Below are 60,948 nucleotides of genomic sequence, written 5' to 3' on the forward strand. Positions count from 1 at the left end.
TCTTCGTCTTTATTGATCATTCTTCCAAATAATGTTGCCAATTCTTCTACCCACCTTGAGACAATAACAAGTCTATGCACATAAACTAAGGAGACAATTGTGTTTTGGGCTCAGCTGTGCCCAAAAATTAAGGTTTGATTCATATAATTTACATAATTGATGGAAATGATATATGATATCAAAAGACCAAAATACTCATTGACCTGTCACATAAGTTTTTTTTGTTTTTATTGCACCATTATTCATTCAACCATAATAATTCTATTTTAACCATTTGGATTTTTCATTGTTTTTTAAAACTTTTTTTTTTATAAATAATTGAAAATTAGCATTATTTTTTATTTTAAATTATAAATAAAGAAAAATTATCTTTCAAAAACTATTTTTAAAAATACTTTCTAAAAAAATGGTAATATGATTTATATTTTTTATATTTTCTTTTTGAAAAAACATTTAATTAAAAAATGAAAACTATTTTTAAAAATAAAAATTGAAAACCTTGTTTAGTACTATTTTTTATATGAAAATAATAAAAAGAATTAAATTTCATTCATTGATTATCCATTAAATTTTATATAAAAAAATTTTATTCTTGCTTATAATAAGAGTAAAAAGATTCAATATCTTTAAAAAAAAAAAAAAAAAGTTAGAAATGAGTAATATTTAATTGGGAATAGAAAAGGGAAAAAAACATAAAATAAAATAAAAAATTGAAATTTACACTCACTATGTGTCTATGTAGAGGTTAAAGGTATTTTAGGGATTTTAAGGATAATATCCATCAACTTAATTTTTACACTTTATTTGGGTCTTGAGTTAAACGTACATGATATATGGATTTTTAGTCAATTTTTGGGCCCAACTGGGCCCAAAACAAAATTCTCCCTAAACTAAGTTCTAAGTTTAGGATTTTTAGAATCCACCTTAGGGTGTTTTATTCCCCATGGATAACCTAACAAGCATGAGATCCTATTTACCATTAAATTTGTATTAAATGCCATTAACAATAATTTCGACTGAAAAATAAGTATAAAATATATAATAAAATACAAATTGCTTAGTATATTTAATTGTATGATATAATATTTTTTTTTTAAAATATTTTAATTATAAAATTAAAATTTACTATTAAATTATAAATTGTAGAACAAGTTTTAAATAATAATAAACATGTGATATTTCATTTTTTTTTAGTAACAAATATTAAGATGCAATATAATATTTATTTTAAATAAATATTAAATAATTAAAAATCAATTTTTTAATTAATTAAATAATTCATTTTATAAAATATATATATATATAATACTTTACACTATTTAGAGATAATATTTTAAAATATCATATTTCTCAAAAAATATATTCTAAAATATAAGTATCTATCATATCCTACCAAATGATATTATATATATATATATATATATCCTATTCTTATTATACTAAAAGTACCTCTGGGTTAGGGTTTCAATATAAAATCAATGGCTGGGATTCAATCTTACAAAGTGAGTGTGTATAAAATTATTAACCTCATATTATCAAGTAGACCTGGGTTTCAATATAAAATCAATGGGCCTTAAATATTGGGTTAAATAGAGTGGGCTAAACTCAGTGAAAATGGGCTTGTGGAATTCTCAAATAAAAGCCTGGTTGCAAAAAAGGGGCAAAAATATTTTCAAAAATGAAAAGGACCAGAGGGAAATTATGGACTCCAAATCCTATCAAACCTATAAAACCTAAAAAAAAAAATTTTAAAAAAAAAACTTAGAATAACAGCTCAAAAAAATTAACTTTTTCTAAATTTCAAATTTTTTTTTTTTTACCTGAACAGCCCATGTCCCTTTATCTTCCTTATACCTCTCAAATAATCTTGTTACTTGATAATATGAGGTTAATAATTTTTAAAAAATTAAGTAATATGAACAAATAATCTTAATACTTAAAAATTAAAAATTAGATAATAAATGTTAAATCAACAAGTTAAATATAATTTAAATTAAAATCATATTTAATTATCATTCTTATCTTTAGTTCTAAGAAACAAGAGACGAAAAGATATTTAAAAAAATGATTTTCTAATATTTGATTAAAATACATAAAAAAAAAATTAAATATAACTAAAATTATTTATAAATTTTTAAATATTTTAAAATTATTTAATCTTTATATAAAAGGGAATAATTAAAATAAGTTTGAAAAACCATATAAAAATAAATTATTAACTTAAAATCCATTTTTTTCACTTCATTTTTTTCTTTTTCACTTTCTTTAAAATTTTCTAAATATTAATTATTAAGATGACATTTTTTTAACTTTTTTTTTAAAAAGTAATTTGCTTTTAGATTTCAAATTATTTATTTTTTCACTTTTTATTAACTTATTACTTATTTCTTAAATTTTTTATTAAATAGAAAAAAATCAAAATATTTGACTTTTTCTGAATATCAAAAGCAACATATTGATTTTTCTATATTTTTTAATACTTAATATAAATAAAATATTAAAAAAATAAACAACTTAATACTTAACGTTATTAAACACTATTAAAAACATCACCTAAGTTTTAATAAATCCACTTAAGTGATTAAATATGACATACTAAAATTTTCTTTTCCAATTATTTAACTAAAACAAACCTTCAAGTTTGTTCTCTTTTGTTAAGAATAAAGGGAAAACCATTATGATTATAAACATGAAAATAAAGACCCAAAAAGAATTAGGCTCTATTTAATAGAATATTTTTACAAACAATTATGAATAAGAATTTTTGAGAAAAAATTTTAAAATTGTTCTCTGATATTTTGTAAAATAAAATTTTGTTTAAGAAATTGGTATTTTTAACTTATTTTTAATGTTCTTAAATATGTTTTTAAAATAATTTTTATATCTATTATTTTATTTTTAATCATTCTTCCTATTTATATAATTATTTTTTTAAAACAACCCCTAAAAATTAGTAAAATCAACTAAAAACAATTAAAAATATCGTTGAACAACACCATGTTTTATGCTAAACTTAATTTCCAACTAACCCTTCATGGCCGGCATCCATTTGCAAAAAGAGAAGATTTCAACCACCATAATCACACAGGAAGACCACCATACTAGTACAGTGCAATCCATGGAAAAAAGAAGGAAAAAGGAGTCATGCTTTAAAGGACCTTGATCTTGACATTAAAACGCAACTTTCTTCCCTGTGGAAATACGCGTGAACAAGACAGTCACCTGAAAGGACCAAAGGAACCAAATGTGTATAAAAGAAGATGTGAAGCAGCATATGCAATTTATCAACTAAAACTATACATGGCCTTCTCAACCTTACAGAAAATGCTCTCCCTTATTTCCCTACTCCTCTTGCTAATGTTAATTTGTTCAGATCATGTTTCTTCTTATTCTAATGAAGAAACACAAGCTCTCCTCAAATGGAAAGCTACCCTTCACAACCATAACCATTCTTCCCTCCTTTCGTGGACTCTTTATCCTAACAACTTCACCAATTCTTCTACCCACCATGGAACGGCAACCAGTCCATGCAAATGGTATGGGATATCCTGCAACCATGCAGGGAGTGTCATCAGAATAAACCTCACAGAGTCCGGTTTAAGAGGTACGCTCCAAGCCTTCTCATTTTCATCTTTTCCGAATCTTGCATACGTTGATGTCTGCATCAACAACCTCTCTGGTCCTATCCCACCCACCCCAAATCGGTCTCCTCTCCAAGCTCAAATACCTTGATCTGTCCACCAACCAGTTCTCAGGAGGGATTCCACCGGAAATTGGCCTATTAACTAACCTTGAGGTCCTGCACCTGGTTCAAAATCAGCTCAATGGTTCAATTCCTCATGAAATAGGTCAGTTGTCGTCTCTTCATGAGCTTGCTTTGTACACCAACCAACTGGAGGGTTCTATTCCTGCTTCTTTGGGTAATTTGAGGAACCTAGCCTCTTTGTATCTCTATGAAAATCAACTTTCCGGTTCCATTCCTCCAGAAATGGGAAATCTCACCAACCTTGTTGAGATATACTCGGATACCAACAATCTCACAGGTCTCATCCCTTCCACTTTTGGAAACTTGAAACGTTTAACCATGTTGTACCTATTCAACAATCAACTCTCCGGGCATATCCCACCAGAAATAGGAAATTTGAAATCCCTGCAAGGTCTAAGCCTCTACGGAAACAATCTTTCTGGTCCAATCCCTGCGTCCTTAGGTGATCTCAGTGGCCTAACCCTCCTGCATCTCTATGCCAATCAACTTTCCGGCCCCATTCCTCAAGAAATAGGTAACTTGAAGTCTCTTGTTGATCTAGAACTTTCAGAAAACCAACTCAATGGTTCCATTCCTACTTCACTGGGTAATCTGACCAACTTAGAAATTTTATTCCTCCGTGATAACCATCTTTCTGGTTACTTTCCTAAAGAAATTGGGAAACTTCATAAGTTGGTTGTGCTAGAAATCGATACAAATCGGCTGTCTGGCTCTTTACCAGAAGGCATTTGCCAAGATGGATCTCTGGTGCGCTTTACAGTGAGCGACAACCTTCTCAGTGGTCCCATCCCTAAAAGCATGAAAAATTGCAGAAACTTAACCAGAGCTCTGTTCGGGGGAAATCAACTCACTGGAAATATATCTGAGGTAGTTGGTGACTGTCCAAACCTGGAATACATCGATTTGAGCTACAACAGGTTTCATGGCGAACTCTCTCATAACTGGGGAAGGTACCCACAACTACAAAGGCTGGAGATGGCCGGTAACGATATTACAGGGAGCATACCAGAATATTTTGGAATCTCAACTAATCTAACCTTGCTTGATCTTTCTTCAAATCATTTGGTTGGGGAAATCCCAAAGAAAATGAGAAGTTTAACTTCTCTGATGGAGCTAAAATTAGATGATAACCAACTTTCTGGGAGTATACCTCCCGAACTTGGATCACTGTTCACTCTTGCCCATCTCGATCTATCAGCAAACAGATTGAATGGGTCAATAACAGAGAACTTGGGTGCCTGCTTGAACTTGCATTACTTGAACCTGAGCAATAACAAACTTAGCAACAGAATTCCAGCTCAGATGGGTAAGCTGAGTCACCTCTCCCAGTTAGATTTGAGTCACAACTTGCTTTCAGGAGAAATCCCACCACAAATCGAAGGTTTGGAGAGCTTAGAGAACCTTAATCTGTCCCATAACAACCTCTCTGGTTTCATCCCAAAGGCTTTTGAAGAAATGCGTGGTTTGTCTGATGTTGACATATCTTACAATCAATTGCAGGGTCCCATTCCCAACAGCAAAGCATTTCAAGATTGTTCGTTTGCTCAGAAAAGTTAGTAAAAGAAAAGGAGTTAAAATTCAAAATCCAGGGTTTCTGATCGATTTTATATATATATATATATACACACACACACACATACACGCTAGCAGAGTTGTGATGAGCTTCCTGCATTTCCCATACCAAATTCTTCACCCCCCAACAAGGGTCGGAATATGTTGAACCTTGGATTTTCCAAATCATTAAAAACGCACCACAATCAATCAACTACACATTTTTTGTTGAGAAAAAGTTGTTTGCTAGCTTTTGTCCTAGTCTTTTGGGAACTTGTTGTGTTCAACAAGTTAGTTTCTTATTTTCCTAGTCTGTAGGTGTTAGTTTTGGCACGATATGTAGTGCCTATTTTCTTGCTTTTATTTGTTATATATAAGCCTATATAAAGGCAGTTCCTTTTGGTTGAATAATATAGACGATCAATATTTAGTCAGTTCTCCTTTTACTTGTTTCAGCAGAAACATTATTATTTCTTTTCTTTATCTGTAACAGTGGTATCAGAGCATGGTAGAGAGAGAGTGAGAAAAGTAAAGTTGAGAGTGCCAAACAAAACAAAAAGAAGTGTGTGAGATAGAGTCGTACAGCAACAGCTTCATTTTTATTTCACCTAGTCTCTTTTTTTTTGCAACAGTAGTAGAAGAGAACAATGGCCTCTGAAACTTTTGTGCAGCCAGCCATTCCACGTTTTGATGGTCATTATGATCATTGGAACATGTTAATGGAGAACTTTCTAAGATCTAAGGAGTATTGGCATGTCGTCTCTGAAGGAATTACGGAACCAACAGATAATGCGACAATGACACAAGCACAAAGAACGGAGCTAGACGGGCAGCGGTTGAAAAATCTCAAGGCAAAGAATTATCTTTTCCAAGCAATTGATCACTCAATCTTGGAAACCATTCTTTGCAAAGACACTTCGAAACATATTTGGGATTCCATGAAGAAGAAGTACCAAGGTTCTGCAAGGGCAAAGCGGCAGCAGCTTCAAGCACTTCGCACGGAGTTCGAAACACTTCGAATGAGATCGGGAGAATCAGTTACAAATTATTTCTCTCGAACAATGGCGATCGATCGTGAACAAGATGCGGATCCATGGGGACAAGACAGAGGACGTGACCATAGTAGAGAAGATTCTTCGATACATGACACCAGCATTTAATTTTGTTGTTTGCTCAATAGAAGAATCTCATGATATTGATGAACTTTCAATTGATGAATTACAAAGTTCTTTGTTGGTTCATGAGCGAAAATTTAACCAGCGGGAGAAAGAGGAGCAAGCTTTGAAGGCCTCAACAGAAAATCACTTGGCAACAAGAGGAGATAAAGGACGAGGTAGAAGTCGAGGCAGAGGCAGAGGAAACTATGATCGTGGAAATCAACACCAACACCAACGTCAAGACAACCGATTTCAAGGAAGAGGACAAGGTGGCAACTACTCAACTACATATAAATCAAGGTCAACAGACAAGTCCAATGTGGAGTGCTACAGATGTCATAGGTATGGTCACTACAAGTCTGAATGTCGAACTAATATGAATAAACAAGGTGAAGAAAGAACTAACTTTGTAGAAAAGGAAGAAGAGGTGTCTCTTTTAATGGCATGTCATGCGAATCAAGGCACCCATCCGAACTTGTGGTATATAGATACTAGCTGTAGTAATCATATGTATGGGGACAAGTCAGCGTTCTCGGACTTGGATGAAACATTTTGCAACTCTGTAACTTTTGGTGACAACTCCAAAGTCTCTGTCATGGGCAAAGGAAGTGTACAAATTCACTCCAAAGAAAAATCTGATCAGATTATTTCTAATATCTTTTTTGTTCCAGATTTAAAAACCAACTTGCTTAGTGTTGGTCAACTTCAAGAGAAGGGATACGAGATTTTTATTAAAGATGGAGTTTGTCGCATCCAAGATGAGAAATTAGGCTTAATTGCTCAAGTCAACATGACTACAAATCGGATGTTCCCGCTGTATCTAGACAACACTACTCAGAATTGTTTCTTTGCGAAATTGATGGATGAGGGATGGTTGTGGCTTTTTCACTACGGACATCTGAATTTTGGTGGTCTAAAGACGCTACAACAGAAGAACATGGTGACTGGACTTCCACCAATTCAGACTCCTTCTCAAATTTGTGAAGAATGTGTTGTTGGTAAACAACATCGATATCAATTTCCTAAAGGAAAATCATGGAGAGCGAATAAGGTGTTGGAGCTAGTTCACTCTGATATATGTGGACCCATTAATCCAACATCCAATGGTGGTAAACATTACTTTATAACGTTCATTGATGATTATAGTCGGAAAACTTGGGTTTATTTTTTGCAGGAGAAATCTGAAGCTTTTTCAACTTTCAAAAGCTTTAAGATGCTGGTCAAAAAAGAAGCAGGCAAACCTATTAAGATTTTCCGCAGTGATCGTGGTGGAGAATACACCTCACAAGAATTTGTAAATTTTTGCGAGAACCATGGTATTCAAAAGCAACTTACAACAGCATATTCGCCACAGCAAAATGGTGTTTCAGAAAGGAAGAACCGTACAATTCTAAACATGGTGCAGACTATTCTGTCAAAGGGTCATATCCCAAGAAGTTTTTGGCCTGAAGCAGTCATCTGGAGCATTCACATTTTGAGCAGAAGTCCCACTCTAGTTGTTCAAAACGTGACACCTGAAGAAGCATGGAATGGACGCAAACCAAGTGTCAACCACTTCAGAATCTTTGGTTGCATAGCATATGCTCATATTCCAGATCAAAAAAGAAAAAAACTTGATGACAAAGGAGAAAAATGCATTTTTCTTGGTGTTAGTGAGATGTCAAAAGCATACAAATTGTACAATCCTATCACCAAGAAAATTGTCATAAGTCGTGACATAATTTTTGATGAAGGAAGTTTCTGGAAATGGGATGACAACACTACCAAACAGCAAATACAAGCTGATTTTGATGGTGAAAATGAAGAAGAAAGACAACAGCCCCTACAACAACGAATTCCAGCAGCTGAAATTCCACCAAATGAAGCTCCAACTACTGCTGAAACTTCACCAACAACACCAGAATTTGATGAACAGGTTGAAGCAGCAGTTGGTTCAAGTTCTCATCGTGTTCGAAAGCGGCCAGCATGGATGTCAGATTATGAGGTAACTGGAATTGATCAATTTGAAGACCCACTCACTCATTTTGCTCTATTTTCAGATTGTGACCCTACAACTTTCGAAAGTGCTGTCAAATAATCAAAATGGCGGAAGGCCATGGATGCTGAAATTGCAGCCATCGAAAGAAATGATACTTGGGAGTTATCTGAACTTCCAAAAGGACACAAAACAATCGGTGTAAAGTGGGTTTACAAGACAAAGTTGAAAGAGAATGGTGAAGTTGACAAGTACAAGGCGCGCTTGGTGGCTAAAGGATACAAGCAAGAGTTTGGAGTGGACTATAAAGAAGTTTTTGCTCCAATTGCAAGGCATGATACAATCAGATTGGTGATCGCGTTGGCAGCACAGAATTCATGGCCTATCTTCCAGTTAGATGTCATATCGGCATTTTTGCATGGAAACTTGGAGGAACAGGTATTTGTTGATCAACCTCCTGGTTATATTAAGGTTAAAAATGAGCATAAAGTGTATAGATTAAAGAAAGCTCTTTATGGATTAAAACAAGCCCCACGGGCTTGGTATAGTCGCATTGAGGCTTATTTTTTGAAAGAAGGTTTTCAAAAATGTCCATATGAGCATACACTTTTTGTCAAAGTTAGTAATGGAGGGAAAATGCTCATTGTTTGCTTATACGTAGATGATCTTATATTTACTGGCAATGATAGTGTCATGTTTGAGAGGTTTAAGAAGTCTATGATGGTTGAATTTGAAATGTCTGATCTTGGTATGATGCATTATTTTCTTGGCATCGAAGTGGTGCAGTTTGATACTGGAATTTTTATTTCTCAAAAGAAATATGTGCGAGAAATTTTGAATAGGTTTCAGATGAAGGATTGTAATCCTGTTAGTACACCAACTCAGTTTGGCTTGAAGCTTAACAAAGATCGCGGAGGAAAAAAGGTGGACAACATAATCTATAAGCAAATTGTGGGTAGTTTGATGTATTTAATTGCAACAAGACCAGACATAATGCACTCAGTGAGTCTAATTAGCAGATATATGGAGAATCCAACAGAGTTGCATTTTTTAGCTGCCAAGAGAATCTGTCGTTACTTGCAAGGAACTAAAGATTTTGGGTTGTTCTACAAGAAGGGTAAAAGGTCAGATTTGATTGGGTTTACTGACAGCGATTATGCAGGAGATCAAGATAATAGGAGGAGCACTTCGGGTTATGTTTTTATGCTGGGCACAGTGGCTATTTCATGGTCATCTAAGAAGGAACTGATTGTCACTTTGTCCACCACTGAAGCTGAATTTGTTGCAGCAACAGCTTGTGCTTGTCAAGCTATCTGGCTGAGGAAAATTCTTGAAGAGCTCCATCTCAAGCAAGTGGGAGCTACTACAATTTTTTGTGACAGCAGCTCAACCATCAAACTCTCCAAAAATCCCGTGCTACATGGAAGAAGCAAGAATATTGACGTGAAGTATTATTTTTTAAGAGAACTCAGCAATGATGGAGTTATTGATCTTGTCTACTGCAGAAGTGAAAACCAAGTTGCTGATATTTTTACTAAACCCCTTAAATTGGCTACCTTCTTGAAGCTGAGGAAGTTACTTGGAGTTTCCACTCCAGAAGATTCAATTTGAGGGAGAATTCTGCGTATTTTAAACTGTATGATTGAACACATCAGTTTAAGGGAGAGTTTGTTGAGAAAAAGTTGTTTGCTAGCTTTTGTCCTAGTCTTTGGGAACTTGTTGTGTTCAACAAGTTAGTTTATTATTTTCCTAGTCTATAGGTGTTAGTTTTGGCACGATATGTAGTGCCTATTTTCTTGCTTTTATTTGTTATATATAAGCCTATATAAAGGCAGTTCCTTTTGGTTGAATAATATAGACGATCAATATTTAGTCAGTTCTCCTTTTACTTGTTTCAGCAGAAACATTATTATTTCTTTTCTTTATCTGTAACATTTTTTGTATGAAGCCAAATTCAATGGAGGTCTATGGTCACCCGCGTCCCAAACCACAAAAATAACCAAAAATCTCAACTTTCTTTTCTATTCTTTCACCAAACCCTCCCCCTTAGTTAAAGATCAGGAAAAAAAAATTCCCTTGATAGAAACTCAAAAATAAACAGTAACGCCCTTTGATTTTCTCAGAGTATTCATTTTCTCTGGAACCAAACATCAAAAAAAAAAAAAAAAAGGCGCAGGGAGTGGATTCTTACACGTCTGAGACGGCGAAGGAGAGGTTGGTGAGGGGATGAGGAGCTTTGGGAGGAGCGGGCTGGGGCGGAGGGAGAAGCTGAAGACGTTGGACGAAATCGCCAAAATCTTCTCTGATGGTTTTCTTAAGCTTTCTGGTCATCAACAATACGCCAGCCAATCCCAATCCCAACAAAACCCACAGATTCGCAGATGACGAAGCCATGGGAGAGACGGAGATATGGAGATGGAGAAGGAGAAGCGGATAACACAGTAACCCTGCCCACTCCGAAACCTAGACTGCGTACCGTAGGTGGGTGTTGGTTTTATTTTGTATGAGAGAGGCCGAGCCAATTACTTCACTGGTGGCGTGTCACTCCCAATCCCCTCTCTCTTTATAGTTTATATGCTTCGAAAATTCTCAAATATTTGTAGTTTCCCTACCTACGTTTGGTTTAAGGAAAAATAAGACTAAATAATTAAAAAAACATATAAATTTTATTTATATTTAATTTTTAACAATTTTTTTACTTTCCAAAACCAAGCACATGCTTTTCCTCTTTTTATCGGCGGTTTTGAAATAACGATAGAAAAATAAATTATCTTTTTTATTTAAATCAATCATTTTAAAATAACAATCGAAAAATAGGTTTGTATTTGATGAATCAGGTCATATCAAATATTTATTTAATCTTATCGTGTTTATATTAAATTTAATCTTATTATTTTGTTTGTCCATCAAATTTATTTATACCTAAATTTTCACAGCTAATTTTAACATTTATACTTTTTTTTAGATTTTATCACAAGCTTTCAAAAACTTGATTAAATTTTTTATAAACATCATTAAATTATTAGATTTTTTTAAAAATGTTAGTAAAATTATAAAAAATAAATAAAAAAATATTTCAATTTTCTAAATAAACTTTTGATGTACAAAAAATTGTTTTCAAAAAAATATTTTTCCAAAATTCTTTTCAAAACATTTCTTAAATAAAACCTATATATTATCTTCTCATATTCATCTTTGTTGAAGCACAACGAAGTCAATCCTGGAGTGGGCCCCAGGAAAGTACGTGTAACTGTGTAAGTTAAATTTTTTTTTCTATTTTTTAAAGAGAAATCTCTCCCATTTTGAAAGAATGAATCTTGATAAGCATTTCTATGCTGGACGAAGCCCACATTATGGTGAGACCGGGCAGCTTCTTGATTAGGCCCAATGGGCTGGAAGCACTTCCTGGAAGAGGCCATTTTCTGCTACTTTCTCAGAGAAAAGCAAATGAAGGGCTAAGTTGAAAAGGTCGATTATGGTGTTGTCCATTACGAGAGATTGCATGCAACAACAATAAAATTGAGCAATTCCCATGCTTGTCAACCTCACCACGTATTTATTGATAAATAAAATAAAATATTATTTAAACCACCATTCTTGGTATCAATTATTATGACGGCCATTCGATTAAAAGATTTTATCATTTTTTTATCACGAATTTCACTTGATTCACACCCGTAAATTTAAAAAGTAAAACGAAAAAAAAATTATGACTAAGTAGAGAACCGTCAAATAATATAAATCAATCAAAATATTACATAACTTTGTTTCCTTTTAAAAAAGGTTTGATTATAACATAGAAATATATTTTTTCCGTATTTACCTAACAAAAAGATACCACTAATCAAGTAGTATCATTATACCTTAATTTCATTAGCTTCCCAATAACAAAGTATTTTATTCTTCAATAAGATGGAGCATCTAGTAGTTGCTTAATCTATGTTAATAGGTCTTCATACTTTATTTATTTTCAAGTAAAAACCATCGACTTAGGAGGACTATCAATGGAAAGGGGGTTGCTGATGCATGTCAAGAAATCGAACCAACGATAAACATAAATCTTAAGTTCTAAACAAGAAAGAAAGTTATTCTAGTTCATAATAAATAAGCAATCAAGCGGTTATAGTAACCAAATGAGACTTTCAGCTATTGTCTACTCAAGTTATGTGAAGACAATCATAGAAGCCAGTTCGATATCATTGAGAATTTCATTCGTCTCACAAAGGAATCTTGGACAATGGGCACAAGTCTTTATTAAATTTTTTATTAGTATCTCCATTATAATTAGCATTTCTATCAACTCTGCTATTTTTTCTCCAGAGTATGAGGTTGCCAAATACTTCAAAATCTTTTTGATGATGTTAAATTATAAGATCCAACTGCTTTCAAAATCTTTCTTGTTTGGTGGCAAGCCCTGGCTTTTTCTAAAGGGAAAGACCATGCAAGCATCTGCAGACAACTGCAAAATAAACCGTAGGTCTTTTTGAAAGCAAAAGCAGTAGGAGAACTAAAGGATTCTTCTTTGAAATTATTGTTTTCTATATAGATATGGTTTCATTATTGGTTCCATTAAGAAAAGCAAAAGCTCTTCCAAGCAAAGGCTCCACAAAATGGAGACCAAAACAGGTCTATAATTATTCTAAATTTCATGTAAGTCGTTAATTTTAAATTGTTACCTAATATTCACTTTAAATATTAAAATTGTTTATTAAAATTAATAATTTTTATTTAAAATATAATAACTTTTATATAAAAAAAAAATGAAATTATTTTAAACATTATTTTTTAAAATTTCTAAATTTGTGATAGTAAAAAAAATTTTAAATTATTTTTTAAAATTATTTTATATATTACCCTGTTAAATTATAAGAGATAAATAAAAAAAGAAAAGAAAACAACTATTTTAAGGGCAAAATATGTTTAGAATTAAAAAAATTAATTATTTTGGATTATTACTTTAAATTATTTTAAATTCTTAAATTGATTTATTAAATACCCTTAAATTCATCCAATGTCATTGACTAAATTTATCAAAATTATTTTACCTTTTAAGTTAAAATATTTAGTCATCAAAGTATCACAGGCTCATACCAAGACATGTGATGAGTGCACTTATGACTCATGTCACGGCCCCTATACCATGGTGTTACCGTTCATACCAAGGCACGTAATACAATTTTACTAAACATATATATTAAATATATTTAATAACTTGAATTAAGTCATTAAATTAATTTATTAGTGGCTAATCCCACAATAATACAACTCACAACCAATCTTTTTAAGTTCATTTTTCTAATGCAAAGACAGAGAAGATTGTGATAACCATGAAACAAAAAAAAATATAAAGAAAAAAAAGAGAATGACGAAAGGAGTAAAGTGGATAAATAGAGTTGTGAAGCGGCACATGCAGTACATCAACCAAAACCATGGCATTCTCAACCTTGAAGAAAATGCTCTCCCTTGTTTCCTTGCTCCTATGGATTATGTTGGTTTGTTCAGACAATGTTTCTTCTCATTCTAATGAAGAAACACAAGCTCTGCTCAAATGGAAAGCCACCCTTCTCAACCAAAACCTGCTTTTGTGGAGTCTTCATCCTAACAACATCACAAATTCTTCTGCCCAACCTGGAACAGCAACCAGAACTCCATGCAAATGGTTCGGGATATCTTGCAAGGCAGGAAGTGTAATCAGAATAAACCTCACAGATTTGGGTTTAATCGGTACTCTCCAAGACTTCTCATTCTCGTCTTTTCCTAATCTTGCATATTTTGATATCAACATGAACAAGCTCTCTGGTCCTATCCCACCTCAAATTGGTTTTCTCTCCAAGCTCAAATATCTTGATCTGTCCACCAACCAGTTTTCAGGGAGAATACCGTCGGAAATCGGCCTATTAACTAATCTCGAGGTCCTGCACCTGGTTGAGAATCAGCTGAATGGTTCAATTCCTCATGAAATAGGTCAGTTGAAGTCTCTTTGTGATCTTTCTTTGTACACCAACAAACTTGAGGGATCAATTCCTGCTTCTCTGGGTAATTTGAGCAACTTGACCAATTTGTATCTTGATGAAAATAAACTTTCTGGTTTGATTCCTCCGGAAATGGGAAATCTCACCAAACTTGTTGAGCTATGCTTGAATGCCAACAATCTGACAGGTCCCATCCCTTCTACCTTGGGCAATTTAAAAAGTCTAACTTTGTTGCGCCTCTACAACAATCAACCCTCTGGGCCTATCCCAACAGAAATAGGAAATTTGAAGCACCTCCGGAATCTAAGCCTTTCCAGTAACTATCTTTCAGGTCCAATCCCTGTTAGTGAACTAGTTGAGTTAGTTGTGAAGTCCAGTTAGTTTCAACCAATCATTTCTGTTTAAAACCAACCTCTCAAGTTAGTTATAGCTATCAACAGCAAGAAACTTTACTCTGTTTTTCTCTTACTCTATTATCTCTTCCTCTTCTTCTAATCGTTTCTGTTACTCCATTTCTTCAAACATGGTATCAGAGCAGGCTTTAGCTTAGTTATCCGCCATGGAAGAAACCTCAAGAACCACCAGTTTTCTCCCAGTTTCCTTTCCCCATCCAGTCTCATCCAAACTAGACAATCACAACTTTCTGGTTTGGCGAAAACAGATACTCACCACATTAAGAGGCCATAAGTTGCAACACTTCCTTTCTGAAACTTCAGTTCTACCCTCAGAGTTTCTCTTCTCAGACGATGAAACCCAAAATCATGTAAATCCCAAGTTCCAGGATTGGGAACAACAAGATCAACTTATTATGTCTTGGCTTCTTGCATCTATAACTGATGCTCTTCTCACTCGTATGGTGAATTGTGACACTTCAGCCCAGGTATGGAAAACCCTTGAACTATACTTTGCTACTCAAGTGAGAGCCAAAGTAACTCAATTCAAAACGCAATTGCACAACACCAAGAAGGGAGACTTGTCTATAACCGATTACCTCCTTAAAATCAGAAATGTAGTTGACCTTCTTGCTCTGGTTGGCCACAAGATTTCTGTCAAAGATCACATAAATGCAATTTTTGAAAGTCTCCCTCAAGATTATGAAACCTTCATCATCTCTGTCAATTCCAGACTTGATCCATACACAGTTGAGGAAATTGAAGCTCTTCTTCTTGCTCAAGAAAGCCGTATTGAGAAAAACATCAAGATTGCAGACCTTTCCACTCCTAGCTTGGCTCATCTCATCACAACTAACAGAAATGGTTCTCCACATTTCAACTATAGAGCTAGCACCAGAAACTCAAATTTTCGTCCACCTACACATTCTGGAAATGGAATGCAACACTTTCGTGGGAACTTCACTCAACAAGGAAGAGGACGCCATGGTTGAGGCTCCTGGAAAGGCAACAACAAACCTCAATGTCAACTTTGTGGAAGAATTGGTCATGTTGTCATGCAGTGCTACTACCGATTTGATCAATCTTTCACAGGACCCTCACAACTTCAAGGAAATCGTCCACAGGGAAACATGACTCATTTTCATCAACAACTATCTGAAAATTTTTTCCCAGGAACCTCATCAGTCAAACCAACAACAACAGAAATAATCCAAGACAACAACTGGTACCCTGATTCTGGAGCCACTCATCACCTTACACCAAACTTCAACAATCTCTTGACCAAATCACAGTTTCCTTCATCAGACGAAGTCTTCGTGGGAAATGGTAAGGGTCTCCCTATTCATCACATTGGTCACACCTCATTTTCATCATCATTCATTCCCTCCAAAACACTTGCCTTAAAACAACTTCTCCATGTACCAGAAATTACAAAGAATTTTCTTAGTGTTTCTAAGTTTGCTGTTGATAATCATGTATTTTTTGAATTTCATCATACCTCTTGTTTTGTCAAGGATCTTTCCACCCGAACAGTTCTCATGCACGACCAGCTTAAGGGGGGATTATATGTGTTCGATAACACACAGCTGAAACTCCCTCTTCACAATGTAGAAACTTTCAACTCTTCATGCTTTGCTTCTACAGCTCTCCCGTCCAATGAACCAACAGTACCTGTTTCACCTACATCTCCCTTTATATTGTGGCATAATAGACTTGGTAATCCTTCCTCACATATCGTTTCTCTTGTACTCAATAAATGTAATCTCCCTCACCTTAATAAAATTTCATCTCTTATCTGTTCAGCTTGTTGCATGGGAAAAATTCATAAGTCCCCATTCTTGCATTCAACATCCTCCTACACCAAACCCTTAGAACTTATACATACTGACCTATGGGGGCCAACATCAACACCCTCCTCACATGGACATCAATACTATATTCACTTCATTGATGCCTACTCCCGTTTCACTTGGATCTACATGCTTAAACATAAGTCTGAAGCATTTCAAGTCTTTCTTCACTTCAAGTCTCAAGTTGAACTTCAACTAGGCCACAAGATCAAAGCTGTGCAATCTGATTAGGGTGGAGAATATCGTTCATTCACTCAATACCTTACCTCCAATGGAATTATCCACCGTATTTCATGTCTTTATACTCATGAACAAAATGGACTTGCTGAACGTAAACACCGACACATTGTCGAACATGGCATTGCCCTCCTTGCTCAAGCCTCTCTTCCTTTTAAATACTGGGATGAAGCTTTTCGCACCAGTGTTTATCTCATTAATTGATTGCCTATTCCAGTTTTAAAAAACAAATCTCCCTTAGAAGTTCTCTTCCACCAAAAACCATCATATTCTCAGCTCAAAGTCTTTGGCTGCATGTGCTACCCCAACCTCCGGCCCTTTAACCACCACAAGCTGCAATTCAGGTCCATTCCCTACACATTCCTTGGATATAGTCTCAACCACAAGGGCTATAAATGTCTCAGCCCTAATGGTAACATATTGATTTCCCGTGATGTTATCTTTGATGAACATGCCTTTCCATTTGCCCAACTGTAGTCCCAAAAACAGACAACCTCTTCTTTCAGCTCTTCATCCACTTCCCTTCCCTGTCAAACCTCTCTCCCACTAATGGTCCTCCGTTCTTCAACCTCTTGTTCAACCTCTTCTCCAACCAATCCATCAATATTTCCTGCCACCTCTAACCACAACGTAGCATCACAACTTCCACCATCCTCTGCCCCTCATTTTCCCGCCCATCATATGATCACTCGATCCAAAAATGGCATCTTTAAACCAAAGGCCTATCTCATTTCTACAACTCCCACTTCAGTCCCTGAAGCTCTCCAACTTAGCCATTGGAAACAAGCCATGACTGATGAATATCTTGCTCTCCTCCGAAACAATACTTGGGATCTTGTTCCTCCTCCCACTGATCGTAAATTGATCAGTTGCAAATGGGTGTTCAAAGTCAAGGAGAATCCCGATGGAACTATAAACAAATACATGGCCCGTTTAGTTGCTAAGGGTTTTCGTCAGATTGCTGGATTTGACTTCAATGAAACTTTTAGTCTGATTGTCAAACCGACTACCATTCGCATTGTTCTCACTATTACTTTAAATCTACAATGGAAAGTTCGACAATTAGATGTCAATAACGCCTTTCTCAATGGTGACCTACATGAAGACATATTCATGCATCAACCTCAAGGCTTTATCGACCCTGTCAACCCAAACTATGTCTGCAAGTTCAATAAATCTCTTTATGGCCTCAAACAGGCCCCTAGAGCTTGGTTCGAAAAGCTACATCAAGCACTTGGCATTCTTGGTTTCTCATCCACCAAATCAGATCAATCTCTATTTATCAACATCACACCTACTCACTCCACTTACATTCTAGTATATGTGGATGATATTCTTATCACCGGCAGCAATGATCAGTTTGTTCAACATGTGATCACTCAGCTTAACAACCAATTTGCTCTCAAAGATCTTGGAGATATTGATTACTTTATGGGTATCCAAGTCAAGCATACATCCGTTGGAATGCACTTGTCACAGGCCAAGTATATCTCCAATCTACTTCAAAAAACCAAGATGCTTCATGTCAAGCCAGTTCCTACACCTATGGTATCTAATCAGTCCCTATCCAACTCTGGAAGTGCTCCATTCAACAACACTCAACTCTATAGAAGCACTGTTGGTGCCCTCCAATATGCCACCATCACAAGGCCAGATATCACCTATAGTGTCAATCGAGTTTGCCAATTCATGCAAGCTCCTCTGACTGCTCATTAGAAGGCTGTCAAGAGAATTCTACGCTACCTGGCTGGCACTCTTCACCATGGACTCCATCTTCAGCACAGCTCCAACTCACACCTCAACATAACAGGGTTCTATGATGCAGATTAGGCATCAGATGTTGATGACCGCCACTCCACATCAGGATATTGCCTCTTTCTTGGTCCAAACTTGGTTTCCTGGCACTCACGAAAGCAACATACAGTCTCTAAGTCTTCCACCGAGGCAGAATATCGAAGTGTAGCTACCTTAGTTGCTGAAATTTCTTGGTTGCAGTCTCTCCTCAAAGAATTAAACATATCTTCCTCCACAACTCCGGTCATCTGGTGTGACAACCTCAGCACAGTGTACCTCTCGGCTAATCCCATTCTTCATGCTCGGACTAAGCACATCGAAATTGATCTTTATTTTGTCCGAGAAAAAGTTCTTCAGAAGCAAATACAAATCCATCATGTACCTTCCTCTGATCAGCTGGCAGATGTCTTCACCAAGGCAACTCCTAACTCCAAATTCCTCACCATACATGCCAAAGTCAGTGTCAACCAAAGTCCACCCTGAGTTTGAGGGGGGCTGTTAGTGAACTAGTTAAGTTAGTTGTGAAGTCCAGTTAGTTTCAACCAATCATTTCTGTTTAAAACCAACCTCTCAAGTTAGTTATAGCTATCAACAACTAAGTATATAAATACTACAGAAGTGTAATGATATAAGCAGTGAAAATAACAGCAAGAAACTTTACTTTGTTTTTCTCTTACTTTGTTTTCTCTTCCTCTTCTTCTAATCGTTTCTGTTACTCCATTTCTTCAAACAATCCCCATGTCATTAGGTGATCTGAGTGGCCTAAAATCTCTGCAGCTCTTTGATAATCAACTTTCTGGCCCCATTCCTCAAGAAATGGGAAACTTGAGATCTCTTGTTGACCTAGAAATATCCCAAAATCAACTCAATGGTTCCATTCCTACTTCACCGGGTAATTTGATCAACTTAGAAATTTTATACCTCTGTGATAACAAACTTTCTTGTTCCATTCCTCCAGAAATTGGGAAACTTCATAAGTTGGTTGAGCTAGAAATAGACACAAACCAGCTATCTGGTTTTTTACCAGAAGGCATATGCCAAGGTGAATCTCTGGAAAACTTCACGGTGTTTGACAATTTTCTCAGTTGTCCCATCCCCGAAAGCTTGAAAAATTGCCCAAGCTTAGCCAGAGCTCGGCTCCAGGGAAACCAACTCACTGGAAATATATCCGAGGCATTTGGGTCTGTCCAAACCTGTATCACATCAACTTGAGCAACAGCAACTTCTATGGCGAACTTTCTCAAAATTGGGGAAGGTGTCACAAACTACAATGGCTAGACATTGCCGGGAATAAAATCACAGGGAGCATACCAGCAGATTTTGGAATCTCAACTCAACTAACCGTGCTTAATCTTTCTTCAAATCATTTGGTTGGGGAAATTCCAAAGAAGTTGGGAAGTGTATCGTCTCTGTGGAAGCTGATTTTGAATGATAACCGACTTTCAGGGAATATACCACCTGAACTTGGATCGCTTGCTGACCTTGGGTATCTAGACCTGTCAGGAAATAGATTGAATGGTCAATACCAGAGCACTTGGGTAACTGCTTGGACTTGAATTACTTGAACCTGAGCAACAACAAACTCAGCCACGGAATTCCGGTTCAGATGGGCAAGCTCAGTCACCTCTCCCTGCTTGATCTGAGTCACAACTTAATTACAGGTGAAATCCCACCACAAATCCAAGGTTTGCAGAGCTTAGAGAAGCTTAATCTATCCCATAACAACCTATCTGGTATCATTCCAAAGGCTTTTGAGGATATGCATGGCTTGTGGCAAGTCGACATATCTTACAATGATTTGCAGGGTTCCATTCCCAACAGCGAAGCATTTCAGGATGTTACCATTGAAGTGTTGCAGGGAAACAAAGGTTTGTGTGGTAGCGTTAAAGGGTTACAACCTAGCGAAAATCGTTCTGCAACAAAGGGTACTCATAAAGCTGTATTCATAATCATATTCTCTCTTTTGGGAGCACTTCTACTTCTTTCTGCTTTCATTGGGATTTCCTTGATTTCTCAAGGAAGAAGAAATGCAAAAATGGAGAAGGCCGGTGATGTACAGACTGAAAATCTCTTCTCAATCTCGACTTTTGATGGAAGAACAACGTATGAAGCAATCATAGAGGCGACCAAGGATTTTGATACCATGTATTGCATCGGAGAGGGAGGACATGGAAGCGTATACAAAGCAGAGCTGCCGTCAGGTAACATAGTAGCTGTGAAGAAGCTTCACCGATTCGACATTGACATGGCACATCAAAAGGATTTCGTGAATGAAATAAGAGCATTGACAGAGATAAAGCATCGAAATATCGTGAAGCTTCTGGCTTTCTGCTCGTATTCACGACACTCATTTCTGGTATACGAGTACCTGGAACGAGGGAGCTTGGGTACAATCTTGAGCAAAGAATTAGAAGCTAAGGAAGTGGGTTGGGGTACAAGGGTAAACATTATTAAAGGGGTGGCTCATGCTTTGTCTTACCTGCACCATGATTGTGTGCCTCCAATTGTTCATCGAGACATATCAAGCAATAATGTTCTGCTGGATTCTAAATATGAGGCCCATGTATCCGACTTTGGCACTGCTAAGTTTCTGAAGCTAGACTCATCAAACTGGAGCACCCTTGCAGGCACATATGGATATGTCGCACCAAGTATATAAGTTCCCTCTTCTCTTCAGTTATCAAAGAAATAATCTAATATGTACAGGTGTATGTATATATAATCTTTGTCTTTTGATTTTCCAGAGCTTGCTTACACCATGAAGGTAACCGAGAAATGCGATGTCTACAGCTTTGAGTGCTGGCACTTGAAGTGATGAGAGGAAGACATCCTGGAGATCTTATCTCCTCTCTATCAGCTTCACCAGGGAAGGATAACGTAGTGTTGAAAGATGTGTTAAGACCCTCGACTCCCACCTCCCACACTCCGAGACGAAGCAGAAGTGATGTCTGTCATACAGCTCGCAACTGCATGCTTAAATGGCAGTCCACCATCTAGGCCGACCATGCAGATGGTTTCTCAGATGTTGTCTCAAAGGATTTAATCCATCTAGGAAAGATTTAATTTGTGTGGAACTCTATCCAGTCTTACGAATTTGTGTGCAAATATGCATATATAGTGATTGTATTTAATGAAAAAATAAATCTTCAATTCTGTGATATCCTCTGTGGGTTCATTTGTCACTCACCATCAAGATTCCAATCAACAAATTTTTCAGGTATTGTATTCTAAAACAAGGGCCCGGTCCGGTCCGGGTCCAAGAAAGTTTGATTACAAAAGTCTAAGATATGAAATTCAAAATATGAGGAAGATACAAAGAAATAAATTTATTAATAAAAAAGAGTATAAAACAATAAAATTATTTTAAAATTTTAAAGTAATGATGAGTACTCTTTTGTTTAAAGACAATTTTTTATTTCAAAGACTATTTTTAAAAATAATTTTTTTTATCAAGAAAGAGAAAATAATATTCAAACTTTAAGAACTTGGTTGACAAATTTTGGAGTGAAATAATTATTTTTAAAAATTTGTTTTATATAAAATCTCATTTGGGAATGTTGGTTTTTGAATAATTTTGTAAAAGTCTAAGAACACCATTAATATTGTTTTCTTAAAATCAATATTAATTGTCATTGTTGGTTTCAATTTTTTTTTTTAAATAAGCTTAAAACCAACATTATCAATATTGATTTTGCTGCATATAGAAAAAAAATAGTTAACAGCCCACCTTTTGCATATTTTATAATTTATCCTATTATATTCAAAATTTAACATTTTATTCCCTAACTTGTTAAAAGTAACACTTCGATATCATTCAAGAACCCTTTATAAATTATAAATGAAATTGCTTGTTTGTTTTTTTTCACACTTTAATTCCAACATTGGTTCGAGATTGAATATAAACAATTTTCAATTAGCAGCATTGAAATAGAATTTTTCAAACGTTTTTTAAACATGACGATCACTAATTTTGATTTTGAAAAGATATTATATGATTATTCATATTTTTCCATATTATTGTAAAATGTGATAATCAAACTTAGACTATATGTATTTTTATTTTTATTTTTATATATTTAGCTTTATTTCTTTTCTTAAGAAGTAATTCATTCACCATTGACAGGAAAACATGACTCAAGTCTGAATGGTAAAGTGTTACTTTTTTACAAGTTGGGAGTAAAGCACCAAATGTAAGGCATGAGAGGGTAAAATATAAAATATGTAAAAAAATTCTTTAAAGAATTCTTCAAAAAATCAAAACACGTGAAACACCCTAAAGCAAAAGTGAACTAAATTATCCTTCTTTGGAATTGCATAAAAGGGTTTGTATATAAAACTAAAAATATTGCATCTATTGATACTTTTTGTGCCACATTGAATTTTTTTTTTTTTTGTGGGATGAGACACATGGGTGGCTTTTATTTTATTTTATTGATATAAAGGTGTTATCTTAAAGTTGCAGTTTTATCAAGATAATCGACCATGTAACCTTTACTATTAAGATCTTATTGAATGGTTATCATTATTGTACAAGTTTGTTTTATATTGAGAACTTAAAGATGCAAAAAAAGCAAGAGCTCCATAGTGTGGAAAGCAAAAAAGGCTTTACCAAGTGAAGACCAAAACTCCATTATAATCCTAACCAACCTTCATATTATGTCATGTACATATTTGTTTGTTCTTCAAAGACAAAACAATCGATATCACTCTACTTTTAGAGGCATAATTATATTCAGTGAGAGATTGCGAAACAAGAACGAGTCTTGAACTATCCGAATAATGAAGAAATGATTGAAAGGTTCATTAATGATAGATTTGCGTGAAAACCACCTAAAATGACTCATGTTTTTAGATGATGGAGTCTCCCTAACAATTGAAAAAAAAAAAAAACAACAATACTCAACAATCTTAAAGAAAAACAAAGATAAGAAGAATTAGAGATGAGAAAGAGCAGCAAATCATATCATTTGCTTTAATACCATATCAAGTTGAAAACAAGAAAATGGAAGAAGAAAATAACCCTTTCTTATTGAACAAAAAATTGAATAAAAAATACAGAATCAAAAGTTATATAAAGAGCTCAATAACAACTTTAGCAAAGTTACAACAAACAAATATGTACACAACTTAATTCTTCATATTCGATATGATAGGTTTAAGTTGTTAATTTAAAATTTTTTATTTAATATTCACTTTAAATATTAAAATTATTTGCTAAAATTAAATACTTATTTGAATATTTTTTTTTAACTTCTATATAAAATATAAAATATAAAATATAATGGCTTTTATATAAAACTTATGAATTTATCTTTAAAAAAAATTATTATATTTTTAAAATAAGTTTCAAAGAGTTTTTATATTTAATGTAAAAGTTTATATTATTTTTTCTTTTTAAAAACAAAAAATAAAAAATATATCAAAATGATACCAAACTTAAAATTTTCCAAAAATTATTAGGTTATTTGATTAAAATGGTTATTGGAAACCTAAATTTGAAAATCTAACCCTTTATCATTTTTTGGCCCCATTTTGACAAAAATGTCCTTATTATTTCTTGTAAAAACAACTTTTAAATATATATATATATAATATTTAAAATAGTGAATGATATTTATATCAAAAATGAGTTTCCAGTTTAGAGAACAAATTTCTATTTTTAGGAACAAAAACTATTTTTAAAATCAATTCTCATACAAATTCTAATAAATTTTTGTATATTTTATCACAACTCAACAGAATTTTGCATCATGATGTCAACAATTGTACAAAATGCACAAGTCTCTCCAATGTTTCAAGATAATCATAAACTCATACTTGGAGTTCAAGTCCACCGTATAATAGAAATATTTAAAACTTCTCTTAGTTTGATAATGAAATAAACCTTAATTGGTGAAAGAAAATATACTACATATTTTTTAATTGGTTTGGTAAGTCAATTTTCTCAAGGTTATAAAATCATAATTTAATAAGTAATTTTATTAACTTTAAATATTTTCAACCATTGTTTAAGATTTTTCTAAAAAGGAAAAAAGTTATGATTTTATACAATAATTTATTTGAAAATTATAAAAAGAGAAAAGAAAAAAGAAATAGTTGAATGCCATAAAAAGTGAATACTATGGCTTTATTTGAAAAGTGTTTTTGAGAATGGATCTAAAAAGATAACAATTTTTTACAACTATTTTATAACATTTTGTAAAACAAAAGTTTGTTAAAGAATTTAAAATATTTTGTAAGTACGTGGATGGATAGTGATTTTAAGAAGTATTTTTAATTTTTATAATTCTTAAAAAATATAAAAAATTTATATGTTAAAAAATATAAAAAATATTTCTTAAAATCACTCTTAAACATATATTTTTTATATTTTTAAAATAACTTTTATATATACTCAAAAAACAACTTACTTTCTGTTTTTTTTGCGTGCGTGTCAAACCTTTTTGTTTTTTCTAGAATAAAATATTTAAAAAAAACAGTTATCAACTTTAAGATCCTTGTCTCAAACTCAACAAAAATCTTCCACCATACATAAAAAAAATCATCATAAATCCCCTGTATTTCCTGCCAATAATAAACTTACAACAACCAACATGAACAACTCTTATACTCGGATGGTCCACCAAAATTACCATTAAACTGCAGAAAAGTTAAATTAAGTGGCAACGACCATTTCAAAATCTGTTGTGTTTCCTGGAAACCCTGGTCTTCTATTTTGAATTTTTTATTTCCAAGTGGGAGATCTATGAAGTGTGAAACACTCTAATCAAGTCATCCTAGAAGCTGCCATGGTGAGTGCGAAAGCGAAAGAGACACTAGCCCAAGTCTTCCAAAGCAGAAGCAGTGGGAGATGACACGTCTAGCATTGTATCGATTTTTTTCTGATAGTGCACTCCACGTAGTTAGATCTTATCATCTTTCAAGCTTTGGTATATCTATGAGTCATTTAATTAACTTAATTTAAATAGTCAAATATATTAAATATGCTTTATTAAAGAAAAAAATATTTGCTAAAAAATAAAAAATATAGCTTGAATGTGAGGTATGATAAAAGGAGAATATATGCAAATCCCAACAAATCATTTAATTCCAACCAGCCTTCAAGTTCACTTTTCTTTTGGAAAGGAGGAGAAGACTCCGATGACCATAAAGATATAGGAAGACCAACATATTAGTAGAAAGTGTACCCATGAAATAGGAAGGAATGAGACATGCAAAGACCTTAATCTTAACCTAAAAAGCCGTTTGAATGGGTATGAACAAGACAGTTTCTGACTACAAAGACTTGTGAATTACTTTCAGAAAGGGTGGGAACTAAGGAGCCAAAGGTGTATAAATAGAGTTGTGAAGCAGTACATGCAATACAACAACCAAAACCATGGCATCCTCAACCTTACAGAAAATGCTCTCCCTTGTTTCCCTGCTCCTCTTGGTTATGTTGATTTCTTCAGACCATGTTTCTTCTTATTCTAATGAAGAAACACAAGCTCTTCTCAAATGGAAAGCTAGCCTTCAAAACCACAACCATTCTTCCCTCCTTTCGTGGACTCTTTATCCTAACAACTCCACCAATTCTTCTACCCACCTTGGAACGGCAACTAGTCCATGCAAATGGTATGGGATATCCTGCAACCATGCGGGAAGTGTCATCAAAATAAACCTCACAGACTCGGGTTTAAATGGTACGCTCCAAGACTTCTCATTCTCATCTTTTCCCAATCTTGCATATGTTGATATCAGCATGAACAACCTCTCTGGTCCTATCCCACCCCAAATCGGTCTCCTCTCCGAGCTCAAATACCTTGATCTGTCCATCAACCAGTTCTCAGGAGGGATTCCGTCAGAAATTGGCCTATTAACTAATCTTGAGGTCCTGCACCTGGTTCAAAATCAGCTCAATGGTTCAATTCCTCATGAAATAGGTCAGTTGGCATCTCTTTATGAGCTTGCTTTGTACACCAACCAACTGGAGGGTTCCATTCCTGCTTCTTTGGGTAATTTGAGCAACTTGGCCTCTTTGTATCTCTATGAAAATCAACTTTCGGGTTCCATTCCACCAGAAATGGGAAATCTCACCAACCTTGTTGAGATATACTCGGATACCAACAACCTCACGGGTCCCATCCCTTCCACTTTTGGAAATTTGAAACGTTTAACCGTGTTGTACTTGTTCAACAATAGCCTCTCTGGGCCTATCCCACCAGAATTAGGAAATTTGAAATCCCTGCAAGAGCTAAGCCTCTACGAAAACAATCTTTCTGGTCCAATCCCTGTGTCATTATGTGATCTGAGTGGCCTAACCCTCCTGCATCTCTATGCCAATCAACTTTCCGGTCCCATTCCTCAAGAAATAGGAAACTTGAAGTCTCTTGTTGATCTAGAACTTTCTGGAAATCAACTCAATGGTTCCATTCCTACTTCACTTGGTAATCTAAACAAATTAGAAATTTTACACCTCCGCGATAACCAACTTTCTGGTTACATTCCTCAAGAAATTGGGAGACTTCATAAGCTGCGTGTGCTAGAAATCGACACAAACCAGCTGTTTGGCTCTTTACCGGAAGGCATTTGCCAAGGTGGATCTCTGGTGCGCTTTGCAGTGAGCGACAACCATCTCAGTGGTCCCATCCCTAAAAGCTTGAAAAATTGCAGAAACTTAACCAGAGCTCTGTTCCAGGGAAACCGACTCACTGGAAATATATCTGAGGTAGTTGGTGACTGTCCAAACCTGGAATACATCGATTTGAGCTACAATAGCTTTCATGGAGAACTCTCTCATAATTGGGGAAGGTACCCACAACTACAAAGGCTGGAGATGGCCGGGAACAATATTACAGGGAGCATACCAGAAGATTTTGGAATCTCAACTGATCTACAATTGCTTGATCTTTCTTCAAATCATTTGGTTGGGGAAATTCCAAAGAAAATGGGAAGTTTAACTTCTCTGTTGGGGCTCATACTGAAAGACAACCAACTTTCCGGGAGTATTCCTCCTGAACTTGGATCGCTGTCCACCTTGAGTATCTAGACCTTCAGCAATAGATTGAATGGGTCAATACCAGAGCACTTGGGCGACTGCTTGGAGTTGCATTACTTGAACCTGAGCAATAACAAACTCAGCCACGGGATTCCGGTTCAGATGGGTAAGCTGAGTCACCTCTCCCAGCTAGATCTGAGTCACAACTTGCTTACAGGTGGCATCCCGCCACAGATCCAAGGTTTGCAAAGCTTGGAGATGCTTGATCTCTCCCATAACAACCTTTGTGGTTTCATCCCAAAGGCTTTTGAGGACATGCCTGCCTTGTTGTATGTTGACATATCCTACAATCAGTTGCAGGGTCCCATTCCTCACAGCAATGCATTTCGAAATGCTACCATTGAGGTGCTAAAGGGGAACAAAGATTTGTGCGGCAATGTTAAAGGGTTGCAACCTTGCAAATATGGTTCTGGAGTAGACCAACAATCTGTCAAAAGGAGCCACAAAGTTGTGTTTATTATCATATTCCCTCTTTTGGGAGCACTTGTACTTCTTTTTGCTTTCATTGGGATTTTCTTGATTGCTGAAAGAAGAGAGAGAACTCCAGAAATCGAAGAAGGTGAGGTACAGAATGATCTCTTTTCAATATCAACTTTTGATGGAAGAGCAATGTATGAAGAGATTATAAAGGCCACCAAGGATTTTGATCCCATGTATTGCATAGGAAAGGGAGGCCATGGAATGTTTACAAAGCAGAGCTGCCATCAAGTAATATAGTAGCTGTGAAGAAGCTTCACCCATCCGACACAGAGATGGCCAATCAAAAGGATTTCTTAAATGAAATAAGGGCATTAACAGAAATCAAGCATCGAAACATAGTGAAACTTCTTGGTTTCTGTTCACATCCACGACACAAGTTTTTGGTCTACGAGTACCTTGAAAGAGGTAGCCTGGCTACAATCTTGAGCAGAGAAGAGGCTAAGAAATTGGGTTGGGCTACAAGGGTCAATATCATTAAAGGAGTGGCTCATGCTTTGGCTTACATGCACCATGATTGCTCACCCCCTATTGTTCATCGGGATATATCAAGCAACAATATTCTGCTGGATTCTCAGTATGAAGCTCATATTTCTGACTTCGGCACTGCCAAGCTTCTAAAGCTAGACTCATCAAATCAGAGCTACTTGCAGGCACATTCGGATATCTTGCACCAGGTACGGTTCACTCTTGAATTAACAAGGATCAAACATGTCACGACATAATATTTATCTTTAATTTTGCAGAGCATGCTTATACAATGAAGGTCACAGAAAAAACTGATGTCTTAGCTTTGGAGTAATAGCACTGGAAGTTATCAAAGGAAGACATCCTGGAGATCAGATCTTGTCTCTATCAGTTTCCCCAGAGAAGGATAACATAGCGTTGGAAAACATGTTGGACCCCCGACTCCCACCTCTCACACCCCAGGATGAGGAGGAAGTGATAGCTATCATAAAGCAGCAACTGAATGCTTAAAGCCAAACCGCAATCCAGGCCAACCATGCAGACTGTTTCTCAGATGTTATCACAGAGAAAGAGTAAGGTAGATATAGTTTGCGGGGAACTCTACCTAGTCTTCCATAACACATGGTTTCGAACCTCCTGCATCTTCAGCACTATGTAATGCCTTTTGAGTTTGTTTAGTCTTTCTTTCTACATCAAGTACCCGGTGTGATTTGTACTCATAGAAATTGTGGCTTCGTGCCCAAAGAAATAAAGTGTGGTTTTGTGTGAATAGAAGTAGATAAATCTCTGCTACTCATGCAGAAAATTCATCCATTCATCTACCAAGACTGCTACTCATGTATTTTCTAATTAACAAAATAAATATTTAAATGTCAAAATATATGAGCAGCACTGGAATAAATAAATAATAAAGAAGAAAAGGGAAGATGAATATACCATATAAGTGCAGTCCCAACTAAGCAATCCCCAATTTCTTTGCAGTCCCTCAACACCTTAACAAAAGGGGAGGAAAAAACAAACAAAAAATCTCTCAAACGAAGAAAACAGGGAGAGCCAGAGAGAGCAGCTCCCGAGATAACCCTAAAGGAAAATGGATGGAGGTGGAGATGCAGGATGCAGTAATGAAGAACACGGTGGCCGGTTTTGCGGAGACTGATGTTGGCGCCGGTAGGGTGATGGGTTCAGCCGCGGAGATGGGGATCATGGTGGCCGAAGGAGATTGGTAGTGGGGTACGGCGGAGAGGTGAGATGGAGGATGAAGATGGCAGCCATGTTGGCTACCAGAGGCAGTGGCCGAGACCATGGTGGTCTCGGCGTTAGTGAATGGGGTGGGTGTGGAAGGCGTCGGCGACGGAGCGGCGCCTTGAATGGCAAGGCCACGGGCGGAGATGCCGTGAGCGACGGCGCGTGGCATCTGGGTGGAAAGGAGTGGTGCTGTGGAGTTTCCGGGTTGTGGCGTAGTGACTGCGCTGCTGAGGCGGCGTCGCGGTTGCCGGTTGACTGACGGCGGGGTCGTCGGCCGGTAACTGTGGACTGGAATGGGCCGAATCATGGATTTACTTTTCTTATCCATTTTCTTTTTTTTTTCTTTAATTTTTTTATATTACTTAAAAGTTAAAAAAATAATAATTAAAAAATTAAAGTTAAATTGTTTTAATTAAAATAAAAAATTAAATTAAATTGACTGAAAAATAAGTATAAAATACACAGTAAAATACTAATATATATCATTACTATAGTATTTTAATCTATACAAATTGTTTTAATTATATAATATACTATTTTTTATTTATAAGTTTTAAATAGTTTAATTATGAATACTATCAATAAATAAATTAAAATTTACTATTAAATTATAAATTGTAAAGCAATTCCAAATAATAATAAACATATGATATTTCATATTATAATAAATATTAAGATGTAAAATACATAAAAATAAATAAATTAAATATAATTAAAATAATTTAAAATTTTAAGCATTTTTAAATTATTTATTCTTTATATAAAAAATAAATCATTCAAATAAAATTTAAAAATATATAAAAATAATTTATTAACTTAAATTTTGTTTTTTTCTTTTTAAAACTTCATTTTTTTTTCATTTTCAATTCCTTTAAAATTTTCTAAAAACCAAGGGTAAATATTAATTATTAAGCTTTAATAAATCAACTTAGTTATTAAGTAGATTAAAATTTTCTTTTATAATTACTTAACTGAAACAAATCTTCAAGTTCAGTTTTCTTTTACAAAAAGTAAAAGAAGAAAATCATCGTAAAGATAAAAACAAAGATTCAAATAAAATTAGGTTATATTTGACAACTTCTTTTTATAACAGTTTTTACAACAGTTCTTTGATGAATGGTAAAATAAAAATGTATTTAGAAATTTTAAATATTTTTATCACATTTTAATGTTTTTAAATATTTTTAAAATAAAATTTTTATCCATTTTTTATAGTTATTTTTAAAAATAAATTTTAAAAACAAATAAAAATAATTGATAATAATTAAAAAAAAAAAAAGTCCCTAAAAAACATATCATTTTCTGTGTTTAAGAATAAAAAATAAAAAACAATTTTTTATTACTAAACCTGCTTTGTTGTCCAAAATAATTGTCAAAGAGAGCGTTAGTCTCCAACCAACCTTCATCGTCATTATTCATTTTGAAGAGACCGGAGAAGACTTCGACGACCACAGAGATATAGGAAGACCACCATGCTAGTAGAAAGGGAACCCCTGGCAAAAAGAAAGAAAAAGGGAGCCATGCTTTAAAAGACCTCAATCTTGACATTAAAGGGCTGAATTTTAATTGGTGTGAAGTGTGAACAAGGAAGTTTCCGAGTGGGACGAACAAAGGAACCAAATGTGTATAAATGAAGTTGTGAAGCAGCATATGCAATTCATCAACCAAAACCATGGCACCCTCAACCTTACAGAAAATGCTCTCCCTTGTTTCCGTGCTCCTCTTGGTTATGTTGATTTCGTCAGACCATGTTTCTTCTTATTCTAATGAAGAAACACAAGCTCTCCTCAAATGGAAAGCTACCCTTCAAAACCATAACCATTCTTCCCTCCTTTCGTGGACTCTTTATCCTAACAACTCCACCAATTCTTCTACCCACCTTGGAACAGAAGCCAGTCCATGCAAATGGTACGGAATATCCTGCAACCATGCAGGGAGCGTCATCAGAATAAACCTCACAGAGTCGGGTTTAGGAGGTACGCTTGAAGACTTCTCATTCTCATCTTTTCCCATCTTGCGTATGTTGATATCAGCATGAACAACCTCTCTGGTCCTATCCCACCCCAAATCGGTCTCCTCTCCAAGCTCAAATACCTTGATCTCTCTATCAACCAGTTCTCAGGAGGGATACCGCCCGAGATTGGCCTGTTAACTAATCTTGAGGTCTTGCACCTGGTTCAAAATCAGCTCAATGGTTCAATTCCTCATGAAATAGGTCAGTTGACGTCTCTTTATGAGCTTGCTTTGTACACCAACCAACTGGAGGGTTCTATTCCTGCTTCTTTGGGTAATTTGAGCAACTTGGCCTCTTTGTATCTCTATGAAAATCAACTATCGGGTTCCATTCCTCCAGAAATGGGAAATCTCACCAACCTTGTTGAGATATACTCGGATACCAACAATCTCACAGGTCCCATCCCTTCCACTTTTGGAAATTTGAAACGTTTAACCGTGTTGTACTTGTTCAACAATAGACTCTCTGGGCCTATCCCACCAGAAATAGGAAATTTGAAATCCCTGCAAGAGCTAAGCCTCTACGAAAACAATCTTTCTGGTCCAATCCCTGTGTCATTATGTGATCTGAGTGGCCTAACCCTCCTGCATCTCTATGCCAATCAACTTTCCGGTCCCATTCCTCAAGAAATAGGAAACTTGAAGTCTCTTGTTGATCTAGAACTTTCAGAAAACCAACTCAATGGTTCCATTCCTACTTCACTGGGTAATCTGACCAACTTAGAAATTTTATTCCTCCGTGATAACATCTTTCTGGTTACTTTCCTAAAGAAATTGGGAAACTTCATAAGTTGGTTGTGCTAGAAATCGATACAAATCGGCTGTCTGGCTCTTTACCAGAAGGCATTTGCCAAGATGGATCTCTGGTGCGCTTTACAGTGAGCGACAACCTTCTCAGTGGTCCCATCCCTAAAAGCATGAAAAATTGCAGAAACTTAACCAGAGCTCTGTTCGGGGGAAATCAACTCACTGGAAATATATCTGAGGTAGTTGGTGACTGTCCAAACTGGAATACATCGATTTTGAGCTACAACAGGTTTCATGGCGAACTCTCTCATAACTGGGGAAGTACCCACAACTACAAAGGCTGGAGATGGCCGGTAACGATATTACAGGGAGCATACCAGAAGATTTTGGAATCTCAACTAATCTAACCTTGCTTGATCTTTCTTCAAATCATTTGGTTGGGGAAATCCCAAAGAAAATGGGAAGTTTAACTTCTCTGTTGTGGCTGATATTGAATGACAACCAACTTTTCGGGAGTATTCCTCCTGAACTTGGATCGCTGTCCCACCTTGAGTATCTAGACCTTTCAGCCAATAGATTGAATGGGTCAATACCAGAGCACTTGGGTGACTGCTTGGACTTGCATTACTTGAACCTGAGCAATAACAAACTCAGCCACGGAATTCCGGTTCAGATGGGTAAGCTGAGTCACCTCTCCAGCTAGATCTGAGTCACAACTTGCTTACAGGTGACATCCCACCACAATCGAAGGTTTGCAAAGCTTAGAGAACCTTAATCTGTCCCATAACAACCTCTCTGGTTTCATCCCAAAGGCTTTTGAGGAAATGCTTGGCTTGTCAGATGTTGACATATCTTACAATCAGTTGCAGGGTCCCATTCCCAACAGCAAAGCATTTCGAGATGCTACCATTGAGGCTTTAAAGGGGAACAAAGGCTTATGCGGCAATGTTAAAGGGTTGCAACCTTGCAAGACTCATTCTATACTTGACGAAGAACCTGCAAAAAAGGGCCACAAAGTTTTGTTTATAATCATATTCCCTCTTTTGGGAGCACTTCTACTTCTTTTTGCTTTCGTAGGAATTTTCTTGATTGCTGAAAGAAGAGAGAGAACTCCGGAAATCGAAGCAGGTGATGTACAAAATAATCTCCTCTCAATATCAACTTTTGATGGAAGAACAATGTATGAAGAGATTATAAAGGCCACCAAGGACTTTGATCCCATGTATTGCATCGGAAAGGGAGGGCATGGAAGCGTTTACAAAGCAGAGCTGCCATCAGGTAATATAGTAGCTGTGAAGAAGCTTCACCCATCCGACATGGATATGGCAAATCAAAAGGATTTCTTGAATAAAGTAAGGGCACTGACAGAGATCAAGCATCGAAACATTGTGAGACTTCTTGGTTTCTGTTCATATCCACGACACTCCTTTTTGGTCTATGAGTACCTTGAAAGAGGTAGCTTGGCTACAATCTTGAGCAGAGAAGAAGCTAAAAAATTGGGTTGGGCTACAAGGGTCCAGATCATCAAAGGAGTGGCTCACGCTTTGTCTTACATGCACCATGATTGCTCACCCCCGATTGTTCGTCGGGATATATCGAGCAACAATATTCTGCTGGATTCTCAATATGAGCCTCATATTTCTGACTTGGGCACTGCCAAGCTTCTTAAGGTAGACTCATCAAATCAGAGCAAACTTGCAGGCACAGTCGGATACGTTGCACCAGGTACACTTCACTCCTCAACTAACAAAGAAATCTAACATGCTCACGATGTAATATTTATCTTCTAATTTTGCAGAGCATGCTTATACAATGAAGGTCACAGAAAAAACCGATGTCTATAGCTTTGGAGTGATAGCACTGGAAGTTATCAAAGGAAGACATCCTGGAGATCAAATCTTGTCTATATCAGTTTCCCCAGAGAAGAACATAGTGTTGAAAGACATGTTGGACCCGCGACTCCCACCTCTCACACCCCCAGACGAAGGGGAAGTGGTAGCTATCATAAAGCTCGCAACTGCATGCTTAAATGCCAATCCACAATCCAGGCCAACCATGGAGATTATTTCTCAGATGTTGTCACAGAGAATTTAGCAAGGTAAGAAATAATTTGAGTGGAACTCTACCTAGTCTACCAATAATGCATGGTTTCGAACCTCCTGCATCTTCAACACAATGTAATGCCTTTGAGTTTCTTCGGTCTTTCTTTCTACATCGGGTACCTAACGTGGTTTGTAATCCTACAAATTGTGGCTTTGTGCCAAAAGAAATTAGGTATGGTTTCGTGTGAATAGCACTACATACATGTCTGCTCCTTATGATGTGGTTATTGAGATTGCACGCTGCTAAAGTCCCAGTTCTTTTCCATAACTAAATTTCGTTCGAGTAAATGATAAAGTTGTAAAAATATCATAAAGACTTTTGTGGGTGAATAGAAAATTGCACATCAAAGATTTGATGTTCTAAATATAGCATTGTGAAACAATGAGATTAATGGTTTATTCATGTTCAACACTGATTCCAATATTGCTTCTCTAGGCCCATATAGTACCGTTTTCTAGTACAACACCTGTTTTCTTCAATATTTTTCTTCTCCTGCAAAAAACTGCTAATGAGAACAATTTTTATTTTTTATTTTAAGGTTAAAACTTTACCCTAGTTAGCTTTATTATGAAGCTATCGTGATTTTCATACTAAAAAAAAAAGGCTACATATATACTCGAAAGTAAAGGGAACCAAGGCAAATCTTGGCCCACCATAAACTTATGAGGAGCTGAGGTGTGACCCATTAAAAAGGGTCAAATTTGGTGAGCTCAAATGGATTGATCAAACCAGAGAAAAGAAATACCAAATCCCCGAAGCTTCCTCTCTAATTCTACAAGTGATAGTCCAAAATTTTCACCAAAACTGATACATGCAACAAAAACAAGGCCATCCACTAAATATATGGTAGTCACAATCAGCTTCGTTTTCAAGAATGCATAGCACCAAAATTAAGCCTAAGATGGATATCAAGGGCCTAAACAAAAACTTCTGATATCATAAAACAAAAGGATTACAAGTTATCTTCATCCCCAGTATATATAACAAGTTTTGGCAACAACAATACTGCATAATAATTGTAAGTTTGATCAGCTTGGCCATTATTGCAAACTCGTATCAAGTCAATGCAGTCAACTCAAAACCCAAAAGTGCATTTTTTTCCAAAGTGAAGTAAGGGAAAGTGCCTTCACCAGTGTGGAACAAGCCCAAGTCAAGTCCTCACAGACAAAAAGTCTTACCATTGTTTTACCTAATAATAGCCCTTTCAAAGGGAGTGGAAGACTTCTCCAAGTCTCCGTTCTCATGGATCAGGTCTACAAAAAATTAAATGTAATAGGAATATAGGATGACGATTACAAAACAACCCTCAAAACCATGTTCGTTCCCATCTCGTAACTACTGAGATATCTCATATTTGATAACAAAGAAAGTTTCGACGTTTTAGAAATATGAGTTCCTCTTAATTATATGGACACGTTTTAAAATCATAAGGATATTTTTGAGTTCAGAATGAATAATATACACGTTATTAGAAACGGATTGTTATAAATGGTATAAAGTCAATCCCCAACCCCAATGTTAGTTTGGTCCATAATCATGAAGGGTATTTATCAATTTGGTTTCATATTCTTGGGTGATTGTCTTAAGGCTGTAAAGGCCTCTTTAAACCCAGAATGGATGGATGGTTGTCTTAAACTTATAAGTACCTCTTTAAACCTAGAGTTGATAGAATGTAAAATAATATATACTGTACAAGTTGCTAGGCAACCACTTGAGTCAACAGGCATTCAAACTGTTGAGATGCATTTTTTTCCAAATGAAATAAAGAATAGACGGTCGGAGTTGTCACCCAACCACTGGAGTTAACATGCATTCAAATCACACGAGACACAATCAATTGAAAGACCTTGACCTTAAGAGTGAATCAAACTCAAGAAGGCTATATATAAAAATAAAAAATAAAAAATAAAAAATAAAAAATAAAATAAAAACTGTAGTCATTTTCATTCCCTAATAATCTTCCAATGACAAGACCGCTCAACAAACGTTCAAATCATTCTAGACAAACAATTCTTCAAGGATTTGTCTTTTTTTTCTTTTTTTTCTTCCAATGAGATTAAGCGACATAGACTTTGACCATAAGAATGAATCAAACTTAACGAAGCTACATAGAGAGAACTCTAGTCGTCGTCTTCCTTCCAGGAATGAGATAGTTGGAGAGTTTCCAAGTCCAAGGTTTGGTGAACTCATATGTTTACAAATGGACAATTGACCCATTATTGCCACACATCAACTGAAACCATGGAGTCACCAACTTAAACTTAGTTTCCTTGATCCTGCTAACTATGTACTGTTGTTTTAACCATGTCATCTCTCATTCTAAGAAAGACACAAATTCTACTCCAATGTTTCAAAGTCAACCAAAGAAAACAAAGTCATCCTCGTCTTTATTGATCATTCTTCCAAATTATGTCGCCAATTCTTCTACCCACCTTGAGACAATAACAGGTCTATGCCCATAAACTAAGGAGACAATTGTGTTTTGGGCTTAGCTGTGCCCAAAAATTAAGGTTTAGTTCATATAATTTACATAATTGATGAAAATGATATATGATATCAAAAGACCAAAATACTCATTGACTTTTCATTTAAGTTTTTTTTTATTTTTATTGCACCACTATTCATTCAACCATAATAATTCTATTTTAACCAATTGGATTTTTTATTGTTTTTAAAATTTTTTTTTTTTATAAATAATTGAAAATTAGCATTATTTTCTATTTTTAATTATAAATAAAGAAAAATTAATTCAAAAACTATTTTAAAAATAATTTCTAAAAAAAAATGGTAATATGATTTATATTTTTTATATTTTCTTTTTGAAAAAACATTTAATTAAAAAATGAAACTATTTTTAAAAATAAAAATTGAAAACCTTGTTTAGTACTATTTTTTATATGAAAATAATAAAAAGAATTAAATTTCATTCATTGATTATCCATGGCTTATAATAAGAGTAAAAAGATTCAATATCTTAAATAAAAAAAAAAAAAAAAAGTTAGAAATGAGCAATATGTAATTGGGAATAGAAAAGGAAAAAAAATATAAATAAATAAAAAAGAAATTGAAATTTACGCTCACTATATGTCTATGTAGAGGTTAAAGGTATTTTAGGGATTAGTGAAGAATAATATTCATCAACTTAATTTTTACACTTTATTTGGGTCTTGGATTAAATGTACATGATATATGAATCTTTAGTCAATTTTTAGGCTCAACTGAACCTAAAACAAAATTCTCCCTAAACTAAGTTCTAAGTTTAGGATTTTTAGAATCGACCTTAGGGTGTTTTATTCCCCATGGATAACCTAACAAGCATGAGATCCTGTTTCCCATTAAATTTGTATTAATGCCATTAACAATAATTCCAGTATTATTTATTTGACTGAAAAATAAGTATAAAATATATAGTAAAATACAAATTGCTTAGTATGTTTAATTGTATGATATAATATTTTTATTTATTATTCTTTAATAGTTTAATTATAAAATTAAAATTTACTATTAAATTATAAATTGTAGAACAAGTTTTAAATAATAATAAACATGTGATATTTCATTTTTTTAGTAACAAATATTAAGATGCAATATGATATTTATTTTAAATAAATATTAAATAATTAAAAATTAATTTTTTAATTAATTAAATAATTCATTTTATAAATAAATATATATATATATATATAATACTTTACACTATTTAGAGATAATATTTAAAAATATCATATTTCTCAAAAAATATATTTTAAAATATAAGTATCTATTATTTAAAAAATAATTTATTTATTTATTTTATAAATAATAGAAATATAATATAATATATAGTAAATACATAATATTCAAAAATATCATATTTCTCAAAAAATATATTCTAAAATATAAGTATCTATCATATCCTACCAAATGATATTATATATATCCTATTCTTCTCATACTAAAAGTACCTCTGGGTTAGGGTTTCAATATAAAGTCAATGGCTGGGATTCAATCTTACAAAGTGAGTGTGTATAAAATTATTAACCTCGTATTATCAAGTAGACCTGGGTTTCAATATAAAGTCAATGGGCCTTAAAAATTGGGTTAAATAGAGTGGGCTAAACTCAGTGAAATTCAAAAATGAAAAGGACCAAAGGGAAATTATGGAGTCAAACCTATAAAACCTAAAAAAAAAAAAAAAAAACTTAGAATAACAGCTCAAAAAAATTAACTTTTTCTAAATTTCAATTTTTTTTTTTTACCTGAACAGCCCATGTCCCTTTATCTTCCTTGTACCTCTCAAATAATCTTGTTACTTGATAATATGAGGTTAATAATTTTTAAAAAATTAAGTAATATGAACAAATAATCTTAATACTTAAAAATTAAAAATTAGATAATAAATGTTAAGTCAACAAGTTAAATATAATTTAAATTTAAATCATATTTAATTACCATTCTTATCTTTAGTTCTAAGAAAGGGGAGACGAAAAGATATTTAAAAAAATGATTTTATAATGTTTGATTAAAATACATAAAAAAAATATTAAATATAATTAAAATTATTTTTAAATTTTTAAATATTTTAAAATAATTTAATTTTTATATAAAAGCAAATAATTAAAATAAGCTTTAAAAACCATATAAAAATAAATTATTAACTTAAAATCCATTTTTTTCACTTCATTTTTTTCTTTTTCACTTTCTTTAAAATTTTCTAAATATTAATTATTAAGATGACATTTTTTAAACATTTTTTTAAAGTAATTTGCTTTTAGATTTCAAATTATTTATTTTTTCACTTGTTGTTAACTTATTATTTATTTCTTAAATTTTTCATTAAATAGAAAAAAATCAAAATATTTGACTTTTTCTGAATATCAAAAGCAACATATTAATTTTCTATATTTTTTAATACTTAATTAAAATAAAATATTAAAAAAATAAACAACTTAATACTTAACATTATTAAACACTATTAAAAACATCACCTAAGTTTTAATAAATCCACTTAAGTGATTAAATATGACATACTAAAATTTTCTTTTGCAATTATTTAACTAAAACAAACCTTAAGTTTGTTAATAAAGGGAAAACCATTATGATTATAAACATGAAAGTAAAGACCCAAAAAGAATTAGGCTCTATTTAATAGAATATTTTTACAAACGATTATGAATAACAATTTTTGAAAAAAAAAATTAAAATTGTTCTATGATATTTTGTGAAATAAAATTTTGTTTAAGAAATTGGTATTTTTAACTTATTTTTAATGTTCTTAAATATGTTTTAAAAATAATTTTTATATCTATTATTTTATTTTGAATCATTCTTCCTATTTATATAACTTTTTTTAAAAACAAAAATCAACTAAAAACAATTAAAAATATTGTTCGACAACACCATGTTTTCTGCTAAACTTAATTTCCAACTAACCTTCATGGCCGGCATCCATTTGCAAAAAGAGAAGATTTCAACCACCATAATCACACAGGAAGACCACCATGCTAGTACAGTGCAATCCATGGAAAAAAGAAAGAAAAAGGAGTCATGCTTTAAAGGACCTTGATCTTGACATTTAAACGCAACTTTCTTTCCTGTGGGAATACGCGTGAACAAGACAGTCACCTAAAAGGACCAAAGGAACCAAATGTGTATAAAAGAAGATGTGAAGCAGCATATGCAATTTATCAACTAAAACTATACATGGCCTTCTCAACCTTACAGAAAATGCTCTCCCTTGTTTCCCTACTCCTCTTGCTTATGTTAATTTGTTCAGATCATGTTTCTTCTTATTCTAATGAAGAACACAAGCTCTCCTCAAATGGAAATCTACCCTTCACAACCATAACCATTCTTCCCTCCTTTCGTGGACTCTTTATCCTAACAACTCCACCAATTCTTCTACCCACCATGGAACGGCAACCGGTCCATGCAAATGGTATGGGATATCCTGCAACCATGCAGGGAGTGTCATCAGAATAAACCTCACAGAGTCCGGTTTAAGAGGTACGCTCCAAGCCTTCTCATTTTCATCTTTTCCGAATCTTGCATACGTTGATGTCTGCATCAACAACCTCTCTGGTCCTATCCCACCCCAAATCGGTCTCCTCTCCAAGCTCAAATACCTCGATCTGTCCACCAACCAGTTCTCAGGAGGGATTCCACCGGAAATTGGCCTATTAACTAACCTTGAGGTCCTGCACCTGGTTCAAAATCAGCTCAATGGTTCAATTCCTCATGAAATAGGTCAGTTGTCGTCTCTTTATGAGCTTGCTTTGTACACCAACCAACTGGAGGGTTCTATTCCTGCTTCTTTGGGTAATTTGAGTAACTTGGCCACTTTGTATCTCTATGAAAATCAACTTTCCGGTTCCATTCCTCCAGAAATGGGAAATCTCACCAACCTTGTTGAGATATACTCGGATACCAACAATCTCACAGGTCTCATCCCTTCCACTTTCGGAAACTTGAAACGTTTAACCATGTTGTACCTATTCAACAATCAACTCTCCGGGCATATCCCACCAGAAATAGGAAATTTGAAATCTCTGCAAGGTCTAAGCCTCTACGCAAACAATCTTTCTGGTCCAATCCCTGCGTCCTTAGGTGATCTCAGTGACCTAACCCTCCTGCATCTCTATGCCAATCAACTTTCCGGTCCCATTCCTCAAGAAATAGGTAACTTGAAGTCTCTTGTTGATCTAGAACTTTCAGAAAACCAACTCAATGGTTCCATTCCTACTTCACTGGGTAATCTGACCAACTTAGAAATTTTATTCCTCCGTGATAACCATCTTTCTGGTTACTTTCCTAAAGAAATTGGGAAACTTCATAAGTTGGTTGTGCTAGAAATCGACACAAACCAGCTGTCTGGCTCTTTTCCGGAAGGCATTTGCCAAGGTGGATCTCTGGTGCGCTTTTACAGTGAGCGACAACCTTCTCAGTGGTCCATCCCTAAAAGCATGAAAAATTGCACAAACTTAACCAGAGCTCTGTTCGGGGGAATCAACTCACTGGAAATATATCTGAGGTAGTTGGTGACTGTCCCAACCTGGAATACATCGATTTGAGCTACAACAGGTTTCATGGCGAACTCTCTCATAACTGGGGAAGGTGCCCACAACTACAAAGGCTGCAGATGGCCGGGAACAATATTACAGGGAGCATACCAGAAGATTTTGGAATCTCAACTAATCTAACCTTGCTTGATCTTTCTTCAAATCATTTGGTTGGGGAAATCCCAAAGAAAATGGGAAGTTTAACTTCTCTGTTGGAGCTAAAATTAAATGATAACCAACTTTCTGGGAGTATACCTCCCGAACTTGGATCACTGTTCAGTCTTGCCCATCTCGATCTATCAGCAAATAGATTGAATGGGTCAATAACAGAGAACTTGGGTGCCTGCTTGAACTTGCATTACTTGAACCTGAGCAATAACAAACTTAGCCACAGAATTCCCGCTCAGATGGGTAAGCTGAGTCACCTCTCCCAGCTAGATCTGAGTCACAACTTGCTTTCAGGAGCAATCCCACCACAAATCCAAGGTTTGGAGAGCTTAGAGAACCTTAATCTGTCCCATAACAACCTCTCTGGTTTCATCCCAAAGGCTTTCGAAGAAATGCGTGGCTTGTCTGATATTGACATATCTTACAATCAATTGCAGGGTCCCATTCCCAACAGCAAAGCATTTCGAGATGCTACCATTGAGTTGTTAAAGGGGAACAAAGATTTGTGCGGCAATGTTAAAGGGTTGCAACCTTGCAAAAATGATTCTGGAGCAGGCCAACAACCTGTCAAAAGGGCCACAAATTGTGTTTATAATTGTATTCCCTCTTTTGGGAGCACTTATACTTCTTTTTGCTTTCATTGGAATTTTCTTGATTGCTGAAAGAACAAAGAGAACTCCAGAAATCGAAGAAGGTGATGTACAGAATGATCTCTTTTCAATATCAACTTTTGATGGAAGAGCAATGTATGAAGAGATTATAAAGGCCACCAAGGATTTTGATCCCATGTATTGCATCGGAAAGGGAGGGCATGGAAGCGTTTACAAAGCAGAGCTGTCGTCCGGTGATATTGTAGCTGTGAAAAAGATTTACGCATCCGACATAGATATGGCAAATCAAAGGGATTTCTTCAATGAAGTAAGGGCACTGACAGAAATCAAGCATCGGAACATTGTGAAACTTCATGGTTTCTGTTCACATCCACGACACTCCTTGTTGGTCTATGAGTACCTTGAAAGAGGTAGCCTAGCTGCAATGTTGAGCAGAGAAGAAGCTAAGAAATTGGGTTGGGCTACAAGGATCAATATCATTAAAGGAGTGGCTCATGCTTTGTCTTACATGCACCATGATTGCTCACCCCAATTGTTCATCGGGATATATCAAGCAACAATATTCTGCTGGATTCTCAATATGAGCCTCATATTTCTGACTTCGGCACTGCCAAGCTTCTAAAGCTAGACTCATCAAATCAAAGCGCACTTGCAGGCACATTCGGATACGTTGCACCAGGTATTGTTCACTCCTCAATTAACAAAGAAATCTAACATGTCACGTTGTAATATTTACTTCTAATGTTGCAGAACATGCTTATACAATGAGGGTGACAGAAAAAACCGATGTCTATAGTTTTGGAGTGATAGCACTGGAAGTTATCAAAGGAAGACATCCTGGAGATCAAATCTTGTCTCTATCAGTTTCCCCAGAGAAGGATAACATAGTGTTGGAAGATATGCTGGACCCGCGACTCCCACCTCTCACAGCCCAAGATGAAGGGGAAGTGATATCTATCATAAAGCTCGCAACTGCATGCTTAAGTGTCAACCCACAGTCCAGGCCAACAATGAAGATTATTTCTCAGATGTTATCACAGAGAATTTACCAGGATAAGAAATAATTTGCATGGAACTCTACCTCGTACCCTAATAATGCATGGTTTCGAACTTCCTGCATCTTCAACACAATGTAATTCCTTCTGAGTTTCTTCGGTCTTTCTTTCTACATTAACTACTCTAGCGCGATTTGTAATCATAGAAATTGTGGCTTTGTGCCAAAAGAAGTTAGGTGTGGTTTTGTGTGAATCGCATTAGATACATACATGCTCCATTGAATGCATTTTTTTCCAAATGAGATTAACTGTTCATGATAGGAGTTGTCACCCAACCACTTGAGTCAACAAGCATTCAAATCACATATATTGAAAGACCTTTGCCATAAGAGTGAATCAAACTCAAGAAGTCTACATATATTGAAAAAACTCTAGCCATCTTTATTCCCTAATAATCCTCCAAGGATAAAACTAGTCAACAACTGTTCAAATCATGCAAGGCACATACAATTCTTCAAGGTTTTTTTTTTTTTTTCAAAGAGATAAAGTGACAAAGACTTTGACCATAAAAGTGGATCAAACTGAACTAGGCTACATAAAGAGAACTCTAGTCATTCTCTTCCCTAATAATCTCCTAATATTGTTTTAACCATATTGTTTCTCATTCTAAGAAGACAAACTCTACTCTAATGGAAAGCCAGACAAAAAAAAAACAAAGCCATCCTTGTCTTTATTGACCATTCTTCCAAATAATGTCCCCAACTCTTCTACCCACCTTGATATAAGAACAGGTCTATGCACATAAACTAAGTTCTAAGTTTTGAGGGTAAATAGGAATGTTCAGGATTAATACTGAGATTTCTAGGATCAAAATAAGGATGTTTAATTCCCCAACGATAACCTAACAAGCATGAGATGGATCTAGTTTAGCATTAAATTTGTCTTAAATGTCATTAACAACAATTTAAGTATTATTTATTTGACTGAAAATTAAGTGAAAAATAAGTATAAAATATACAGTAAAATACAAATTGCTCAGTATATTTAATTGTATAATATAATATTTTTTATTTATAAATCTTAAATAGTTTAATTATAAAATTACAATTTACTATTAAATTATAAATTGTAGAACAATTTTCAAAAAATAATAAACATGTGATATTTCATATTTTTTTAGTAACAAATATTAAGATGCAATATAACATTTATTTAAATAGATATTAAATAATTAAAATAATTAATTAATTAATTAATTAATTAATTAATTCATTTTATAAAATTTATAAATATAATATAAGATATAGTTCATTGAATATAATCCTTTACACTATTTAGAGATAATATTCAAAAATATCATATTTCTCAAAAAATATAAGTATCTATCATATCCTACCAAATGATATTATATATATATATATATATATATATATCCTATTCTTATTATACTAAACATACCTCAGGGGTAGGGTTTCAATATAAGATCAATGGCTGGGATTCAATCTTACAAAGTGAGTGTGTATAATGGGCCTTAAAATTTGGGTTAAATAGAGTGAGCTAAACTCAGTGAAAATGGGCTTGTGGAATTCTCAAATAAAAGCCTGGTTGAAAAGGGGCCAAAAATATTTTAAAAAATGAAAAGGACCAAAGGGAAATTATGGAGTCCAATCATAAAATCTATCAAACCTATTAAAACGAAAAAAAAAAAAAAACTTAGAATAACAGCTCAAAAAAATTAACTTTTTCTAAATTTCAATTTTTTTTTTTACCTGAACAGCCCATGTCCCTTTATCTTCCTTATACCTCTCAAATAATCTTGTTACTTGATAATATGAGGTTAATAATTCTAAAAAATTAAGTACTATGAATAAATAATCTTAATACTTAAAAATTAAAAATTAGATAATAAATGTTAAGTCAACAAGTTAAATATAATTTAAATTAAAATCATATTTAATTATCATTCTTATTTCTAAGAAAGGAGAGACGAAAACATATTTAGAAAAATGGTTTTTTAATGTTTGATTAGAATACATAAAATAAATAAATAAATATAACTAAAATTATTTAAATATTTAAATATTTTTAAATTATTTAATATTTATATGAAAGTGAATAATTAAAATAAGTTTGAAAAACCATATAAAAATAATTTATTAACTTAAAATCCATTTTTTTCACTTCATTTTTTTCTTTTTCACTTTCTTTAAAATTTTCTAAATATTAATTATTAAGATGACAATTTTTTTAACTTTTTGTTAAAAGTAATTTGCTTTTAGATTTCAAATTATTTATTTTTTCACTTTTTGTTAACTTATTACTTATTTCTTAAATTTTTTTAATTAAATAAAAAAATCAAAATATTTGACTTTTTCTAAATGTCAAAAGCAATATATTGATTTTTCTATATTTTTTAATACTTAATAGAAATAAAACATTTTAAAAAATAAACAACTTAAGTAATTAAATATGACACACTAAAATTTTCTTTTGCAATTATTTAACTAAAACAAACCTTCAAGTTTATTTACTTTTGCTAAGAATAAAAAGGAAAAACCACTATGATTGTAAAGATGAAAGTAAAGACCCAAAATTTACAAACAGTTATGAATAACAGTTTTTCATAAAGGCTTTTAAAATTATTCTTTGATATTTTATTAAATAAAAATTTGTTTTAACTTATTTTTAATGTTCTTAAAAATAACACAGCACAAAATTTTTTGTTGAAGAAGGGGACTGTCAAAAACTGCCTCCAACTTTGGGCAAGTTTCCTAAACACACCACCTAATCCCCACATCGGAATGTCCAAACCACTGATATGCATGGATCTTGGAGCCAATAGATAAATAAAGTTCGCCCTTCACTTGCTCAACACTGATTTCAATTAAGATCACTTCTTTAGGCTCATATAGTACCGTTTTCTACTACAAAACTTGTTTAAGGTAAAAACTTTACCCTGGTTAGCTTTATTCTGAAGCTATTGTGATTAGCATTTTCAGTTAAAAAACTGAATAAGATCATGTGATTAGCCTTTTCATGCTAGAACAAAAAAAAAAGGCTACATATACACTCGAAAGTAAAGGGAACCAAGGCAAATCTTGGCCCACCATAAACTTATGAAGAGCTGAGGTGTGACCCATTCAAAAGGGTCAAATTTGGTGAGCTCAAATGGATTGATCAAACCAGAGAAAAGAAATACCAAATCCCCGAAGCTTCCTTTCTAATTCTACAAGTGATAGTCCAAAATTTTCACCAAAACTGATACATGCAACAAAAACAAGGCCATCCACTAAATATATGGTAGTCACAATCAGCTTGGTTTTCAAGAATCCATAGCACCAAAATTAAGCCTAAGATGGATATCAAGGGCCTAAACAAAAACTTCTGATATCATAAAACAAAAAGATTACAAGTTATCTTCATCCCCAGTATATATAACAAGTTTTGGCAACAATAAAACTGCATAATAATCGTAAGTTTCAGCTCAGCCATATTATTACAAACATGTATCAAGTCAATGCAGTCAGCTCAAAACCCAGAAGTGCATTTTCTCCGAATTGAGAGCAGGCAAGTGCCTTCAATAGTGGAAAACTTATCATTGTTTCCCCTAATAATAGCTCCTTCAAAGGGAGTGGGAGACTTCTCCAAGTCTCCGTTCTCATGGATCAATAAGATAGGAATAATAGGATTACAAGACTAGCCCTCAAAACCATGTTTGTCCTCGTCTCATGACAATTGTGATATCTTCTCATATTGAATAAAGAAGAAAGTTTATGATGTTATATAAGTATGAATTTTTTTTAATAATATAAACACATTTTAAAGTCATGAGATTCTCTTTGAATCAAAAGTGGACAATATCTGCACTATTAGAAATAGGTCATTATAAATTATATAGAGTTAATTTCCAACCCGGATGTGGGGGTTTGTTTTACCCAGTGATGAGTGTCTTTGTATTTACTCCTATAATCATAAAAGATATTTATTTGTTTGATCATATAAACATATGGTCTCATGATGAGTATATGTATATTTGGTTATATAATCATGAGGAATATTTGTTTGTTTGATTTCATAATTTTATAGGACACAATAAGGATATTGTGTTTATACAAGGGGTTTGCTTGGTCCTATAATTTTATGGGACACAACGAAAATGTAAGATAACTTACACTATAGTAGTTGCCACCCAACCATTCAAAAGTGACACACCACTAATGAATGCATTTTTTTTCCAAATAAAATAAAGAATGCATCGTAAGAATTGCCACCCGACCACTTGAATCTACTTCTTTTTGCTTTCATTGGAATTTTGCTTCATTGCTGAAAGAAAAGAGAGAACTCCAAAAATCGAAGAAGGTGATGTACAGAATGATCTCTTTTCAATATCAACTTTTGATGGAAGAACAATGTATGAAGAGATTATAAAGGCCACCAAGGACTTTGATCCCATGTACGTATTGCATCGGAAAAGGTGGGCATGGAAGCGTTTACAAGGCAGAGCTGTCCTCAGGTAATATTGTAGCTGTGAAAAAGGCTTTACCCATCCGACATAGATACGGCAAATCAAAGGGACTTCTTCAATGAAGTAAGGGCACTGACAGAAATCAAGCATCGAAACATTGTGAAACTTCTTGGTTTCTGTTCACATCCACGATCCTTGTTTTTGGTCTATGAGTAGCTTGAAAGAGGTAGCCTGGCTACAATCTTGAGCAGAGAAGAAGCTAAGAAATTGGGTTGGGTTACAAGGATCAATATCATTAAAGGAGTGGCTCATGCTGTCTTACATGCACCATGATTAATTGCTCACCCCCACCATGATTGCTCATCCCCAATTGTTCATCGAGATATATCAAGTAACAATATTCTGCTGGATTCTCAATATGAGCCTCATATTTCTGACTTCAGCATTGCCAAGCTTCTAAAGCTAGACTCATCAAATCAGAGCGCACTTGCAGGCACATTCGGATACGTTACACCAGGTATTGTTCACTCAATTAACAAAGAAATCTAACATGTCCACTTTGTAATATTTATCGTCTAATTTTGTAGAACATGCTTATACAATGAGGGTGACAGAAAAAACCGATGTCTATAGTTTTGGAGTGATAGCACTGGAAGTTATCAAAGGAAGACATCCTGGAGATCAGATCTTGTCTCTATCAGTTTCCCCACAGAAGGAGAACATAGTGTTGGAAGATATGTTGGACCCGCGACTCCCACCTCTTACAGCCCAAGATGAAGGGGAAGTGATATCTATCATAAAGCTAACTGCATGCTTAAATGTCAACCCACAGTCCAGGCCAACCATGAAGATTATTTCTCAGATGTTATCACAGAGAATTTAGCAAGGTAAGAAATAATTTGCATGGAACTATACCTCGTCCACCAATGCATGGTTTCGAACCTCCTGCATCTTCAACACAATGTAATTCCTTTAGAGTTTCTTCAGTCTTTCTTTCTACAATAACTACCTAGCGAAAATTGTAATCATAGAAATTGTGGCTTTATGCCAAAAGAAACTAGGTGTGGCTTTGTGTGAATAGCATTAGATACATGTTTGCTTCCATTGATGTGGTGATTTGGATTGCACACTACTGAATTCCTACTTCCTTTCCATAACTAAATTTTGTTCAAGTAAATGGTAAGATTGTATAATCACTGAATTCCAGTTCTTCTGGTTTTCAAATTGTATTGTCTTGGGATGACTCCAGGATCAATGAAAAAATAAGATTTCCACCAATGTGTATTTCAGACTAATATCAAAGTAAATTAAAAATCAAGCACTTTCACTTGTGTGGTGTATTTTAGCAAATTTAAAGCTTTTACAAACTCCATGGCAATATTTTCAGCCATTCCATATACTGGGAGAAGAACGTACGCATCTGATGAGAAAGACATATTGCAAAAGCTTCAGACAATTACAACCCAGACAAGTAGTTCAAGCCTCAAACAATCATCTAAAAGTATTGCTTATTATTTACTGGAAATCATAATACCACATTCCTCAACATGTTTATTCAGTACTATTGATCGGTATTTCCACCAAAAATTATAATAATGATTTTAACCTCTGACTCCGATCAATGAATTGCAAAAGCAAAATTTTGCCACCCATAGCAGACAGCATGGTTGCCAATTCAACATGATTTCTGGTCTGGGATTTAATCCTTGATGACCCCCCCTCCCCGCAGCATTCTCCATTCTTGTGTACCATTCACCAATGCGAGTGTTTTCCACCATATCTCTACCAGATCTCAGGTAACGGAGGGGTCTCAACGCCCCAAAGACAGCAAGGTCAGCTAAATTAGCCTTGGAGCCCCCTGAAACAACAAAAAAGAAGCAAAAAGAATTAATTTGGTTAGGAAAGCAAAAGGTTATGCGCATATGCATGCAACCACAGCCCTTGAGATAAATCAAGGGTCAGTTTTGGTAAAGGCCCTACTTATGATAGGTGGGGAAATTAGAAGAATCGTATGAATTTTAATAGGTCTAAAGCATAAGTATCATTTTATATAGAATTAAGAAAAAATCCGAATCATATGCTAAAAGACTTTTGTAGTCATTCGGTAACTCTGTGATTGTGTTCATGATATGAAATGTAATGAATGCATTAATATTTATTTACAAAATAATATTATGTGTCTATATAATTAGGGTCTAAATATTATGGTTCAACCTACAAGACTTTACCCGTATGTTTTTTTAAAAGCCAACTGAGACCCCATTAGGACCTATTTGGGTCTAAATATTCATTTCGGGAAACTTGGGAATTAATTTGATGTCTTTGCCCATCCCAAAATGCAAATGTACATTTTGAAGAAAAATACATATATTCTTAAAAGAAAAGTACGTACATTCTTGTCTAAAAATACATACATTTTTTTATGGTCAACCAAGGCTCCATTTGACCCTATTAAAGAATGTATATATTTTAATAAATATAAGAAAATTTAATTGAGAGAAAATTAATATAAAATGTTAAATACAATTTTTGTATGAAAAAAAAATTATATTTTTATGTTAATTAAAAAATGAAAATTTTTAACCAAACAAAAAGTTAATTCACAATCAAGTTAAAACTATAAATAAAAAATAAAAAATAAAAAATAAAGATAAAAGCACAATCACTTACTATGATTTTGATATGAAAAAATAAAAATAAAAATAAAAATAATATAAATAATAAAATAGTATTACAAAGATATTTTTACTTTTACATGTGATAAGATTTACAAAATAAATAAATCTTTTATTTAACATTAATATAAAAAATCTTATATTATAAACCTCTAAAAAATAAAATATAATTTTTAAATTTAAGCATTAAACTATCAAATATATTATTATAATTAATGTTTAAAATCATTAAGTATATTATTTATAGAATAATATTTTCATATTTGTCTATTATATATTTATGTTTTTATTTAATTTTTTATTATTAACTATTTATTATATATTATCATTTTAAGTTTAATATGTCTAAAAAAATAATTAAAATCAATAAATATAGAGAGATTAGAGAGGGAAAAAAAATACATAAGCATATTAAAAGAAATATCAAAAGAAAGAGAAAAATAACAATAAGAAATATGATATATGGCAAAAGAAATTATAATAATAATAATAAATAAATATAAATATAAATAAAAAGTGGTAGATATACTTGTTTTCTTTGTTTGAGAGATTTTTTTTTTCCTCCACTTTTGGTTTAGGGGTTGAGGAGTCGCAAGGAAATTGGGGCTTGCTTAGTTGGGACTGCATTTATATGGTATATTCATCTTCCCTTTTCTTCTCTCTCTATATTTTTTTTTCCAGTGCTGTACATATATTTTGATATGTAAATATTTAATTTGTTAATTAGAAAATACATGAGTAGCAGTCTTGGTAGATGAATGGATGAATTTTCTGCATGAGTAGCAGAGATTTATCTACTTCTATTCACACAAAACCCCACTTGATTTCTTTGGGCACAAAGCCACGATTTCCATGAGTACAAATCACACTAGGAACTTGATGTAGAAAGAAAGACTGAAGAAACTCAAAAGAAATTACACTGTGCTGAAGATGTAGGAGGTTCGAAATAATGCATTATTGGTGGACTAAGTAGAGTTCTATGCAAATTATTTCTTAGCATGATAGATTCTCTGTGATCACATCTGAGAAATAATCTGCATGGTTGGCCTGGATCGTGGGTTGGCATTTAAGCATGCAGTTCCGGGTTTTATAATAGATATCACTTCCCCTTCATCCTGGGTTGTGAGAGGTGGGGAAACTGATAGAGACAAGATCTGATCTCCAGGATGTCTTCCTTTGATAACTTCCAGTGCTAATCACTCCAAAGCTATAGACATCAGTCTTTTCCGTCACCTTCATTGTATAAGCATGTTCTGCAAAATTAGAAGATAAATATTATGTGGTGGACAAGTTAGATTTCTTTGTTAATTGAGTAGTGAACAAATACCTGGTGCAACGTATCCGAATGTGCCTGCAAGTGTGCTCTGATTTGATGAGTCTAGCTTTAGAAGCTTGGCAGTGCCGAGTTAGAAATATGAGGCTCGTATTGAGAATCGAGCAGAATATTGTTGCTCGATATATGCCGATGAACAATTGAGGGTGAGCAATCATGGTGCATGTAAGACAAAGCATGAGCCACTCCATTAATGATATTGATCCTTGTAGCCCAACCCAATTTCTTAGCTTCTTCTCTGCTCAACATTGCAGCTAGGATACCTCTTTCAAGGTACTCATAGACCAACAAGGAGTGTCGTGGATGTGAACAGAAACCAAGAAGTTTCACAATGTTCCGATGTTTGATTTCTGTCAGTGCCCTTACTTCATTGAAGAAATCCCTTTGATTTGCCATATCTATGTCGGATGCGTAAAGCTTTTTCACAGCTACAATATTACCGGACGACAGCTCTGCTTTGTAAACGCTTCCATGCCCTCCCTTTCCGATGCAATACATGGGATCAAAATCCTTGGTGGCCTTTATAATCTCTTCATACATTGCTCTTCCATCAAAAGTTGATATTGCAAAGAGATCATTCTGTACATCACCCTCTTCGATTTCTGGAGTTCTCACTCTTCTTTCAGAAATCAAGGAAAACCCTTCCACAATCTAACAGCTCCCATCCCTTCCACTTTTGGAAACTTGAAACGTTATGTTATACCTGTTCAACAATCAACTCTCCGGGCAAATCCCACCAGAAATAGGAAATTTGAGATCCCTGAAAAGTCTAAGCCTCTACGAAAACTATCTTTTAGGTCCAATCCCTACGTCATTAGGTGATCTCAGTGGCTTAACCCGCCTGCATCTTATGCCAATCAACTTTCCGGCCCCATTCCTTGAGAAATAGGAAACTTGAAGTCTCTTGTTGATCCAGAACTTTCAGAAAACCAACTCAATGGTTCCATTCCTACTTCACTAGGTAATCTGACCGACTTAGTAATTTTATTCCTCCGTGATAACAAACTTTCTGGTTACATTCCTCGAGAAATTGGGAAACGTCATAAGTTGGTTGTGCTAGATATCGACACAAACCAGCTGTCTGGCTCTTTTCCGGAAGGCATTTGCCAATGTGGATCTCTGGTGCGCTTTACAGTGAGCAACAACTGTCTCAGTGGTCCCACCCTCAAAAGCTTGAAAATTTGCAGAAACTTAACCAGAACTCTGTTCGGGGAAACCAACTCACTGGAAATATATCTGAGGTAGTTGGTGACCGTCCAAACCTGGAATACATCGATTTGAGCTACAACAGTTTTCATGAAGAACTCTCTCATAACCGGGGAAGGTGCCCACAACTACAAAGGCTGCAGATGGCCGGGAACAATATTACAGGGAGCATACCAGAAGATTTTGGAATCTCAACTGATCTAACCTTCCTTGATCTTTCTTCAAAACATTTGGTTGGACAATTTCTGAAAAAAAAAAAGGGAAGTTTAACTTCTCTGTTGGAGCTAAAATTGAATGATAACCAACTTTCTGGAAGTATACCTTTTGAATTTGATTTGGATTACTGTTCAGCCTTGATCATCTCGACTTATCAGCAAACCGATTAAATGGGTCAATACCAGCAAACTTGGGTGACTGCTCGAACTTGTATTACTTGAACCTGAGCAATAACAGGCTTAGCCACAGAATTCCTGTTCAGATTGGTAAGCTGAGTCACCTCTCCCAGTTAGATCTGAGTCACTACTCGCTGTCAGGAGAAATTCATTCCAAAGGCTTTTGAGGATACGCGTGGCTTGTCGGATGTTGAGATATCTTCCAATCAGTTGCAGGGTCCCATTCCCAACAGCAAAGCATTTCGAGATGCTACCATTGAGGTGTTAAAGGTGAACAATGGCTTGTGCGGCAATGTTAAAGGGTTGCAACCCTGCAAAAAGGGTTCTGGAGTAGGCCAACCAGCTGTCAAAAAGGGCCACAAAATTGTGTTTATAATCATATTCCCTCTTTTGGGAGCACTTCTACTTCTTCTTGCTTTCATTGGAATTTTCTTGGTTGCTGAAAGAAGAGAGAGAACTCCAGAAATCGAAGAAGTTGATGTACAGAATGATCTCTCTTCCATATCAACTTTTGACGGAAGAACAATGTATGGAGAGAATATAAAGGCCACCAAGGATTTTGATCCCATGTATTGCATCGGAAAGGGAGGGCATGGAAGCATTTACAAGGCAGAGCTGCCGTCAGGTAATATAGTAGCTGTGAAGAAGCTTCACCCATCCGATATAGATATGGCAAATCAAAGGGATTTCTTGAAGGAAGTAAGGGCGCCCACAGAAATCAAGCATCGAAACATTGTGAAACTTCTTGGTTTCTGTTCACATCCACGACACTCGTTTCTGGTCTACGAGTACCTTGAAAGAGGTAGCCAGGCTACAATCTTGAGCAGGGAAGCAGTTAAGAAATTGGTTTGGGCTACAAGGATCAATATCATTAAAGGAATGGCTCACGCTTTGTCTTACATGCACCATGATTGCTTACCCTTAATTGTTCATCGGCATAACTCAAGCAGCAATATTCTACTGGATTCTCAACATGAGCCTCATATTTCTGACTTCGGCACTGCCAAGCTTCTAAAGCTAGACTCATCAAATCAGAACGCACTTGCAGGCACATTTAGATACGTTGCACCAGGTATTTGTTCACTCCTCAATTAACAAAGAAATCTAACCTGTCCATGATGTGATATTTATCTTCTAATTTTGCAGAACATGCTTATACAATGAAGGTGACCGAAAAAAACCGATGTTTATAGCTTTGGAGTGATAGTACTGGAAGTTATCAAAGGAACACATCCTAGAGATCAGATCTTGTCTCTATCAGTTTCCCCAAAGAAGGAGAACACAGTACTGGAAGATATGTTGGACCCGCGACTCCCACCTCTTACCACTCAAGATGAAAGGGAAACGAAATGCCAACCCACGATCCAGGCCAACCATGCAGATTATTTCTCAGATGTTATCACAGAGAATCTAGCATGCTAAGAAATAATTTGCATGGAACTCTACCTAGTCCACCAATAATGCATAGTTACAAACCTCCTGCACCTTCAACGCAACGTAATTCCTTTTGAGTTTCTTCAGTCTTTCTTTCTACATCAAGCACCTGGTGTGTTTTGCAATCCTTGAAATTGTGGCTTTGTGCCAAAAGAAATCGAGTGTGGTTTTGTGTGAATAGCACTATGCTTCTTATGATGTGGTTATTGGGATTGCACACTACTAAAATCCCACTTCTTTTCCATAACTAAATTTCGTTCAAGTAAATGATAAAATTGTACAATCACTAAATTTCAGCTCTTCTGGTTTTCAAATAATATTTGCCTTGATGGCTTTGTTTTTTCAGTACCTCTTATAAATCCCATGTGTAGTTAAAGGCTCATCTCAGTCCTTATTTTGAGAGGGTTGTTTAATATATATGGGGAGAATTAGCGGATGGGTGGGCAAGACGTGATAATTACTATGAAGGGTGATCTCTTTTGATAATTCTGAGGGAGCATAATAATAAATTTAAATACCAAAACTGTCCTTTATTTAAAACTTTTTAAAATTCAAAGCATTTAAAACACTTCAATTAGTTTGTTATGACATTTATGGTGTGTAGACCCCATATTTATTATAATTATTGATATTCAAATGTTAAATCAAATTTTTGGGTTTAACCGTTACAATTATTATATATAATGATAATATAATTTAATATTTAAAACAAAAATACTTCAAAAAAAAAATTTCAAAATATCATTTATTGTGTTTTTTTTTTTATATTTTATTTTTATTCTAATTTTTAATTTTATTAAGAAAAAAAACAAGTTTCATAATTATATAACAAAAATGATGATTTTTTCATATATATATATATATATATATATATATATATATATATATTAATTTTAAATTGATAAATTATGTTTTTGTATTAAATTCTACAAAGATAAAATGTTTAATGTTTTCATTCAGATTATCTACAAAGAATAAAAAAATGATGGAGAATATTTAATCATTTTTATTTTTTATAATAAAATAATTTTTAAAAATTTATATAACTTTTCCTTTTTCTTTTCCTTTGCATAGTGTTTTTCTTCTAAATTTTCACATCTAATTTTTTTTTTTTTTTTTTATCAATGGAGTGGATGATGTTAATACATTTGATATATTGAATATTAATGAGATATAAAAAGTTATCTTGAAGATCATTACTTTTATTATAAAATATAGGTACAACAAAAATTATATTATAATTACAATATAAATACATTTTCATTACAATAAAACTTAATTGAGAAAATTTTGAAAGTTTTTATAAAAGTGATAATTTTGTATGATCATACCATATTTCATAATATACTTATACAATATAATTACAATATTTTAAATATTATATTATAATTATAATATAAATACACTTTCATTACAATAAAACTTAATAGGAAATTTTTGAAATTTTTTATAAAAGTGATAATTTTGTATGATCATACCATATTTCATAACATACTTATATTGTAAATCACTTTTGAAACCAAATGAAATACTAATTTGAATTCTTGAGACTCGTAGTTGTTTTATATATACAAAAATTATTAAATAATTTCGATGCATCATATAAATGTTATTAATACACTGATATGATATGTTAATACCAATAGGGCATGAATAAACATTTTTAGAATTATTACTTTTGTAATGAAATATAAGTACGACATAAATACATTATACTTACAATACAAATACATTATCATTACAATATATTACAACATAATTTAATTTATTTTTGTTTAATTTTTTCACATGCTATATTACCTTATGAATAGTTGTGAGTTATTTCATATAATAATCGTGTGTTATTCAATTGAATACTTATATATTATTCAATTGATGAGTACTCATGAAAAATAATTATTCATTCTATTATGATAACAAAGCTTTTAATCATATGTTCCATATATAAAATGATACAATAACCTCAGGACATGGTTTTTATTTATGAGATATTAAAAAATATTTTTTTTATGAGCTTTTTTAAAAAGTCCTCATTTTTTTTAAAAGAAAAAAAAATAGCAATTTTTTAAATGGTCCCTTGATTGTTCAAAAATGAACAACAATTTTTTGGGCATGAGAAAGGTACTAATACTATTGATTACTTGTACTTATCATCATATGTGCATCCCACACTATTGACAACCTCAAATTTATTTATAAATAATATAGAAAACATATTTAAAAGTAAACTTATCTTCCGAAAATTCTTAAGATGAGTGACCCTTTCTAGTAATTATTACATCCCGCCCATCCTATCCGGTAATTCTCCAATTTATATATGCTCTTAGAATTCCACATTGGATATGTATAGACTTGGAGCCTTCCAAGGCACCTACGAGTAGTGGAGGTTCATTCCTTCACATAATAGTTGATCACATGAGGGGAATTCTAAAAGATTTAACTAGCTGGAAACCCCTGAAAATTTGTACCCTGTAGCAGTTAAGCAAATAAAGGAAAAAGGGGGAAAAAAGGAAAAGGCCATATACTGTTAAGTAAAGGGCAACCAAGGCAAACCTTAGCCCACCATAAACTTCATAAGAGGAAGAAATTGAGGGAACGTGTTCCTTAGTTTTCAGAATCATACAGCAGCCAAAAAAGAAATACCAAATCCCTGAAGCTTCCTTTCTAATTATACAAGTGAGAGTCCAAAATTTTCACCAAAACTGATACATACAACAAAAACAAGTCCAAGAACTAAATATATAGTAGTCCACAATCAGCTTGGTTTTCAAGAATGCATAGCATCAAAATTAAGCTTAAGATGGAAATAAAGGTACAAAACAAAAACTTCCAATCTACCAAAACTGATATCTAAAACAAAAAGATTACAAGTTATCTTCATCCCCAGTATATATAACAAGTTTTGGCAACAATAAAACTGCATAATAATTGTAAGTTTCAGCTCAACCATTATTGCAAACATGTATCAAATCAATGCAGTCAGCTCAAAACCCAGGAGTGCATTTTTTTTCCGAAGTGAGAGTAGGGGCAAGGACCTTGACCAGTTTATGAAACAAGCCCAAGTCAAGTCCTCACAGACAAAAGTGTATTTTTTTCCCTAATAATAGCACCTTCAAAGGGAGTGCTCAGCCATTAAACATGTATCAAATCAATGCAGTCAGCTCAAATTTCCGAAGTGAGAGTAGGGGCAAGTGCCTTGACCAGTGTGTGAAACAAGCCCAAGTCAAGTCCTCACAGACAAAAGTGTTATCATTTGTTTCCCTAATAATAGCACCTTCAAAGGGAGTGCTCAGCCATTAAACATGTATCAAATCAATGCAGTCAGATCAAAACCCAGAAGTGCATTTTTTTCCAAAGTGAGAGTAGGGGCAAGTGCATTGACCAGTCTGTGAAACAAGCCCAAGTCAAGTCCTCACAGACAAAAGTGTTATCATTTTTTTCCCTAATAATAGCACCTTCAAAGGGAGTGGGAGACTTCTCCAAATCTATGTTCTCATGGATCAGGTCTAACAAAATGTAAATAGGAATATATATAGGATCGGTAACATAGGATATAAGATAATATACACTAGGAGTTCCCACTCAGCCACTTGAGTCAACAGGCATTCAAATCTGAAAGGCACAGACAAATGTTGAGTGCATTTTTTTTTTCGGAATGAGATAAAGAATACATGATAGGAGTTGCCACCCAACCACTTGAATTAATAGGCATTCAAATCTGGAAGGCACAGACAACTATGGAATGCATTTTTTTTCCAAATGAGATCAAGAATACATGGTAGGAGTTATCACCCAACCACTTGAATTAATAGGCATTCAAATCTGAAAGGCATAGACAACTATCGAATGCAATTTTTTTCCAAATGAGATCAAGAATACATGGTAGGAGTTTCCACCCAACCACTTTAGTCAACAGGCATTCGAATCACACAAGGCACAAACAACTCAAAAGACTTTCATCGTAAGAGTGAATCAAACTCAAGAAGGCTACATAGAAAAAACTAGTCAGTTTTTTTCCATAATAATGTTTCAATGATGAGACCAGTCAACAACGTTCAAATCACGCAAGGCACAAACAATTCTTCAAGGATTTTTTTTCCAATGAGATAAGGTGACAAAGACTTTGACCACAAGAGTGAATCAAACTTAACAAGGCTACATAGAGAGAACTCTAGTCATTGTCTTCCTTAATAACTTTCCAAGTCCAAGGTATGGTGAATTCCATCTAGAGAAATAAAGCACAATCCAGAACTCATATGTTTACAAATGGATTATTGAACCATTATTTGCTACACATCAACTAAAACCATGGAGTCACCAACTTAAAATTTGTTTTCCTTGATCTTGTTGGCTATGTACTGTTGTTTTAACCATGTTGTTTCTCATTCTAAGAAAGACAAACTCTACTCCAATGAAAAGCCAGTCAGAAAAAACAAAGCCATCCTCGTCTATATTGACCCTTCTTTCAAATAATGTCACCAATTCTTCTACCCACCTTGAGACAAGAATAGGTTCATGCACATAAACTAAGTTCTAAGTTCGAGTGTAAATAGGAGTGTTCAGGATTAATCCTGGGATTTCTAGCGCTGATGGGTGTTTTATTCCCTAGGGATAACCTAACAAGCATGAGATCCCGTTTAGCATGTTTTCACTCTAAAAACAAGCTCATTTTGAAACCTTAAGACTCCAACTGGCTCCACAAAAGTTTCTGACTGTTTTCTAAATTTTTCAGACTGTTTCTAAGGTCTCTTAAGTCACTTACCAATTCTAAGATGCTCAAAATGAGGCTCCACAAATTATGTTGAATGGTTAAACATGTCATTACTAGGACTTAAATATAAGTAGAAGTCAAGACTTTTTTAGAGTAAAAAATCGCCAACACATACTGAACTCCAAACTTACAAAAGCGAGATCCAACAAAGAGTCGGTACTTGTGGTCAATCCAAAGATCATGCAATTCATGGATTTCAAACTGATAGACTCACAAGGTTTCAACTTCCCAAAACTTCCAACACAAATACCATGCACACATGTGGACTATGCCACCACCTCTAATAATTAACTAGGTTAATACGTTATAAGATTTTTTTCTTTTTTTTTATTGGCAAAATAGAAATAGATTAAACAGCCAAAAAAGGCTACACAAAAGACATAGGAAGCATACAAGTCTGCTTCGAAGCAAAAAATAAGAAAACTCACCCCCCTAACCAATCAATAAAATCAATGATACATAAGGACTCAACCCCTAAACCCCCTTTGGTTCATTCTAAAAAGTTACACAACCAAGAAAACTTCAACTCTTAATCTGATAGCTCTCAAAAGCTCTTCTACTCTTCTCTTTCCAAATAGTCCAAAACAAACAAAGAGGATCAACATTCCACACCTTTCTCCTTTTTCCAACAAAACAACCATGTCAATTTAGAACCTTTACTTTGATTGAGGAAGACAACAATCAAACCACTTGAAACAAGGAGAAGATCGATTGTCATAACAAACTTGTCTTGGAGCAATGAAGAAGGATGTGATCACAAGATTGCCCCTTAATCAAAGTAACAAGATAAGTTAACTACCAAACTCAACCCTCTTCTTTATACCTTTTTCCATTATTAATGATTTTCATTTTAACAAAAAAGCAATTGATTTTAATTTTTTCTGAGAAAAATTTTCATAAGCCAAAAAAAAAATGGTAAATCCATAAAGAATCCAACAGAAAGGGATCCAACCCACAAATACATGTTGTACATAGGTCACTCCAAAGAAGGAAAAGGCTAAATAAACCAAATTCCCAGCTAGCACCCTTGCACTAATTAGCCAACTCCAAGAATCAAGAAAACAGAGTCTGGCATTC

General features: G+C 34.2%; 9 protein-coding genes and 1 long non-coding RNA gene across 10 annotated transcripts; 9 read left to right on the forward strand and 1 right to left on the reverse strand.

Annotated features, from left to right (window-relative positions):
- The first annotated feature begins 3,363 nt into the window (after positions 1–3,363).
- LOC117934412 (MDIS1-interacting receptor like kinase 2-like) lies at positions 3,364–5,584 on the forward strand. Its single transcript, XM_034856083.1, has one exon. It carries the CDS (start codon positions 3,656–3,658, stop codon positions 5,321–5,323), a length of 1,668 nt encoding a protein of 555 aa, XP_034711974.1. The 5' UTR covers positions 3,364–3,655; the 3' UTR covers positions 5,324–5,584.
- Positions 5,585–17,689: 12,105 nt separating this feature from the next.
- LOC117904201 (probable leucine-rich repeat receptor-like protein kinase At1g35710) lies at positions 17,690–21,509 on the forward strand. Its single transcript, XM_034816710.1, has 7 exons — positions 17,690–18,577; positions 18,896–19,150; positions 19,472–19,586; positions 19,653–19,889; positions 20,141–20,232; positions 20,301–21,345; positions 21,439–21,509. The coding sequence occupies exons 1-7, from the start codon at positions 17,690–17,692 to the stop codon at positions 21,507–21,509; spliced, it is 2,703 nt and encodes a 900-aa protein (XP_034672601.1).
- A 4,563-nt stretch (positions 21,510–26,072) lies between these two features.
- LOC117904202 (MDIS1-interacting receptor like kinase 2-like) lies at positions 26,073–27,722 on the forward strand. The gene has a single exon (XM_034816711.1). The coding sequence runs from the start codon at positions 26,073–26,075 to the stop codon at positions 27,720–27,722; it is 1,650 nt and encodes a 549-aa protein (XP_034672602.1).
- Positions 27,723–27,736: 14 nt separating this feature from the next.
- On the forward strand, positions 27,737–35,081 carry LOC117934482 (MDIS1-interacting receptor like kinase 2-like). Its single transcript, XM_034856187.1, has 3 exons — positions 27,737–28,117; positions 33,637–34,406; positions 34,480–35,081. Exons 1-3 carry the CDS (start codon positions 27,834–27,836, stop codon positions 34,773–34,775), a joined length of 1,350 nt encoding a protein of 449 aa, XP_034712078.1. The 5' UTR covers positions 27,737–27,833; the 3' UTR covers positions 34,776–35,081.
- A 4,003-nt stretch (positions 35,082–39,084) lies between these two features.
- LOC117904203 (MDIS1-interacting receptor like kinase 2-like) lies at positions 39,085–41,797 on the forward strand. The gene is made up of 2 exons (XM_034816712.1): positions 39,085–39,089; positions 40,567–41,797. Exons 1-2 carry the CDS (start codon positions 39,085–39,087, stop codon positions 41,795–41,797), a joined length of 1,236 nt encoding a protein of 411 aa, XP_034672603.1.
- A 104-nt stretch (positions 41,798–41,901) lies between these two features.
- On the forward strand, positions 41,902–42,470 carry LOC117904204 (probable leucine-rich repeat receptor-like protein kinase At1g35710). Its single transcript, XM_034816713.1, has 2 exons — positions 41,902–42,307; positions 42,427–42,470. The coding sequence occupies exons 1-2, from the start codon at positions 41,902–41,904 to the stop codon at positions 42,468–42,470; spliced, it is 450 nt and encodes a 149-aa protein (XP_034672604.1).
- Positions 42,471–42,502: 32 nt separating this feature from the next.
- On the forward strand, positions 42,503–43,126 carry LOC117904205 (MDIS1-interacting receptor like kinase 2-like; the record flags this gene model as incomplete). Its single annotated transcript, XM_034816714.1, has 1 exon — positions 42,503–43,126. A coding segment is annotated over exon 1 (624 nt), but the record flags the coding sequence as incomplete, so codon positions are not given.
- A 6-nt stretch (positions 43,127–43,132) lies between these two features.
- Positions 43,133–43,897, forward strand: LOC117905099 (MDIS1-interacting receptor like kinase 2-like). The gene is made up of 2 exons (XM_034818003.1): positions 43,133–43,279; positions 43,351–43,897. The coding sequence occupies exon 2, from the start codon at positions 43,365–43,367 to the stop codon at positions 43,662–43,664; it is 300 nt and encodes a 99-aa protein (XP_034673894.1). The 5' UTR covers positions 43,133–43,279; positions 43,351–43,364; the 3' UTR covers positions 43,665–43,897.
- A 7,641-nt stretch (positions 43,898–51,538) lies between these two features.
- Positions 51,539–52,224, reverse strand: LOC117905151. The gene is made up of 2 exons (XR_004649660.1): positions 52,063–52,224; positions 51,539–51,988 (listed from the first exon to the last, which is right to left on the reverse strand). It is a non-coding gene; the product is annotated as an uncharacterized LOC117905151 (long non-coding RNA).
- Positions 52,225–53,177: 953 nt separating this feature from the next.
- Positions 53,178–54,761, forward strand: LOC117904206 (MDIS1-interacting receptor like kinase 2-like). Its single transcript, XM_034816715.1, has 3 exons — positions 53,178–53,392; positions 53,626–53,746; positions 53,808–54,761. Exons 1-3 carry the CDS (start codon positions 53,178–53,180, stop codon positions 54,759–54,761), a joined length of 1,290 nt encoding a protein of 429 aa, XP_034672606.1.
- Positions 54,762–60,948: the final 6,187 nt, after the last annotated feature.

Source organism: Vitis riparia, chromosome 17 (genome assembly GCF_004353265.1).
Source record: "Vitis riparia cultivar Riparia Gloire de Montpellier isolate 1030 chromosome 17, EGFV_Vit.rip_1.0, whole genome shotgun sequence".
NCBI classification, from domain to species: Eukaryota; Viridiplantae; Streptophyta; class Magnoliopsida; order Vitales; family Vitaceae; genus Vitis; species Vitis riparia.

Excerpts from the sequence above, each read along its gene's own strand:
- LOC117934412 (XM_034856083.1), top strand. The coding sequence starts at position 3,656 with ATGTCTGCATCAACAACCTCTCTGGTCCTATCCCACCCACCCCAAATC.
- LOC117904201 (XM_034816710.1), top strand. The coding sequence starts at position 17,690 with ATGACTGATGAATATCTTGCTCTCCTCCGAAACAATACTTGGGATCTT. Across the intron at positions 20,233-20,300 it reads GTCAATACCAGAGCACTTGG|ATGGGCAAGCTCAGTCACCT; the intron begins GTAACTGCTTGG and ends ATTCCGGTTCAG. Across the intron at positions 21,346-21,438 it reads ATATGGATATGTCGCACCAA|AGCTTGCTTACACCATGAAG; the intron begins GTATATAAGTTC and ends TTGATTTTCCAG.
- LOC117904202 (XM_034816711.1), top strand. The coding sequence starts at position 26,073 with ATGGCATCCTCAACCTTACAGAAAATGCTCTCCCTTGTTTCCCTGCTC.
- LOC117934482 (XM_034856187.1), top strand. The coding sequence starts at position 27,834 with ATGGGTAAGCTGAGTCACCTCTCCCAGCTAGATCTGAGTCACAACTTG. Across the intron at positions 28,118-33,636 it reads TTGTGCGGCAATGTTAAAGG|GTTGCAACCTTGCAAGACTC; the intron begins GTTGCAACCTTG and ends CAATGTTAAAGG. Across the intron at positions 34,407-34,479 it reads AGTCGGATACGTTGCACCAG|AGCATGCTTATACAATGAAG; the intron begins GTACACTTCACT and ends CTAATTTTGCAG.
- LOC117904204 (XM_034816713.1), top strand. The coding sequence starts at position 41,902 with ATGGCCGGGAACAATATTACAGGGAGCATACCAGAAGATTTTGGAATC. Across the intron at positions 42,308-42,426 it reads AATCCCACCACAAATCCAAG|GGTCCCATTCCCAACAGCAA; the intron begins GTTTGGAGAGCT and ends AATCAATTGCAG.
- LOC117905099 (XM_034818003.1), top strand. The coding sequence starts at position 43,365 with ATGAGGGTGACAGAAAAAACCGATGTCTATAGTTTTGGAGTGATAGCA.
- LOC117904206 (XM_034816715.1), top strand. The coding sequence starts at position 53,178 with ATGTGGATCTCTGGTGCGCTTTACAGTGAGCAACAACTGTCTCAGTGG. Across the intron at positions 53,393-53,625 it reads CTCTCTCATAACCGGGGAAG|CCTTGATCATCTCGACTTAT; the intron begins GTGCCCACAACT and ends ATTACTGTTCAG. Across the intron at positions 53,747-53,807 it reads GGCTTAGCCACAGAATTCCT|GAGAAATTCATTCCAAAGGC; the intron begins GTTCAGATTGGT and ends ACTCGCTGTCAG.